The sequence below is a fragment of the Nicotiana tabacum genome, chromosome 2 (assembly GCF_000715075.1).
Source record: "Nicotiana tabacum cultivar K326 chromosome 2, ASM71507v2, whole genome shotgun sequence".
NCBI classification, from domain to species: domain Eukaryota; kingdom Viridiplantae; phylum Streptophyta; class Magnoliopsida; order Solanales; family Solanaceae; genus Nicotiana; species Nicotiana tabacum.
In genome coordinates, this window is record NC_134081.1 from 102445070 (window position 1) to 102517158 (window position 72089).

A 72089-nucleotide genomic window follows, 5' to 3' on the forward strand; every position below is an offset into this window, starting at 1 on the left:
CGTGGGCCTGGGGTGAATTTTAAGAATCTTCCAATTTGGGTTGGGTAATCACTCTAATAACTAAATTATGAAATTTTGAGTTTATATTGATTTAATTTATATAATATTTGGCTAGCTTCGGATTATTCAGCACCAAGTTGAGGCCTTAGAGTGAATTTGTGGGCCGGAAAGTAAGCTTCGGCATAAGGTAAGTCTCTTGCCTAACCTTGTAAGAGGGAATTTACCCATAGGTAATTTAAATTACTATTTGCTTCTAATTGTGGGGGGCTACGTATGTACGACGTGATGAGAGTCTGTACGTAGCTACAAATCATGCTTAAGTCCGGGTAGTTTTAGGACCCAATCATGAAATACTTGTATTGTTGCACTTTACTTGTTAATTTAAGTGCTTAAATTATATTGAACTTTGATAAAGAATTCGTAAAGACCGGATTTCACTTACTTTGAGTTTTGGCGGGTTACTTGACCGTTAATAGAAATTGTGTTTTCCTTGTGTATTAGTCTTACGATAACTTTAAAATCGGATGTTCGTAGAGTATTCTCTCTTCTTGTAGAGCGGGCCGAATGCCTCGGCAGTATAATAGATGCATCTATGGTTCATGTCGTTCGACCTTCGGCATAGTACACATTATTCTGAATCGGGTTGTACGATCTCGACATAAATCGTACGTGATAATGCTCGGTACCCGATTACACTTGATATTATATTTATGACTTGAGAGGTTATAATTTATTTATTGGATCGAAATTTGTTGGAGTTAGTACGTGTCAGCTGGATATTTTTAAATTGACTATAAGTTAAAGAATCATTTATTCACCGCTTGCTATTGTGTTATTATTATTATTCCCATTTTCCATGCCTATTTAGAATTTCTGTATTTTATTTGTTGGCCCATAGTAAGTGTCGATGTCGACCCGTCGTCACTACTTCTTCGAGGTTAGACTGGATACTTACTGGGTATATGTTATTTATGTACTCACGCTACACTCATGCACTAATCGTACAGGATCTGAGGTAGGTGCATCTAGCATTCATTCAGGCGCGCACCCCCGTTATCCTTAGGTATAGTGGTGAGCTGCTCTCCGAATCCATTCTGCAGCACCCGCAATCTCTCTTTTGTATTTACTTTTTGTCTATCTTATTTCAGACAGTAGCATAGGTAATTTGTATATTCTACTAGTTGCTCATACACTTGTGACACCGGGTCTTGAAAATATGCTAGTAGACACTTTATGGTTTTGAGTATTTGTTTCACCATATTTGCTCTTTCATTAGTTTATGCCTTACTTTACTATAATTTTCCACTTCTCATCTACTTAATAAATAAAAATCACCTACTTTGATATTTTTAAAAGAGTAAACACATGACTAGTTTACCATTGGCATGCCTAGCAGCGACGTTGGGCACTATCACGGTCTATAGGAGAAATCGAGTCGTGACAAGGTATACCCATTAAAGCACTCAAATTAGATGGGTCATCTTTTCGATTTGTAAATCACTCAAGAGTAACAAGTATTTTCAGGTTAATCAGCAACCATGGAAGCCAAAAGGCGAACAAAACTATGCAATGACCCTATGAAATAAGGTCAAGATGAGAAATTTTCGAAACAAATCAACACTTCCTTGATGTTCCTCAATTTTTTGTACAAAACTTAAATGTGGAAAAGAGAAGAAAACTTATCGATGTTTCTTCTGGGAGCAAGGGAGAAGAGGTCGTCGAATGAAGTAGCTCGAAAACATGGATGGACAAGGTATTCTTATATGTATTTATATTATATGTATTTGAGCCCGCATACAATGATTTTAGTTTGTACAATGATTTTCTTTATATTTAGATGTATTTATATGTATTTTAGTTCATAAAACAATAATTTTAAATACACCAACATTTCTACCATTATTGTCATAACTCAAAGTTATTTTTTTTTTGTCATAACTAGTATTTTTGATGTATTCATGTCTAAGTTTTGTATTCACGTATTCAGTGTTTTATATGTACTATATTTTGTATGCAATGAATATAATGTATTTCATATATACGTGTATTTATATGTATTTGAACTCATAAACAACCTACATTAAAAATAATTAAAGTAATGTTCCAACCTAACTGTATTCATCTGTATTTTCAAGCACGTAACTATCGTTTTTGTTGTATTTGTATGTAGAAAATAAAATTCTTTGTTAAATACCTGCCTACTTCTTCACCGCATATCAGTTTCTACATTAACACCGACATAATCTCTGACCTCAAAGAAAAACTTAATCCATAGCAGTACAACCTATTTGGTACATGTTATTACTGTTGTATTTAATATATTTCATTGGTTGTATTCACTGTATTTCTATTTGTATTCAGTATATTTTATTATATTCACTGTATTTCAAAATTAAATGTATTCATTGTTTATATTCTGTTTTATTTCAGTGTTTGTATTCAGTGTATTTCAATATTTTGTATTCATTGTATTCACTGTTAAGAAGATGATTTTCAATTTGTTTATATTTAATATATTGACAGTATGTATTTACTAATCCATGTCATATTAATGTCACATTTTACTACTTGAGAAAGAAAGGCAAGTATAACCAAAGTAACACATTCATATACACTACTGTTGATTGTTTATTCAAGACAAGGATTGCTGAAAGTTTTGACAAGTATAATGATACAAGTAATGATGCAAGTATAGCCAAGGAAGAAGATGTTTTATGCGAATACATAAGGGGCTACAGGTTTCTAGCTAGTGTACCATGGCATACAGTCGACAATGTTTTGATACCAGTCAAGCTGAAAAACAAACTTCATTGGATGTTGGCAGTTGTATCATTTAAGGACTGATGTATCAATGTATATGACTCCTACCGATCAGTAGGTCATGATGCTTATGTCAGTTCTGAGATAGATAAGCTTGCTAAGCTTATACCTCTATACCTATCGATTAGTGATGTTTACACAGACAAGCAAGGTATAGATTGGTCTCGAGAACCAGCATACAATGACAAGGCACAAACTTACACTTTTGATGTTGTGTTTGTTTCAAATGTGCTTCAACAAAGATCTGGGAGCATGTATGCATTCAATTATTTTTTTAATTCTTGTATCATTTTTAATCATATATCTATGCATTGTATTTAACTATTATTAATATACTTTTTTGCAGGAATTGTGGGTTGTATGTCGCAGCATATGCAGAGTATTTGAGCACTTGTGGATTGGTTCCACAAACAACCTTTGATCCTAATTTACTCCGGCTAAGATATGGTGCACTCTTTTGGGACTATGCTATGCGAAAGTTAGACGCCGATACGATAACCGACAATGAAGCACCGACAAAGAATGTTAGTCAAATCACAGAATCGGATACTTCTGTGAAGATAGTTATAGAATAGTTTTATGTTTTACAGATTGTATTTTCAGCTTATTACTTAATTGATCATGGTTTTACGCAACCTTTTTTTTTTTTGAATACAAGAATGTGTTTTTTTCTTAATGCAACTATTGTTATGAATACATTCATTTTTTTTATATACTTCTGTATTCAAATTCTCATGATTCAAGAATCTATTTTAACTTTATTGTTTCTTTAAAAAGTGCTGAAAATAATGTAATCAAGTGTAGTTGTATTAATAAGCATAACTATCATCACATAAGTATTTGATTGTTCATGGATGAATTTTTTAAAGGTAGATAACTAAATACATCTAGAAATCAATAAGTAATAGAAAATCTTGAACAAATCCAAAAACAGTGATTGAAGGAATTAAATCAGGACGTCAACTAATTCCTACGTGGGGCATTTCTCCAAGTACGTTTATTGTGTCTACCCTGCCGCTTACCGCGTTTCTTCTTTGGCTTTCTAGGAGGTCTTTTCCATTTAGGTGGTAAGACAACTTCCTCTGATATATGCGCTAGTATATTCCATTCACTTCGGTCAGGGAGAGGATACACGAGGACCTCGTATGTCATTACAACATACCTTGGTTTGTAATAGTCCGAGTAATAATCATCTGGCATTAGAAACTTGCTTTTTAAGATAGCCCAAGCATGTGGGCATGGTATATAGCTCGTCCACTTGGAACCTCCCACAACTGTAATTTTTCATTGGAGGCAAACAGTATAATGCCTTCCTTCATCATTCACCAAGTGCAAGTGTTTACTCGATGGTACAACCTACATTAAACGGAGAAACATAAGTTTTGGATATATGTGCAAAACATGTTTTTGTTCATGAATACATGGAGTACTGTAACAACCCGACCGGTCGTTTTGAGCATTTGTACTTCACTCGATAATTTACAGGCATGAGTAGCTCCGTATGATATATGTGAATCGTCGTTTTGGTTTTCAGGTTATTCGAAATTGATTCGGAAGAAGGATTCTCAACTAGAAAGCTTTGAGCTAGAAGAGTTAACCAAGTTTGACTTTTAGTAGTTGACCTCGGATTGGGGTTTTAATAGTTCTGTTAGCTCCGTTGGGTGATTTTAGACTTAGGCATCCGGATTGTGATTCGAAGGTCCGTAGTTGAATTTGGCTGGAAATGGAAAAAATTGAATTTTTGGAAAGTTTGACCGGAAGTGAACTTTTTGATATCGGATCCGGATTTTGGTTTCGGGAATTGGAATAGCTTCAATATGTTATTTGGGAAATGTGTGCAAAATTTGAGGTCAATCGTACGTGATATGATAGGTTTCAGCATCGGTTGTGAAGTTTGAAGTTTCAAAGTTCAATGATTTTGAATTGAGGTGTGATTCATCATTTCGATGTTGTTATGTGTGTTTTGAGGCCTCGAGTGGGTCCGTTTTATGTTATGGGACTTGTCGGTATATTTGGACGGGGTACCGAATGGCTCGGGTGAGTTTCGGACGAGGTTCAGATCATTTTCATTTCATGTTGCATTGCTGAAGATTTCTGGTTCTGGTGTAACCGCACCTACGGAGTGTTGGGCACAGGTGCGGAGTCACAAAAGCGGCAGTCTCATCGCAGAAGCGTGAAGGGGAGCTGGGCGTGAGGATCACAGGTGCAGGTGCTTGGATGCACCTGCATAACCGCAGATGCGGTTCAAGTGCGCAGAAGCGCAATCGCAGAAGCGGCTTAAAGACCGCAAGTGCAAGGGATTGCTGGGTCAGGATGTTTTCACAGAAGCGAAGTTTTACCGCAAAAGCGGTGGTCGCAGATGCGACGAATTGTCCGCAAATGCGGAATCGCTGGGCAGAAGCTATATTATCGAGGGTTTTGGTTCTTTCTTCATTTTCGGAGCTATGGAGCTCGGATTGAGGCGATTCTTGAAGCAATGTTCATCTTGTGGACTGGGGTAAGTGTTCTCTACTCATTTTTGATTTTATATCACGAATCTACCTTCGTTTTTGGTAATTGGATTGTGAATTTTAAAGAGAAAATTGGAGGTTTTAGCCTAAAGTTTCATAATATGAATTTTAGAGTTTTAAACATCGAACTGGAGTTGGATTTGAGTGAAACTAGTATGGTTGGACTCATAATGGAATGGATTGTCAGATTTTGTGAGATTTGTTGGGTTACAAGGTGCGGACCCGGGTGTTTTTTTTGGCCAATTTTGGGTTTTTATTAAAGATTCGATCTTTATCATTTGGAATTGTTTCCTTGGGCTTTATTTGATGTATTTGAGTTGCTTTTGGCTAGTTTTAAGCCGTTCGGAGGTCTCTACACGCATGATGGCATCTTTGGGGCATCGCTTGGCTTGCTCGACATTGGTATTGGCTTGTTCAAGGTAGGTAACACTTCTAAACTTAGTGTTAAGGGTATGAAACCCCGAATTGCGTATTATGTGGTCAATGTTGAGGTGATGTACATGCTAGGTGATGGGCGTGTGGGCGTGCACCATGTGAATTGTGACTCCGTTAATCTGTGGTATTGTGTAGTTACCTGATCTTAGCTGTAACCATGAAACTTCTACGTTCTTGAGCTATTGAGTTGTGATCCATGTTAGAAACTATGTCTAGGCTACATGCTTATCCTGTTGGGACCCACTGAGGTCATTTCTGTTGTTGAGTTATCTGCTTTCATTGCATTACATACTCAGTCATACGCATTCATATGCATATCATATCTAAATCTCTGTCGCTATTTATTGATACATCATATCATCATTTTAGGGTTGGTTTCATGACATTGTGAGCCCGCGAGAGAGAGACTTGAGAGATTGATGACTGATTGAGGCCAAAAGCCTGATTATGAGTGACATTATGGGATTAGGCTGCTCGTCGCAACAGTTATACTGATTTATGATAGCGCTTGGGCTGAAGGAGCCCCTCCGGAGTCTGTACACACCCCCAGTGAGCGCAGTTGATTTATATTGAGGGATGTATCTTCCCTGTACATGGATCTTGTCCGAAGCATTTATATTGAGGGATGGATCTTCCCTAGACATGGATCTTGTCCGAAGCATTATATACCTGGAGATGGATCTTCTCCACGGGATGGATTGGTCCTGCTCAGTACTAAGTGACTGATGATCAGTTGATGTGTATATTCCAGGATGGATCTTCCCTGGGCAGGATTGGCCATATACAATATCGAGTGATTGAGCATGATGAGTGAAATGTGTGAGAAAGTGAGATTGAATACTCTGAGAGTGTGAGTACATGAGTTTATCTCTGAGATATATTACATTGACATGCACACATGACATACAGGCATAGAGATGTGTTTTCCTCATGCTGTACGGTATCAAGTCATTCATGATTTCCCATACATATTGGCATATGGGCATGGTGATGTATTTCACACTGGCTATCTGGAAAGAAATGAAACATCTTATTTATTATTGAAAGAATTTTTGGAAAGATTACTATTTTCAAACTCACTTATATTTTTGGTAATTTCGGTAAATGATTTGGATTTTCACTGATACACTGGAAAGGCATAATTATTTTTAGAAATCATGATTAAGTTGAGCATTTATTCTTTGGGTTACTTCTTTTATTACTTGCTTTATGTTGTTATGAACTGTTGTTGATTATTGGAGCTAGACCCTGACCTTGGTACAAGCTCGTCACTACTTTCAACCTAAGGTTAGATTTGTTACTTATTGAGTATATGGGGTCGGTTGTACTCATACTACACTTCTGCACCATGCGTGCAGATGTTGGTTGTTGATGTTGTTGTGTTCGTTGGGAGCTGGATCTAAAGATGTACCTGCATTCCGGTTGTAGCTGTCTCTTGTTCATGGTAGCATTAGATTTATAAAAATTTGTTCATGTATATTTCGAATAGATGATGTATTTATTTCATAGCAGTTTTGTAAATTCTATTCTTAGAAGCTCGTGATTTAACTGTCTTATGAAATATCATTGGAATTGGATAGTTGTTAATTGGCTTACCTAGCAGGTTGGGTTAGGTGCCATCACGACTAGTTGGATTTTGGGTCGTGACAAGTTGGTATCAGAGCTCTAGGTTCATAGGTTTTACAAGTCATGAACAAGTGTCTAGTAGAGTCTTACGGATCGGTATGATGACGTCCATACCTATCTTTGAGAGGCTACAGGAAATTTAGGATATACTTCCCATCTTTCTATCCTTATCGTGCGGCATTGATTCAGCTTGAAGCGTAACTCTTTAAATTCCTTCCACGCATTCGTATGCGTATGTGAGCGCTCGGTATCGGCTGTACGTCGGCGGCTTGTGATTCCATGGTTGAGGTGAGAGGTGTGATTTTGTCGTGCTGATGATGGTCTAGTCTGGATGACTTGAGGTCGGGTTTTGACGGTAGCTTGAGCACGGAGATTTCAATTGTGCGAGCACGTGCTTTTGGGACTTATAGGTCTGTTGGTATCCCTATTAGTGGAATTTGTTATTGGATGACTATGTAGGGAGTATGATGAGACTGCAAGATGTGTTCAGATTGTTCAAATGTGACGAGAAGAGTTTACTTGAGATGTAGCAAGGACTATGGGGTGTCTAATTTCTGTCTTGATTTGGCGTATAGTCTCGAGTTATGGGTGTGTTGAGGGATCTCTCATGTTGTTTAGTTGTGGAGTGAAGTAGATTCTCATGTCTTGTTCATGAGTTCAGAATCCAGAAGATTAAGTGATTGCGTAGTAGTCGTGACTGTGGAAGGGTATAGAGAGATGTCAGTTCGAGGCAAAGTAGGTGGGTTATCTCCTGTGAGGTGTCCTGAGGTTGTGTGATCCCTATGATGTTTGGTAGAGAGTTCTCTTTTACCAGTGAATGATATATGTTGCAATTTGAGTTTGGATCGCTTGTGGAAGTTGTCTTAACCATCACGAGGATGAACGCAAGATTTGCAAATAATTTGAGGTACTAGATGGTTTGTGTTGTATGAGCGGATGAAGGATTTAGTGGAATCTCACTGTGGTATTATGGTAGTAATGGGGTATGGTTATTGTAAGTAATCAGATGTTTTACTCCATGGATTTGAGCCAAGTGGGGGAGTCTGCTATCGACGAGTTGATTGCACGGTTATGTGTTGTATTGGTTTCGGTTCGGGGTATACTGGTGAATCAGTTATGACTTGCAGAGGTCGAGATCGAGAATGACTCGGGTAAAGGAATTTCTGGATACAGATTGTATTACACTCTATGGGTATATGTGGATCATAAAATAATTGAGTGGTTATTCGGGAAGGATGTAGTGTACATGGAATAGGAATTTGCTCGGTTGCTTAGGAGTGTGGGTTACTCCCTTGGGTGTTGGTATGCTAATGGGGCACAGGTCGTTCGGTCCGTTTGGTCGGTTTAATTGAGATTTGAGCAGAGTGGATGACTCTCGAGAATGGTTCTAATGGATTCAAGATTTATATGTAGCGATTTGGAATTTTCAAGATTTATATATGGCTAGAAACTTAGAGTTATATTGGATGGTGTCGAGACTTGTGGCATTTTTATACCATTGTGGATTATGCATTTCAGCATCAAGAAGGTGAAGGAAACAATTTTAGGTTCACATAAGGTCTGTTTAGAGTGGGTGTCGCGGTTGTAGTTCTTTGGGGTGCTTAAGAGGGAAGTCAGCGGCTTATGGGCCTTAGGGCGTTGAGGTTTTATACTAGGGTCTCTTGTGTGGAGAATTTTGGTTAAGGATCGTTGTATTCCGGCAAGGAGAAGTATCAATTTGAAGGCAATTTGGAAGGGACTTGGAGATATAGGACAACGTGGTAGTAGGTTGGATCAGCACAGTAATAGATATTCGATTCTTTGGGTACTTATGATGTGGCCAGTCTCCACAGGTGTTTCATGGCAATGCTCTTGGGTTTTGGCGACATGCGTGGTTGGGTTGAGTTAGAGAGATTCGGTTCTGAGAGCTTGGTTATGTGCAAATGGGTTTCGAAGAGTTCTCAATGGTATTTACCACGGTTCGAGGAGTATAGTTTCTACCGGCATGAGGAATATGTTGTGTATTCGGATTTTCTCCGGGATGAGATCAAATGAAAGGCTTCTGGCTGATCGGATATGTATTCTACTTGTGACTCAGAATGATTATGAGGTTCTCATATTTTCTCATATGATGCCATGATAAATGCGGCATGTTGTGTGGGTTTAAGGTTTACGTGTGCAAGGTCACGGTTTAGTTTTGAAGGGGAGGTCATAAAATCTTAGATGGAATGGATGGTTTTTGATGTTTAGATGAATGCTATAACTATTTTGTATTGCATGAGTAGAGTATACATGTCAGAAGGGGCAATGTGTTTTGATTTATGGATACTTCACTGGTACTGCAGCGCTCTCCTGGTTGATCGACTGTTGATATTCAAATTTTGCTATGTGGCACGGAAGAATTTTAGAAGTATTCCTCATTGGATGATCTTGTATGAGAGATGTGTTAGACATTCTGGCGGTAGAGTTGGGATCAGATATGGCGATTCGTGTGTTCTATGGATTTGGAGACTGGGAGTTCTCAAGAGCAGATTGTTTCATGGTTGTGGACTGTGAAGTCATGGTCGAAGCTAGCTAGAAGATAGTATGTGTTATGACGATAGTATGTGTTATGATTCAGTCATTGTGGACTTACCGAGGGTTATTTATCTATTTGTGGGTGCCCGGAGTTGATTTGGGGGTCCATTGGTAGGCCCAATTAGGATGTGTATTCTACACCGAGCCGAATTGGTTGGCTCCATACTACTATTGCTGAGGGATGTGCCATTCAGTTGTTGTTGAGCTTATTCGTGTTCTAAAATGATCTGTGAGTTACTCTTCCATGCTACGAGGAGTTGTGATTCATTGGTTATAAGCACCCCTGGTGCGGTTCTATTTGGGCTTTATAGCGGAATTTGAGCGAGATGAGTAATTGGATATTGCATGGTTGATGGCGTATGGGTTATGTTCTTTCGGGTTTTGTGTGGCATTGTGTCATCTGCTTCTCCATGGTTATGGTAATGCACTTTGAGTACTTGATGTCGGATTGCGCGTGGTTATTGATTTTGAGCATGGTGGCTGAGGTATTTCATATGGATCAGTGTTTGGATGGGGTCGCGCATTGCAGCGGAGTTATGTTGAGATATGATCCCACGTGTTAGATTCGTGTGTTTTGGTTCTACGGTGTGTGATATGTTCTTAGCATTGTGTTGTAGTGGTACTTGTTGAGCTTGCGGGACAGTTTTCTCGTCTGAGTCATTTTTTCCATGATTGAGTACATTTGGAAGGTTGCTTATTGGTGCACGGATTGCACGGGTTGTGGCTTTAGATTGTATGGGTGTGTCATGTCACTAGAGTGGTCGTGTTAGATGAGATGAGGTCATTGGACCTAGAATGGATACTATCGAAATTTATTACAGCATGGTTGGAAGGATAATATCGAAAGTCGGCTTAGAAATTTGCTATAGTTCTTGTCGAAGGAGAGGGAGCTCCATGACCGGTGGATCTGATAAATGGTTACGAGTTTCTGCGTGTTTCTTTCATCATCGGTAGTGTACAAAGGTTTTAGAATGGAGTCTTGTTTGATATGAGGTTTATTACCGGCATTGGGTTGTTCTGAGCAGCTACTGTGATTAAAAATCATTGCTACGAGTATCTGTGTTATGTGATATATCATGCCATTGTATATTGGGTTATGGTTGCGGCTCGGTACAGCTTGTTCATACTTGTACAGAGTGTTGATGCGGGATTCTGACCTTATAGAAAATTTTGGATGTTTGAAAAAATTGGTTCTAAGGTTTATGGGCTAGGTTGAATTAAGAAATTCCAGTTATGTGGTGTTATCAGACCTATATGGGATAGGGTGACGTGGGATCACCCCCGAGTGTGTGCAGGGTAAGGTTACACGGTGGTTTGATGGCTTCGGGAATAACTCTTGGCACGTTTGAGGATGAATGTATGTTTAAGTGGGGGAGGATGTAACGACCCGACCGGTCGTTTTGAGTATTTGCACTTTGCTCGGTAATTTATGGGAATGAGTAGCTCTGTATGATGTATGTGAATCTTCAGTTTTGGTTTTCAAGTTATTCGGAATTGATTCGGAAGAAGGATTCTCAACTAGAAAGCTTTGAGTTGGAAGAGTTAACCAAGTTTGACTTTTTAGTAGTTGATCTCAGATTGGGGTTTTGATGGTTCTGTTAGCTCCGCTGGATGATTTTGGACTTAGGAGCACGTCCGGATTATGATTCGGAGGTCCGTAGTTGAATTTGGCTTGAAATGGCAAAAATTGAATTTTTTGAAAGTTTGACCGGGAGTGGACTTTTTGATATCGGATCCGGATTTTGGTTCCGGAAATTGGAATAACTTCGTTATGTTATTTGGGACTTGTGTGCAAAATTTGAGGTCAATCGGATTTGATTTGATAGGTTTCGGCATCAGTTATGAAGTTTGAAGTTTCAAAGTTCATTGATTTTGAATTGAGGTGTGATTTGTCGTTTCGACGTTGTTATGTGTGTTTTGAGGCCTCGACTGGTCCGTGTTATGTTATGGTACTTGTCGGTATATTTGGACGGGGTCCCGAATGGCTCGGGTGAGTTTCGGACGAGGTTCAGATCGTTTTCATTTCATGTTGCATTGCTGAAGATTTCTGGTTCTGGTGTGACCGCACCTGCAGAGTGTTGGGCGCAGGTGTGGAGCCGCAAAAGCGGCAGTCTCATCGCAGAAGCGTGAAGGGGAGTTGGGCGTGAGGATCGCAGGTGCAGGTGCTTGGATGCACCTGCGCAACCGCAAATGCAGTTCAAGTGCGCATAAGTGGCTTAAAGACCCAGGTGCGAGGGATTGATGGGTCAGGTAGTTTTCGCATAACCGAAGTTTTACCGCAAAAACGGTGGTCGCAGATGCGACGAATTGTCCGTAAATGCGGAATCGCTGGGCAAAAGCTATATTATCGAGGGTTTTGGTTCTTTCTTCATTTTGGGAGCTATGGAGCTCGGATTGAGGCAATTCTTGAAGCAATTTTCATTTTGTGGACTGGGGTAAGTGTTCTCTACTCTTTTTTTATTTTATATCACGAAATCTACCTTCATTTTTGGTAATTGGATTGTGAATTTTAAAGAGAAAATTGGGGGGTTTGGCCTAAAGTTTCATAATATGAAACTTTGAGTTTTGAACATCGAATTGGAGTTGGATTTGAGTGAAACTAGTATGGTTGGACTCGTAATTGAATGCGTTGTCAAATTTTGTGAGTTTTGTTGGATTACTAGGCATGGGCCTGGGTGTGATTTTTGGCCAATTTTGGGTTTTGATTAAGGATTTGATCTTTATCATTTGGAATTGTTTCCTTGGGCTTCATTTGACTATTTGAGTTGCTTTTAGCTAGTTTTGAGCCGTTCAGAGGTTGCTACGCGCGTGATGGCATCTTTGGAGCATCACTTGGCTTGCTCAGCATTGGTATTGGCTTGTTAGAGGTAAGTAACACGTCTAAACTTAGTGTTGAGGTTATGAAACCCTAAATTACGTGTTATGTGGTTGATGTTGAGGTGACGTACATGCTAGGTGATGGGCGTGTGGGCGTGCACCATATGAATTGTGACTCCGTTATTTTGTGGTACTATATAGTTACCTGATCTTACCTGTAACCATGAAATTTCTACGTTCTTGAGCTATTGAGATGTGATCCATGTTAGAAACCATGTCTATGCTACATGTTTATCCTGTTGAGACCCACTGAGGTCATTTCTGCTGTTCAGTTATCTGCTTTCATTGCATTATATACTTAGTCATACGCATTCATATACATATCATATCTTAGTCTCTGTTGCTATTTATTGATACATCATATCATTATTTTCGGGCTAGTTTCATGACATTGTGAGCCCGCGAGAGAGAGACTAGAGAGATTGATGACTGAGTGAGGCCAAGGGCCTCATTATGAGTGACATTATGGGATCGGGCTGCACGCCACAACGGTTATACTGATTTATGATAGCGCTTGTGCTGAAGGAGCTCCTCCAGAGTCTATACACACCCCCAGTGAGCGCGGTTGATTTATATTGAGGGATGGATCTTGCCTGGACATGGATCTTGTCCGAAGCATTTATATTGAGGGATGGATCTTCCCTAGACATGGATCTTGTCTGAAGCATTATATACCTGGAGATGGATCTTCTCCATGGGCTGGATTGGTCCTGCTCGGTACTGAGTGACTGATGATCAGTTGATGTGTATATTCCGGGATAGATCTTCCTTGGGCCGGATTGGCCATATACAGTACTGAGTGATTGAGCATGATGTGTGGAATGTATGAGAAATGAATACTCTAAGAGTGTGAGTACATGAGTTCATCTCTGAGATACATTGCATTTACATGCACACATGACATACAGGCATAGAGATGTATTTTTCTCATGCTGTACGGTATCACGTCATTCATGACTTCTCACACATATTGGCATATGGGCACGGTGATGCATTTCATACTGGCTATCTGGAAAGAAAATGAAATATCTTATTTATTATTGAAAGAATTTTTGGGAAAAATTACTGTTTTCAAACTTACTTATATTTTAGGTAACTTCGGTAAATGATTTGGGTTTTCACTGATACACCGGAAAGGTAGAATTATTTTCAGAAATTACGATTTAGCTGAGCATTTATTCTTTGGGTTACTTCTTTTATTACTTGCTTTATGTTTTTATGAACTGTTGTTGGTTATTGGAGCTGGATCCTGACCTTGGTACAAGCTCGTCACTACTTTCAACCTAAGGTTAGGTTTGTTACTTATAGAGTACATGGGGTCGGTTGTACTCATACTACACTTCTGCACCTTGCGTGCAGATGTTGGTTGTTGATGTTGCTGTGTTTGTTAGAAGCTGGATCTGAAGATGTACCTGCGTTCCGGTTGTAGCTGCCTCTTGTTCATGGTAGCATTAGATTTATAAAAATCTGTTCATGTATATTTCGAACAGATGATGTATTTATTTCATACCAATTTTGTAAACTCTATTTTTAGAAGCTTGTGATTTGTACTACCAGTCCTTGGGAAATGTATAAGATTCATATAATTTTTTTACTTAATTGTCATATTAAATATCATTGGAATTGGATAGTTGTTAATTGGCTTACCTAGAGGGTTGGGTTCGGTGCCATCACGACTAGTTAAATTTTGGGCCGTGACAAGTACATACAGTATGCATGAATACTGGATATAAACATTGAAATACACTAAATACAAATACTAAAATAAACAGAATATAAACAGTGAATACATTTAATTTTAAAATATAGTGAATACAGTAAAATACACTGATACAAATACAAATTCAGTGAATACAACCAATGAAATATATCGAATACAACAGTAATAACATGTATTAGAAATAACTAAAATACTGTTAATACAAATATATTTGAATACACTGAATACAAAATAGTGAATACAGTGAATACAAACATTGAATATAATGAATGCAACAGTAAAAAATAAATATTGAAACACACTTAATACAACAGTTAAATATAACTAAATACATGCAATATGTTGATTACATACCTTATGCATTAATACATGCTTTCAATAAATATTCATATTAGATGTTATATTCATACATGTATAGTAAATCGAATTACTAAACAAATTTATATTACATGCTACATAATAATTTTCATTGTTCCACTTCCCAGAATGACGAATTAGCATTGTTAAGCTTACCATATAGTAAATCGAATTACTAAATATTCTATAAATACTTGTATCAATGCATGGCAGAAAAAATTTCTATCAATGGCGGTCAAATCAAAACCTCGATTTATACCAGGAAAAAAATTGACTGAATCTCTGAAACTCTGCAGATTGTGTTATGTTGAAGCTGAATTGACAATGCTATATTTTTTGTGTTTATCATCTGAAAAATCATTCTAATTAATTGGGTTGATAATGAGGCGTGTTAGAATTGATTTTGTTGAGTTATATTAGGAGTATATCACGCTAATTGATTCTCTTTCCGTTATTAGACAGCTTGACAGACCTATTTTTAAGGTGATTGTCGTTATTGTATTCATGAATACATGGCGCAAACACATCTGAATACAGTCGCGTACAGCTGGACTCCCATGTTTTTAGGCGATATTTGGTATTGAATTCATGAATAAAGTAGCGCGAATACAGTGAATACACTACCGTAACAACTGAATAGTAGCTATAGGAAGTAATTATGTATATGTTAGCTATAGGAAATTAATAGCCACTAAACAATAGTAGTTTCTGAAAATTCCTCATATCATAATCACTAATTTAATATGAGCTTTTTTCACTTTTAGCCCGCGCTAGACACTATTTACATTCTGTAGCCCAAAAATATATAAAATTTGTATAATTTTTATACCTAATATAGTCATCATTAAGTAGCCATAAACACTCGGCCCAAGCAATGCTTAAAAATCCCATACCTTTCTTGGTTAGACCATTCTACTCTTTATGGATAACCAATTCACACTCACCGGTAATTTCCAAATAACGTTAGATATTGAAGAGAAAATTTTGTTCTTTTACTATGAGTTCCTGAATCTACAAGATTGTTTTGGGGGAAATTAGATTAAGATTAGCATGAATTTCAGATGAAAATATGTAAAAAAAAAAAAAAAAATTAAAAAAAGTTGTAGATGCTTATAATATAAGAATGTAAAGGATATTAAATGGGTTCTTTATACAAATAACTTTTCGGATTTATTATTTACTTTATCTCGCCGGTATATAAATATTATACATATATTATATATCCGACAGCTATTTTTAGTTTTGATAGTTGGATTGGCTACAATTTAGGTTAATTCTTCGAGGTTTATTATAACAAGTATTTGAGTACAACAAGATACTTTTCCGATTTATTGCAGGTTGATTATTCGGTGTTCGGCCAAACAAGTATTTTATAGAGAACTAACAATAAATTTTATTATTAACCGGCTATTTTGATCATTTAGAACAACTCAAAAATTTAATAGATCGATTTACGAGGCCCTATCAAGTGACCTTGTAATTATAAATATGATAAAATAGATATCATCCGTCACACATGCTGCGGGAAGAGCAATTACAGTAAAAAAAGTAGTGTATGCATCCTTTTAGTACCGAGCTCATCAAAATCTACTATAATTGTACTAATAGATATAATAGATATGAATCATAATTTTAAAAATATAATGAGTTTAATGTTAAGATTTTAAAAGTTGAACATATAAAATTTAAATCCTCTTATCTACGCTCGTATCGACCAGACAAATAGTTATAAAGATGATCATAGAATAAATATCACACATCACAGATAGACATATTCAACTCTTCTTCAATCAATTCAATTACTTTCATTTCCTTTACATTCTTACTTACATTATAGTAGAAATGACACCAGATAGCCACTTTAAAAGGCTGCTATTTAGGAATTAGCCAGTACGTCCTAAATTTTAATTTTTCAGTTTAAATTTTCAGGACAAAAATGTCCTGAGTTGTCCTGAAGTTAAAATTTTTAGTTTAAAATTTCAAGACAAAAATAAGTAATGACTAATCTCTAAATAGCATCCATGAGAATGATTATCTGTGCACTTGCCCCTACATTATAAGCATCGACAACTTTTCTTTACATATTTTCATATGAAATTCATCCTAATCATAGTCTTAATTTCTCCAAACAACATTGTACATTCAGGCAACCATAGTAGAAGAGCAGAATTTTCTCTTTAAGACATTATTTGGAAAATAATTGGTTAGTGAAATTAAGCTGTCAAGTTATCCAACTCAGCTGGTTTACAATATTTGCTAATAATAGACGGTAAAGTGGTCAAACAAATGTTAGTTTTTGTTGTTAACCAACTTAAAAAGGTTTATGTAATAGTATATTTACTTAGAGGGTAAATTCTGCAACTCTTTTAACTAATGGGGATAATATTAAATATGGTGAGTGAATGAATATGAAAGGGAAAAAAAAACTGAAAAACATATATAAAATTGGGTGGGTGAGTGGGGACTCACGTTCCTTTTTAGCATTTACCTGAGTCCAGACGAATTGAATATGGGGCAAAGACTTTGACAAAGTATTGTCTACTTTCGGAGGTCGTTTGGCGGGGTGTATAAGAACAATGTTTTAAAAAACGGGACGTTTAACTTAATATAGGGCGAGGCGTATGCCACAAGACATGAAGCGTAAGTCCCATAAATCTTTAAATTTATTAATTTATAAATTAATAAAATAGCAAAATAATCATAAAAAATATATAAAGTACATTAAGATAAAAATCAACTATAACGTCTTGTCTTCAAACGATCAAAAAGATCATAATATTTTTAAAAATATTATAAAAGATTATACGATTTACCTCTCTAAAAGTTAATAAGCAATAAACTCCATCAATAATATACTTTTAAATATTACTCCTTACGAATAAATATAAAATTGCTTTCAAATAGTAAAATCGGTTAATATCGTAAAATAAACTTTATCAACTTACGTATTTTCTGAGACCCATGAACATACGATAGAATAATATAACACATGGGGAATCAAGAACATAGGCACCCCTAGTACTTCTAAGAATAGAATCATTTGTGAAAGTTGCATGCTTGCTCGTTTCGTTGCATCATATGGATCATGCCAAAAGGAAAGAAGGGATAGTCTTAACATACATTTGCAATCTTCTCTCCAATCATCAACCAAGCTCAATATGATCTTCTTACGTCTACAATGAGTAACCTGACTTCGTCGTCATCATATAAGCATTGTAGCTCTCATATTTTAAAACTAATATTCTACAAGAAAACGGACAGCACCTCCCATATTTTTACTACATCCCATAAGTTACTAAAAGTTACCAAACAACCCAAACAACAACAATATAATTTACAATAAGCTCTCTGATTACTTCAACAACTATTTGAGCGGCAAGCTCGATTTACAATTAACAAAATATAATTTAATCCAATTCATTTTCCATGAATCTTCCTACAACTTATATAACATCATACTTATACTTACCATATCATTTTCATCCCAAAACATCATAAGAATAATCTTCAAAAATAGTCCACACGCCTAGCACCTTAACCTTTATCGTCAACCTCTTGTTTTTCATGTTGTCTTCTTCAATCCACTGAATTAGCACATAGATAAGCTTAACAACAGTAGCAACAACATAATCAAACTATTTATAATAATTTTCAGCCACAACAAACCATATATATAGCCTCAACACAGCCCACAAAAAAAAGATAACGATTCCTTATGCCATGTCAATTACTATCTTGAAGATTTTAACTCAAACAACACATGATTAACCTTAAGCACAACCAAGAACATGATTTACGTACCTTAGGCAGCAGATACAACTTGAAATTTCAGCCATAACAACACATATATATAGCCTTAAAACAACCCAGCAAAAGATAATATAGCCTTAAAACAACCCAACAAAAGATAACAACAACTCTTCCCCTTTCAAGTGTTATCTTATAATCTTCATCCAATAACTTAACCAACACATAGATAATATTAATCCCAAGAAATAAGGTGTTATTAATACCTTAAAGAATCTGGAAAAACTCAAACTAAAGCTTTTCTTATCTTACAACCACCCTTAATCACATCACGACACCATAGAGACTCTCTTCTTCACTTAGGCCAACTTTTGATGTTTGATTATGGTGTATTCCTTTGGAATTTGTTTGGAGCCTTTGGGGAACTGTTTGGAAGGGTTTGGAGAGTGTGATTCTGGAAGGAAGACGAAAAATGAGCAAAGCTCATCCCAAAAACGAGATAAGAATAAGTGAAGGTCGGCCCCAACCAAGTGGGTCCCATAGGGGCCTCCTGCACATTCTCGCGAAAACGCAAATAACTCTTTACACGGATGTCGTATTGATGAACGGTTTGCAGAGTTAGAAACTAGACACATGGGGCTTTAATTCCATATAAAGACATACCTGTAAATCTCAATATATTAGGAGAAAACTGCCTCGCAACCTGGCCTATAAACCTGCCAGTTTCTCCGAAGTGCGGCGACGTGACTTGGCGACCCTACTTTAAAAATTCATATTTCTCTACCCCGATATCGTATAAATATATGGTTTGGACCGTTGGAAACTAGGTTTAAATACCTTCATTTTGGTATGATATATGTCCCAAAATGATATCATAAAACTTACGAATAATTTTCTCAAAACGGCTCGTTACAAAGTAAATCTTAGCTCAATTTTTCCGTAACTTAAATCCAACTTTTCTCCAACTTTATATATCATATACAAACATCATATATAGTCATATCATGACTTTAAACTCATTTAAATCATGATTAGCAAGTCTCATATTTATCTTAACTTACTTAAAACTTCGGTAAACCTTTCTTATCCTTGTAGAAAGATTTCATCCTTTTTGAGCTTACATAAGATAATCCTATAATGACAGTGACGTCTGAAGTACGAGTTGTAATAACATGTCCCCTTAGAAATATTTATCCCCGAATGATAACTCTTAAAGGCTTGCAAAAATAGGACGTAACATCATTAAATCACTTTATATACTTTCAAAGAGGATCTCATTTTCAAGCTTACATCAATTGACTTACGACGTACTTTCACGTATATGACTCTTATTAATAATTTAATATTGTCCTTTTCCATCTAGGCAATTGTTCTATGAATAAATCCAAAGGCCATGGCATTCCCTCCTTTGGGCCTCTTTCTCATGCCACGGCTCGTGCTCAGAATTTGTCCAATATCATAACTATTGCTACCTTCTATCATGTAGTTCGTATGACTTTGTCCTTGTATGTGCGCCTATGCGACTCTTCTCTCATTTTCCTCCAGCTTTTGGCCAATCTCTAGGCCTCACTTTGTGAACATATACAGGACTATGACAAGCTGTCCCTCTGGGCATCTATAGGTATACTGAAGTTCTTCGCTTGATACTTTTTTGAATGTACCACTATTGCTATATTTTGTTTCCTAGCCTTGGTTATTTGTTCTTATGTCTTTAGTGCATATAGGTAGGTCATACCGTACTATAACACTTACTTCAGTTTATTATTACCGAGATCTGCTACTCAACTCCAGATTACTCTCTCACTGCTTATTCCATATGTATAAATCTAAGTCCTTTAATTCTTCCTTATTACTGTTCATCTAAAGAATGACATTATAACCTCCTCTTATATTTTGGAATTTTTATCCATCTATTTTTTATTCACCCTAATGTTGATCTATATCTACCACTGATAACTTGAGACCTCTTACATAATACATTGTCACTAGGTCTCACGTCTCCTTGGAAAACATCTGAAGTAATTTTTTTAATCCACCTAGGGGTGATACTACACTTTATAACCGTATTTCATAGCATCCCGACGTGATTCATCTTATATGGGTATTCTAATCCCATGCAATTCATGAAATACCTTTTCTTAAAATCATTACTCATTCAAACGCCTAAACGTCATCCTCTTATATATCACCATTACACCTTTATTCTACTACCAGGGCAGCATTTCATCTCTTCTAATTGCTCATATTCTTAGACTCATCTGAGTTCCTTTAGACTATACCGAGCTTTCTATAACTTATGGAAACTATCAGCTCTCTTGTTTTGATAGGCTTAATCTCGAGGCCTTACCTGTTCTCGTCACTTTCTCACTCACCTTTTTATAACCTTACTCTTGTCTACCTAAAACCTTGTCACTCTATCATACTCTATCTTGCGACCTACACATATCTATTTATACTACTCGCAATCTTCTTTTAAATTGCTAGCACCATAGATTTCCTTTCGTGCCTTCTCAGCTGTCTTTAAATGTAAGCAATTACTTTTTCTGGTCGTTCTGCCACTTATTACATGAATACATGGCTTATCTCATTGCCTACGAATAATGGAATTTTCTGTAACTCATATGATCTAAAATATCACCTTTTGATTTTTTTCTTCTTCTTCTCGTTCATTAGCCGTGATAGGTGCCACTTTCTTATGGAGTACATACAATGTTGTAGTGAGACTGTTGTTACAAGACCATTTCTTCTTTATGTCACTATGCTTAAGTTGAAGCCTTCTTCCTTATTTCCTCAACTAGTCTTTCTTTGTAGTACTTAAGGGAGACCCTTTGACTCCTATAAAGCTGCGAGCTTATTACATCGTATACCCGAAAGAATTTTTGATGTTCTTACTCGCCTATAATTATCCTTATTTATTTACCTCCGCGCCCATGTGCTTGTAGGGTTGCTTCTGAACTGAAATTTTTGACTGTCTTCTCAGTGGCATCGTCTATTATTTTTGTAACACTTATACGGTACCTTTAACAATCCCAACTCCTATCTGAATATTTCTCAAGCATCACGATGGCATCATATTTGCAAGATTGAATTCCCTATGTTAAGTTTCACTATGTTTATCTTGCACAATCTGCTGATTTTTCTATGACCTCTTGTCTAGCCATAACTAGGCTCTTCCTAAATCAACTATAGACTACTCGTTAGTCCATTCTCATATCTACATTCTGTGTAACCCCTCTTGGGTTATGTCCTTTGTCTTAACTTACCTCTCGTACGGGCTCCTTATGTATCAAGTGTTCATTCCTACTTATTTATCAATATTATCGGGTGCGGAACCCTTACTGCTTATCCCCGGTGTCATGCTTGCATAATGATCTAGAGTCATATCATATATGTAGGATCTGAATAAATGTAATCTCATTCCTTTCACCGTTTTACCGCATTCTTCCTTTACTATTCCATAGTTACCTCTTCATCTTTGGCTTTTTTTTTTCACATCTTCACTAACATCTTACTCGCCTTGCGGTAACCCTTCTATACCAGGGATAATTGAATTTCTTACGCACAAGGGTGACACTTAGTGTAACTGGCACACTTAGTCCCTTACGCTTAACTCTGCTCATCGTGCTTGTTGTAGGGAAGCGTCTTCCTGAATGACCTTTAAAGGTTATTCTTCTATTGTCCATTCTACTATCGCCAGAACGTGATCTCTAAAATTATCATGATGCCGGCTATTGTCAAATCATTCGGTCCCTAATTCATATTCATTATATCTTGTTCACCAGCCCATACTGATTTCTATTACTCTGGGGGTCTAACTTTTCATTCTAGTAATCATGTTGGAGTCACCAACTCATTTCTCGAAATAGGGATATGACTTTATGGCTTATACTCTTCTATTATTTCAAGGCATGTCTCCTCTTGTCTTTTCCTTCACTTGACTATAGACTCTGTCATCGTGTCATATTTTGATTTACCGTTATCACCCATATATCACATCATACTCATGATGCTTCATTTACTCTCTTCTTATTCTCCGTATAATATTTTTGTCTATCACTTTATTCTGAAAACTTCAACAAAACGTTCTTTCACTTTTAGCTCCCCTTGCTTCATCTCACTGGCTCTTCGAAATGCCTATCATTAACCTTTTTTTTTACTCGGGGCTAGAGTCATACTAAGGTAAATATTTATCCCTTCTAGGATTCCACTTCCTATCTTTTGAAATGTTTGAAAATTCTAGTATTCATATCTGACTGTACTATTCTAGAGTTCACCATCCGGGTGTCTCACAAGGAGATCTATTACCACATTTGTACTATCTTTGGAAAGGTTAGCTAGTGATAACAATCCATCCACCATTATTGGGTTACTCTAACCCCAGTTGGATCCTGATATCTTATCTTTCTCTTAAACTATATCTGTTAGCTCCCATAGGGCATAATTAAGATGAGTGTGGCCAATTGTATATAACTCTATTGCTGTTTAAAGTAACTCATAATACTTGTATTTCACTGTTTGAATTGCAAATACTCATAATCTTCATTAACTAGGTACCTCGTGCCCTTCTTCATCTTGCTTCTTTTACTTGCCGGAACTTGTATCTACCTTTTGATTCCCTTATTTCTTTTTACCATATAGGTGGATATATATTCTTGCGGTAGGTCTCCTTATTAAGAAGCTTACACATCTTAGTACACACATGATCTGCTGAAGAACTCACATTTACTCATCATAAGCATAATACAAAATCGAGTTCCTCTGACTCAACTCTTCTACAGCCAAATTCAATCTCTTATCAACTATCTTTCTGGATGTAGGTATCGTTGTATTATGAATAAAATAAAATTTAGGAGTTTGAATTCTTACAACTAAGCTCTACCACATGATCTAGAGTAAGAAGAAAGAGTGACAGTCCTAAATGTCATGTAGCCTCCTGCTTATAAGTATGGTGCACAACACACCCATAAACAAGACTCTACTAGACACGGCTTGTAAACTCCCTAGGACAGAACTGCTCTGATACCATTTTTATCACGACCCAAACCGTGGGGCCGCGACGGGCACTCGGTGCCTAACCCAACCGAGTACCAATGTAACGTATCCTTCTTATCATACTATCATGGGTAAATGAACCGAAAAGGCCGTCATGAGATAACTAGAATTAAACATAAGAGAATACTCTATATGGGATGACCCAACATGATATAGAAGCCTATGCATGCGACATACGGGCCTATAAGGCCGATATGATCATTTGTATACTCAAAACATAGGCCGACAAGGCCATACAAGTATACATATACACGACATCTGTCTACAAGCCTCTAAGAGTACATAAATATCATAAAAGTCGGGACAAAGCCCCGCCATACTAATCAATACATGTCTAAATCATACTGACTAAATAGGCAACTCCGGAGCAAGTGGAGTGCACAAACACCTTTCGTTGAGCTGATAGCCTACCATGAGAATTCTCAACCTGTCTATCGGGACCTGCGGGCATGAAACAAAGCGTCCCCAGGAAAAAGGGACGTTATTACAAATAAAGTACCGAGTATGTAAGGCATGACAGTAGTATATAAGAGACATAAAAGAAACATGGAGTAAAGAACTCAACCTGTAATTCTGAATAGCTATATGAATCATGAAAAATTTATAATGTCATGCATGTACGTATAAATGACATACCATGCATAGGTATATGCGTACATAACATCATCAAGCCTCTGAGGGCATCCCATCATATCATCTCAGCCACTGTGGGCGAAATCATCAACGTATACCAACTGATCAGGTGGTGGTGCGTATATAACAACATAACCTTTCTTCATATATTATATGCGTATATAACGCCATCTAGTCATGGGTCAATATACATGTATAAATGAATGCAATGCATAATGAAGTAAGTCAATAAGATCTCTCGGAATGTCATAAGATCAATATGCCTTCGGTTAATATCATGAAATAAACTTTATCAACTTACGTATTTTCTGAGACCCTGAACAGACGATAGAATAATAGGACACATGGGGAATCAAGAATATAGGCACCCCTAGTACTTCTAAGAATAGAATCATTTGTGAAAGTTGTGTGCTTGCTCGTTTCGTTGCATCATATGGATCATGCCAAAAGAAAAGAAGGGATAGCCTTAACATACCTTTGCAATCTTCTCTCCAATCGTCAACCAAGCTCAATATGATCTTCTTACGTCTACAATGAGTAACCTGACTTCGTCGTCATCATATAAGCATTGTAACTCTCATATTTCAAAACCAATATTCTACAAGAAAATGGACAGCACCTCCTCTATTTTTACTACATCCCATAAGTTACTAAAAGTCACCAAACAACCCAAACAACAACAATATAATTCACAATAAGCTCTCTGATTACTTCAACAACCATTTGAGCGGCAAGCTCGATTTACAATTAACAAAATATAATTTAATTCAATTTTTTTTCCATGAATCTACCTACAACTTATATAACATCATACTTATACTTACCATATCATTTTCATCCCAAAACATCATAAGAATAATCTTCAAAAATAGTCCACACGCCTAGCACCTTAACCTTTATCGTCAACCTCTTATTTTTCATGTTGCAATCAACTGAATTAGCACATAAATAAGCTTAACAACAGCAGCCACAACATAATCAAACTATTTATAACAATTTCCAGCCACAACCAACCATATATATAGCCTCAACACAACCCACAAAAGAAGATAACGATTTCTTATGCCATGTCAATTACTATCCAGTAGATTTTAACTCAAACAACACATGATTAACCTTAAGCACAACCAAGAAAATGATTTACATACCTTAGGAAGTATATACAATTTGAAATTTCATCCATAACAACATATATATATATATATATATAGCCTTAAAAGTACCCAACAAAAGATAACAACTCTTGCCCTTTCAAGTGTTATCTTGTAATCTTCATCCAATAACTTAACCAACACATAGATAATATTAATCCTAAGAAATAAGGTGTTATAAATACCTTAAATAATCTGAAAAAACTCGAACCAAAGCTTCCCTTATCTTACAACAACCCTTAATCACATCATGACACCATAGAGACTCTCTTCTTCACTTAGGCTAACTTTTGATGTTTGATTATGGTGTATTCCTTTGGAATTTGTTTGGAGCCTTTGGGGAACTGTTTGGAAGGGTTTGGAGAGTGTGAGTCTGGAAGTAAGACGAAAAATGAGCAAAGCTCATCCCAAAAACGAGATAAGAATAAGTGAAGGTCGGGCCCCGACCAAGTGGGTCCTATAGGGGCCTCCTGCGCAGTCTCGCAAAAATGCAAATATCTCTCTACACCGATGTCGTATTGATGAACGGTTTGCAGCGTTAAAAACTAGAAACATGGAGATTTAATTCCATATAAATATCTACCTGTAACTCTCAATATATTGGGAGAAAACTGCCTCGCAACATGGCCTATAAACCTGCCAGTTTCTCCGCAGTGCGGTGACGTGACTTGGCGACCCTACTTTAAAAATTCATATTTCTCTACCCGAATATCGTATGAATAAATGGTTTGGATCGTTGGAAACTAAGTTCAAATACCTTCATTTTTGTATGATATATGTCTGTAACGACCCGACCAGTCGTTTCGAGAGTTATAGCCCTATTTCCCTATTTCTGCGTCTTTATGTGTTATTCAGCTGTGTTGAGTTGCATCGAGTTGGTAGGTTTGGGTCCGGAGTAGTTTTGGAGTGAAATGAACAATTAGTCTCTTAGTTAGAAAGTTAAGTTAGAAAAGTCAACCGGATGTTGACCTATGTATAAACGATCTCAGATTTGAATTCTGATGGTTTTGTTAGCTCCGTTAGATGATTTTGGACTTACAAGTGCGTCCGGAATGTGATTTGGAGGTCCGTGGTAGAATTAGGCTTGAATTGGCGAAATTGAAAATTTGGTGATTTCGGTCGGTAGTGGAAAATTTTGATATCGGGGTCAAAATGGAATTTTTGAAGTTGGAGTAGGTTCGTAGTGTCATTTGTGACATGTGTGCAAAATTTGAGATCATTCGGACGTGGGTTGATAGGTTTCGGCGTCGTTGGCGAATTTTTGAAGTTTAGAAGTTCTTAGGCTTGAATCCGATGTTGAATTGGTGTTTTGGTGTTGTTTTGGTTGTTCTGAAGGTTTGACTAAGTTCGGGTAGTGATATATGACTTGTGAAAAATATTGGTTGAGGTCCCGAGGGGCTCAGGATGATTTCGGATGGTTAACGAGAAGTTTGGAAGTTGAAAATTTCATAAGACTAAAGTTTCAAGTGAGTTCGCATAAGACCTAACTTCAAATGAGCATAACTTTCATGATACGAAATGTTATATGGTGTATTACCTATCAAAGGAAAGGTCTATGTGTCTAGTTTCCAACGCTTTAAACCATTCATCATTTGGATATTTCTACAAAATGTTATGACCAAATTACCAAAGTCTGGAAAAATATGATTCTACGACCAATTCTGCGATCGCAGAAGTAGTTTTGCGACCGCAAAATGGTCGCAAACCTGTCCAGTGAAGCCCATTTATGGGCATCGATTTTGCGGTGTAATTTGCGACCTGCATACCCATTCTGCGGTCCATTATACGACCGCAGACCTGCTTTCGGATGGTTATTTTTTTTATTTTCATAACCCGAACCCATTTTGATAAATAGGCTTTGGGACTCATTTTGGAGAAAAATTCTGACATTTTTTAGAGAGAAGGGAGAGTGTTCTAGAGAGAGGAAGAAGATCAAGTTCTTTGTTCATCAAGATCTTGTTCAAGCTTTGAAATCTAACAAGGAAATATCACAAGATCTTCACCCAAGAGGTAAGGTTCTAACCCCTAGTCTTCAATTTCAAGTTTGGGTAAAGATGGGTGATTAAGAGTATGATTCTTGGGTGTAATAGTATTATTTATACATATCAATAAGGTTTATGGAAAGATTGTTGAGTTCAAATAGGTATAGATTGGGTTAAAAATGGTAGAAATCTTCAAAACTTTAATTGAAGATTTGAGGGTCAAGTTGATGTCGGAATTTGATGAATTTTATATGGTTAGACTCGGGAGAGGACAAGGTTTATTATTCTGCCATTTTGACTGATTTCGAGACGTGGGCCCGGGACCAGGTTTGAGCCAATTTCGGGTTTTGGTCTAATTTGATAGTTTTTCTTGTGAAATTCATTCCATTAGCGTATATTGATGGTATTGTACTGATTTTGAATAGATTCGGAGCAATTGGAAATCGAGTCCAGAGACGAGGGCATCCCGGAGTAGGATTTTTACGCTGTTAAGGTAAGTAACAGTTTTAACTCTGGCTTTGAGGGTATAAACCCGGAGATTTGACATCACGTGATTGTTTGGAAGTGATACCCACGCTAGGTGATGGGCGTGTGGGTGTGCACCGCGAGGGATTGAGACTTGGTCTGTCCCGTGAGGCTGTGAGGCCTAATGGCTATTATCTGTGGTTATGTGTTTATTTGTTGTTGAACTTATTTACCTTCATGTTAGAGATCATGCTTAGGCTTTATTCATGCTCACATTATTTGTACTCAGTCATAGAAATTATTGTAAATATTTACCTCAGTCTCTATTAATTGCTAATATGCGGTGATACTTGATGTGGGTTGTGTTCCCTTATTTGTTGGTGATGATGAGGCTAGTGAGGTATATGATTGAGTGAGGTCGAGGGCCTGGTTGTGAGGATATTAATACTATAGCGCGTGAGTTATCCGCGTAGCACGTGAGTTGACCGTGCGGGTTCAAGTATTGATACCATAGTGCGTGAGTTGTCCGCATAGCACGTGAGTTGTCCGTGCTTAGTGCTTGGGCTTTGGGAGCCCCTCCCGAGTCTGTACATACCCCCAGTGAGCGCAGAGTGTTGAGTGTTTTGAGTATTGAGTGCTGAGTACGAGTGATGAGTGATGGAGTGACACTACTGTGAGGTTGTATTTATTTGTGTTGTTGCTGCATTTATCTGTTAAACTTCTTTGTGGCATTTACTGAGTTATGGAATTTACCTGTTTATTTCTGTTTATTTTTAAATTGTGAAAAATAAATAATAGGAATGTTTTACTTAGCTCGTCACTATTGCTCAGTTCCTTAGTTATTTTTGTTACTTGGTGAGGTGGTTGTACTCATGCTACACCCTGCACTTTATGTGCAGATTCAGGTGAGTTAGAGTGCGGTGATCGTTGAGTTCAGGCCGGCTATCTGTGGAGATTGCAAGGTAGTTGCTAGTGTCCACAGGACCTTATTTTCTTCTTTTGGATTGTATTGACAGTTAGACAGTTTTATTTCTTAGTTCATAGATTTAAACGCTCATGACTTAGTGACACTCCGATGTTTAGGGCTCGTTTCCGTATTTCTAAAATTGTATTTAGAGTTGATTTAGTTTATGAGAAATTCAAATGTTGAAATATTTTATTAAATTCTTATAATCGGTTTAGTAAAAATATTTTGGGAAGTAGGCTTGCCTTGTAACACGATAGGCGCTATCACGACCACGGTTAGATTTTGGGTCGTGACAATGTCCCAAATTGACATCATAAAGCATACGAATTAATTTCTCAAAACGGCTCGTTACAAAGTAAATCTTAGCTCAATTTTTCCGTAACTTAAATCCAACTTTTCCCAAACTTTATATATCATATACAAACATCATATATAGTCATATCATGATTTTAAACTCATTTAAATCATGATTAGCAAGTCTCATATTCATCTTAACTTACTTAAGACTTCGGTAAATCTTTCTTATCCTTGTAGAAAGATTTCGTCCTTTTTGAGCTTACATAAGATAATCCTATAATGACAGTGACGTCTGAAGTACGGGGTGTAATAACATGTCCTCTTAGAAATATTTGTCCCCGAATGATAACTCTTAAAGGCTTGCAAAAATGGGACGTAACATTATTAAATCACTTTTCAAGCTTACATTAATTAACTTACGACGTACTTTCACGTACAAAAATATGGGGTGTAACAATTACAAATACAAATAAGTAGAGTAGAAAAACCCTAGCCCATTTTTTCCCCAGCACATTCAAGTTTAAGATAAAATAAAATTTTGTCTTATGGAGGTAAAAAGAAAAGCCAAAACCCTAGTTAAAAAAGCAAAATGCCAAAATCATATCAACAAAGCCAAAGCTAGTCTATTTTCCGGTAAATGAACAATACTATTTCAAGTTCTTCTTAGTTCTTGCCGTCAATAATGGCAACCCCAGTAAGAACTACTACTCCAATTTAAATTTTTCACTATATTTTTTATTGTGTTTGGCACAAAGGAAAAAACAGAGAAATTGGGTATTTTAATTTTTAATTGATTGTGGTTATTATCCTCTAAACGAGGTTTTTACTTGCTTTGTATCCCTTCTCTAATTCTTTCTGCTTTAGAAATTAATTTTGTCCTTGGTAGTTTTCTATTATGATATGTTAGTATTCTAAATTTTGCTTTCTGTTCTAAACTTGCAAAAGATAATGCTTCCTTTTTCACATCAATATATATGAAGTTTCTGCCCTCTTGATTGATCTAAAAAAAAAAGTTCCATGTTTAAAAATATTGCCTAATTGACGAGCTATTTGTAGATGACACTAATTTAGTCACATACTCCTTACGTTTTGCTTTCCTATATATTGTTTTTATTTTTATTTTTTTAATCTCACTTATATCAATTTCTTTGCATTATAAACTATATCTATAAAAACCGAAAAAAACTGCAAAAACCAAACCAAACCGATAAAACTGATTAAATTGAAACCGATAAAATTTATACTATATTGGTTTGGTTTGGTTTGGTTTGAATATTAAAAAACTATCTTAGTTGGTTTGGTTTAGTTTTAAGCAAAAACCGAGCCAAACTGAACCGCAAACACCACTAGGCTCTCATTTGGGTTCATTGTGATCTTTCCGTCTAGAGAAAGATCTAGGGGTTATGGAAGTTCTGGTTCTAGAGGAGGAAGGTTTGGCAGTATCCCTCTGAGAAGGGTTAAAGCTACAGTTAGGTAAAGAGCCTAAACTACGAAGTCTACCACCTATTCTACTTCTAGTTGGAGCAGAAGAGGGGGGAAGTTCATCAATAATTACTATCTTATGGGGGTCCGATGATAAAGAAGGGTTTGAAGAACGGGAAGTCATCTTTAATGGTGAAAACACAAAAAAAGCAGAAGAAACACAAGAAGAGTTAGAATGTGAATGCAAGTGAGAAGAAGAGGTTTTAAAAGTTGTGTATGATATGGTATTTATAGGGGAAAGAAAGACATCATCAAAATCCATCATTATGAACTATCATCATGGAACCATCACTTCGCAACTGATGCAACCAAAAAAAACCCTAAAAAGGCATTGAAAGTTGCAAAATCAATTACAACGGGACACGTGTCCTGGACATTAAATAGACATGATGTATGTCTCATCGTTTCTGAAGAAAGAATTATGATGGTTGGGAAGAGACGACAAGACATTCCCTAATATTTAGTTGAGAATATTCAGAAAGTTGGGGGGGGGGGAGGGGGGGACTATCCGTATTGGTGAAAAAAGGCATGACACGTGGCCCAACAACGAGGTGACAAGTGGCACTTATAATTGGGTCAATAAAGAAAGACAGAAAGACACGGATAAAATACACACAGTGTTTTATCAGAGAAGGTACTGAATTTGACAGCTGGAAAAGAGGAATATGCACGAGATGCATGAAGACCATAAAAGGGGAAGATTCATGATTCGGTTGTAAATATGGAAAGGGAATCAACATTAGCTTTGATTACGTGCGATCCTCTATTATTTTCATAATCGTTACAGGTAAATTTGATAACGGGCAATTAAGACAATTAATGCCAATAACGAGTCATAATTAAGTAGAAAGATCGTTACAACTGTTTATCCTTATATAAGGACTCATACATCATTTTGTACCATTATCTGAATATCTCTAAATATATGCAATCAGTCTTTTATTATATTTGATTTAAGGTTATATTCCTTTTGGGTAATTATTACTGCTAGAAATTCGGTAAAAATCGACCAAAAAAACCGACCAACGTTGGTCGGTAATGACCAAAAACCGACCAAAATGCGACCATTTACGTGTGGACGGTATTTTTGTGGTCGGAAAGGAATACCGACCAAAGTTGGTCGGAAATTACCGACCAACTTTGGTCGGTCAATTAAATTCAAAAAAAAATATTGCAAAAAAAACCGACCAAAGTTGGTCGGTTTTTTCCGACCAAAGTTGGTCGGTATTTTAATTATGTAAAAAAAAGATTCACCATCTGGGAATCGAACCGGGGTCTGTACTGTGGCAGGATACTATTCTACCACTAGATCATTGGTACATTTTATTTTAAGACTGTCTTTTATTTGATTTATACTCTTTAATTGTATTTTCGCACGAAAATAACCGATCAAAGTTGGTCGGTTTTATTAAAAAGTAAAATTACCGACCAAAGTTGGTCGGGTTTTTTAAATGACCCGCCGAATTAACCGACCAATTTTGGTCGGTTTTTTTAATATTAATTTTTATTTATATTAATTGAAAAACCGACCAAAGTTGGTCGGTTTCTTGAAACATAAAATTCGCGGGACTCAAAAATAGTTTCCCGCATTTTTGCGCCAAAGAAAACCGACCAAAGTTGGTCGGTTTCGTAAAAAAAAAAAAAAAATTGAAAAACCGACCAACTTTGGTCGGTTTTTTGGTCGGTTTTTTTACCGACCAAAGTTGGTCGGTCGACCTTGGTCGGTTTTTGCCGAATTTCTAGTAGTGTTAGTAGGGAAGTCATTTTCCTTCCTTTAATTATTATTTTAATTTTAATTATTTACTGCATTTCTGATTGTCAAGAAAGTGAAGTAAATTTGGTTATCAGTAACCCGATTTTCTTTAATATTAGCTTTGACCATAAAAATTATTTTTGAGTTAAACACCATCCCCTTAAACAATAAATAGCCACGCGATGTATAACATTAATATACATATTATATGTGCATAGCCATATATAATTTATGTATACCAACTAAGATATATAAATAATAAATTCATCCGGACTATTTGTATAAAGAACCTTATTATTAATGTGAACTATTTATTGAAATCTCTTTCCGATGGTAATTATGCAAATGACGGTGTTTTTTTTTTTTTTGGGGGGGGGGGGGTGTAATTGGGAGTTAATATTATAAATACTTAAAATGCATAACATAAGGAGTTCCGACCAAACGGCCCGCCATCCAATGTCTCCAATACCACTTCCAAATGTAAGTCTTCAGCAATTCGTATAAGCATAGTATATTATTTACTATGGTTTTACCCAAATATTTAGTAACTTTTTTAGCATTCACATAATATTTATTCGTAAATTTGCGACTACTAAAACGGATATCAGCAAAATCATACATTTTATCGATGCTGTAAACCATCAGCAGATTAGGTTTTATCTCATCATAATGTTTGTTAAATGGAATCAAGTTATGTTCAGGGATTAATTCTTATCTTAGGTGGGATCTTATAGAGCTTGGGATCTTATAGAGCTTGTTTTGCTAATTATCCTCTTTTAGTTATGTGTCTTGATTTTTGATTTCATTGAATGGTTTCTTAACTAATGACTCGAGGAGATGGGCCTTTATGATTTTTTATAATTTTGAAATTTAAAAAGTATTTTTTATAGATTTTTTATATGTAAAAGATATACTCTTATGTGTAAAAGCAATTTTTTTATGTATAAAAAAATGGAGCATAAAATTAATAACAAGTTTGTAATGGGTTATAAAACCATTTGACCTTAGACAATACAGCGCATGATACTACATTTTGGAGTAACTTATTTTAATTCTTGTTCAAGATTCTTGAAACTTGAACTTGTGGCAATCATTAAATTTACAATTATTTGTATCGCTAACTTCCATTTTTATGAAAAATTTTATTTTGTGCTTCACCCAACTGGCACCAATTGTATGAAACTTCTTTTTTGTGTTACAATTTTATATATCCAAAATTTTGTGGACTTAGAAGGGTAAGAGATGAGTTCCACAAATTTATGAGACGAAAAGAGGTGTCACACAACTAATGTTAGTTGTGCGAGACACACCATAAAATTTTTCATTTTTTATCCTTGCATTGAATTCACTTGTGAGCATATAACAAACTACATCATATTGGGGTATTTATATATATTGTCAGTTTTGGGGTCACAATTGAACGTATACCCACTTTGCACAAAACTTTACAAGTCTACCTACTTTAGGATCAACTTCAGACTTATCAGGTCTGAAGTTAAAAAAAAATTAGTCTGAAGTATAATGCACTTAAGACCAATTAAGTCTAAGGTGCAAAAATTGAACATAAAATGCACTTGAGGCCAAATAGGTTTGAAATGCAACAAATATTTTCATGCACTTAAGATCAAATAGGTCTGAAATAAAAAAACTACACTTAAGGCCAAATAGGCCTGAAGTGAAAATATTACACTTCAGATGCACTTAAGGCCAAATAGGTTTGAAGTGCAACCAATGTTTTCATGCACTTAAAGCCAAATAGGTTTGAAGAAAAAAATTGCACTTCAGATGCACTTAAGGCCAAATAGGTCTGAAGTGCAACCAATGTTTTCATGCACTTAAGGCCACGTAGGTCTGGAGTACAAATTGTCAAGAAATAAAAATTTGTTCTTCAAATTCGAACAATTCAATACACGATTCAACACCTAATTTTACTCTAAATGAGCACAAATTTGAATTATAACCTCCAAATATCATCAAGAACAAACTCCAATTATCAATTTGTCAAAATAACAATAAATCTAACAAACCCATTTTATAATTAAGAAGAAGAAGGAGAAGAAGAAGAAGAAACCCTAAGCAGTAGTAAAAAACAAAGCGCCACAACAGGTCACCACCGTAAAACACCATAAACTACCTTAAAATATACTCACAAATACCATATGAATTCATCGTCACTTTTATTTTCACAGCGATGGAGAAGAAGAAGGAGAAAAAGGCCTAAAATTATCTAAATTTTGGGTACTAGTTAAAAACAAAATTAAAAATAAATACTATAAGTTAAATGGGGGCGACCAAATAAGACACCCCGTGCAATTTTAACTCTTATATCACAATCTAAATTTAACTTCTCATCAATAACACCCTTCAAATACCAGAGTTTATGGAGAGAGTCCGACGGCATATAAACATATAAAATTAAGAAATTAAATTTTATAAAAAGTTAAAGCCAAAAAAAATAAAAAACATAACACGACCAGAAATTTGCTCGCCCAGAAAGTAGTCTGTTGAGATGGGCCTTGGCATTGCTCCACGGCCTGGGCCAACAGCAGTCCAACAGCAAAATTTGGAAAATTATGGTCCATCGTGAATTTGAGCTTTTGTTTAAAATTGAAATTTTTACATAAATAACCGATCAAGTTCGCCGTTTATTTTTCATAATAATAACATCTATACATATGTTACACATTGACTGTATATGATTATACACATATTATATATATTACACATAAATCGTACACCAGTCGAATATTTTTTTAAGCTATTAAATGAACGGTTATTTAGGTTAATTCTTCTTCAAGATTTAGATATTTGGTCCATAGGCATCTGTGGATCAGCTAAGATAATCAGAATTCCGTGAGGCAGAATTTTCTTCCATTCGGAAAATCAAAGAGGTTCCAAAATCAAATAACTCCCGCTTGGGGCATTGATTGACCGAACAGATTAAATTTGTTTAATTGGATCAATCGAAAAATAATTTCGGTCCAGTTATTCTATGGGGGAACTACATAATATAGTTGTTCTTAAAAATAATAACCGATAAAAAATATATATTTTGTATATTAATATAAAATATACATATTTTTGGTATATTTGACTAGCGGATATAATTATTTTTGACTAACCGACCAAATGTGTAATTTGCCCTTATTCTATTTGTGTTCTAGGCCTCAATAGCACACACCATGTATTCAAGGAACTAATTAGCTAAACACATCAGATAATACTACTAAAACGGATAAATTTCATAAATAGCCACTTTTCATCCTTGTAATTGAAAGATAGCTATTATCGTGGAGTTTCAAATTCCATATATGAAATTTAAAAATCTATAATAGTGATTACTTTTAAAATTACAGAGCTGAAAATAGCTAGCCCGCTCAATTATTTTTGTTAAAACTAGGTTCAACAGTTAGTCAAGATTATACAATTCATGAACCATGTACTCTTTGTTAATGATGTGAAGAAAAATAGATTAAAGGCAATGTACCTAATTTGGTTTGCTTCTTATATGGAAGCAGTTTTCTGTGATCAAGAGAGAACACATAGTTCTTTATTAATTCGACAGACCTGGAACTACTAGAAATTGGGCCTACTACAACGGTTGTTATAGCAACGGTTAAACAACCGTTCCAATATAAGGTATATTGCAACGGTTGTAACCGTTGCATAAGACTTTAGTCCTATTGGCACAGTTCTGAACCCAAACTGTTGCAATAGTATATGAACCGTTGCTATAGGTGGTATCAATTGCGACGACTTTGGATACCGTTCCGATAGATGCCACTATGGCAACGGTTCTACAGAATACAGCCATTGCGACTTTTTTGTTCACTAATTTTTCTGTCTTCAGTTTTTACTTAACCTACCATAGCTCTTTTCTTTTAATTCTTTTTTATTTTTAGTTCCTAAATAAAACTCCATTATCTCTTATGGTTCCAAGATATTGTACTAGCTAATACCCTAGCAAACTTCTTTCTCCACATCGAATACAAATCTGAATAGCTCCGGCGAACGCCACACCTCCGACAAGGTCACACCTCACTACTAGAAATCCGCTAAAAACCAACCTAAGTTGGTCGGTTATGGCCAATTACCGACCAAAACGCGACCATTAGGGTGTAGACGGTGTTTTGATGGTCGGAATAGCTTACCGACCAAAGTTGGTCGGTAACTTAAAACGACCATCTGATAAGTTTAAGTACTTAGCGACCAACTTTGGTCGGAAATATATTTTATTAATTTAATTTTACCGACCAAAGTTGGTCGGTTTAACTAAATTATATTTTTTTTATTAATTATTAAAATTAAAAAAACCGACCAACTTTGGTCGGTAATTGGAAATATATATTTTTTAAAAATAATTAAAATTAAACATTACCGACCAACTATGGTCGGTAACCTCAACAGTGCAGGCAAAATACCGACCAAAGTTGATCGGTAATATTGAATTCTGGGAATTCAATGTTCATTAACCGACCAACTTTGGTCGGTATTTTAGAATAATATATTTTTTTTATTAAAAACCGACCAACTTTTGTCGGTTTTTCTGGGTTTAATTTTGGCATAAAATGTCTGTTTTGGCAGCTACACCACCTGCCAGCATACCAATACACCTAATAACAGCAACAATGAACAACAACAACAACAACAACTAAAACAACAACTAAAACATTCAATAAATACCTTAAAACTAACAAATTAAAGTTCAATAGAACATAAAAATCCAAAACTAAGTTAAAACTAATTACAACTAGTTCAAAACTGGTTCTATTTGTCTAGTTCAAAGTATATAAAAGTCAAGGGGTATTTTCTTCAACATCATCATCACCGTCTGATGAACTTTCATTTACAAGACGATATAGAAAACGGTCTCGTGGAGGACGGGAAGAACGATCACGGGAAAGGCGGGAGGAACGACACGAGCAGGACGGGAGGAACGATCATGTGGAGACCGACCCTCTGGAGATGACTCATGAGATCGGGGCAACGGAAAAGCTCCACTAGATAGGAGAGTTCTGATCTGAGCTCGCATGCCAAGGAATTGAGCATCTCTAAGCCTTTCTCTTTCCTTGGCCGCCTCTAGCTCGGATGTGAGCTTTGTCACTGTCTTCCGCATAGCGGAGAGGCTCTCCCTATTAAGTTGCTCGCCTTGCGAGGAAGTCCCTATTCCTCGCATTCCACACTTATAGCGATAGAAATTTTTAGTAGGAAGCCCGTATACCTTCCCCCATTTTGGACCGCCAACAGACTTCAACCATATTCTTTCAGTATCCTCGTCCGAAGGTTGGGTTGGCTCACCCGGTTTACCAGCTGGATGATTACAGATGAATTCATCCACGTTACTTTGGTAGCGACCCTATATTATTCTAAATTAAATCAGTATTTCAAAATTTTTATAAAAGTAAATTATAATACTTAAAGAAAATTGAAAGCTTACATATGCAGTCGAGGCCCGATCCTCGACCCACCCATATTGATCCCCCCTCTTTCTTCTTCTTCTTCTTCTTCACAATATGCGTCTCCTTGAATAGCTCATCATGACTCATTGGACGCCCATACTTCTTTTCCTGAAAACAAATTAATTTAGTTAATAAAAAAGAATAGATATACTTAGAAAAGTAAAATAATTTAAGCAATTACGTACCAATCTTCTTTTTATTGTTCCTAGACTGATCGCACATCTAGTGTGCAAGGAGCCTCCCTTCTCGGATGCACTAGCTTTTTTTCTTTTTTTGCTCCTCACTAAGAACTCTGCGGTAAGACATTGCCTTTGCAAATCATTCCACAAATTCTCAAGTAACCAGCCATGCCTCTTGTTCTTCTTTCTAGCATCCGAGAAAGTATCAGCCAAACTCTTGCGAGCTTTATGATGAAAATTTACAGCCACTTTCGCGCTATACCGGTCTTCCCATACACACTTGCTCTGTATTTCAAAAGTTAAATATTAGATGGAAACAACATAAATATAAATTATTAAACTGTTTATAAAGAACATTTATACCTTAAATTGATTGAAAATTTGCTCCTTCAGCGAGAATGGGCAATCAGTCCCGAAGTTTGAGTGATATGTAGTACAAGTCAGCTACACTTCATGTGTTGCTAAATTGTCCCGAAGTTGTACCATTTCTCAAGTAAGTATTGATTTATTAGTTATCAAAATGTAAAATTTACTGTGACTACATATTAATGCAACTACTAAAAATCCTCCCGCAATCCCCGCCGATTAGGATAATTCATATTGAACATCCAAGTACGATGTTCCATTTATACAAATAAAACAAGAAAAAATTAATTTATTCTATAATTATAAATTAATTATATCCTTTTTAGTTAATTCAAGATAATTATTTTTTCCTAATTACACCAACTTATATCCTAAAAATCCAATTCATATCCTAAAAGTTAAATTCACAAGAACAAATCCTAAAAACTAAAATTTCAATTCATATCCTACGAGTTTAAACATAAACTAACTAAACTAAATAAATTCAACCCATACCTTAAAAGTTTGATTCACAAGAACAAATTAATTTATTCTATAATTATAAATTAATTATATCTTTTTTAGTTAATTCAAGATAATTATTTTTTCATAATTACACCAATTTATATCCTAAATATTCAATTCATATCCTAAGAGTTTCAATTCATATCCTAAAAGTTCAATTCATATCCTAAAAGTTCAATTCACAAGAACAAATCCTAAAAACTAAAATTTCAATTCATATCCTACGAGTTTAAACATGAACTAACTAAACTAAAGAAATTCAACCCATACCCTAAAAGTTCGATTCACAAGAACAAATTAATTTATTCTACAATTATAAATTAATTATATCTTTTTTAGTTAATTTAAAATAATTATTTTTTCCTAATTATACCAATTTATATTCTAAAAGTTCAATTCATATCCAAAAGGTCCAATTCATATCCTAAAAGTTTAATTCGTATCCTAAAAGTTCAATTCACAAGAACAAATCCTAAAAACTAAAATTTCAATTCATATCCTACGAGTTTAAACATAAACTAACTAAACTAAAGAAATTTAACCCATACCCTAAAAGTTCAATTCACAAAAACAACGTTAGAATGATATTAACCAATTTTTAAACAATCTTTAAATTTATTAATAACAAAGAAATAAACGCGGAAGTAAGGTCTGAAATATAGTGATTAATCCATAAAAATAACGGTGTCTAAATAATATCCCAGAATTGGTGTCACAAGTGCACGAGATTCTAGAATAAATACAAATAAAGGTCTAAATAAAATAAAGCTGTCTGGGAACAAACATACAGCTAAAGTAAAGTAGACGGGAACTTTAGAACTGCGAACGCCATGCAGTTATACCTCAAGTCTCCTCCGAGTAGCTGAAATCCGAGCAAGTCTATGGTACGCCGCTGGGACCAACTCCAAAATCTGCACAAGAAGTGCAGAGTATAGTATCAGTACAACCGACTCCATGTACTGGTAAGTGCTGAGCCTAACCTCGACAAAGTAGTGACGAGGCTAAGGCGGGTCACTTACATTACCTGTATGCAATATTAGTAACAATAACAATAATAGAAATAAATCAGGTAACTCATTTATAATAATTGAAGCCAACTCAGCAGTCATAACCAATTATCATTTCCATCAATTCTGTTGTAGCGTGCAACCCGCTCTCATAATATATTCACATTCAGTTCTGTTGCGGCGTGCAACTCGCTCCTCCAATATATTCATTTTAATCAAGTCTGTTGCGGCGTGCAACCCGATCCTCCAATATCGACTTTTAATAAGTCTGTTGCGGCGTGCAACCCGATCCTCCAATATGGACTTTTTAATAAGTCTTTTGTGGCGTGCAACCCGATTCTCCATTATATTTATTTTAGTTAATTCTGTTGCCGCGTGCAATCCGATCCTCCAATATATTCATTATAATCAATTCGGTTGCGGCGTGCAACCCGATCCTCCAATATATTCATTATAATCAATTTTGTTGCGGCGTGCAACCCGCTCCTCCAACATTTTCATTTACCAATTCTTATAGAAGAAATTTTCCCAATAAGTTCAACAATTAATATAAAATTATAAGACAACAAGCATACAATAATTATGATTTAATTATGAAACAAACAAAGGCAAATAACAAATTATTATGGAAATCAGAGAGAAAATATGTAGTTTAATATTTAATATGCTACATGTCAAATAACAATTAAGGCACATAATTCAAATAGCATGTAACAATTAATGCAGAAATTCAAGAATTAATATTTGCCAAAGAATAGGAGAGAAACAATTATTAAAATAATTAATTCATGATTTAAAATAATTTATGATTTTTCAAGTAAGCAGGCAAACAATTAATTTCACATAAAAACTTTTCGGAAAATTGTACGGACTGCGCACGTAAATCAAGGAATGATAAATGGTACTCTTCGAGGTCTTAGAACATATAATTACTTATTAAATTTAAAGATGACATTTTGGGTCATCACAATTCTACAATTATAAATTAATTATATCTTTTTTAGTTAATTCAAGATAATTATTTTTTTCTAATTACACCAATTTATATCCTAAAAGTTCAATTCATATCCAAAAGGTCTAATTCATATCCTAAAAGTTCAATTCATATCCTAAAAGTTCAATTCACAAGAACAAATCCTAAAAACTAAAATTTCAATTCATATCTTACGAGTTTAAACATAAACTAACTAAACTAAAAACATTCAACCCATACCCTAAAAGTTCGATTCACAAGAACAAATTAATTTATTCTATAATTATAAATTAATTATATTATTTTTAGTTAATTCAAGATAATTATTTTTTCCTAATTACACCAATTTATATCCTAAAAGTTTAATTCATTTCCAAAAGGTCCAATTCATATCCTAATAGTTCAATTAATATCCTAAAAGTTCAGTTCACAAGAACAAATCCTAAAAACTAAAATTTCAATTCATATCCTATGAGTTTAAACATAAATTAACCAAACTAAAAAAATTCAACCCATACCCTAAAAGTTCGATTCACAAGAATAAATTAATTTATTCTACAATTATAAATTAATTATATCTTTTTTAGTTAATTCAAGATAATTATTTTTTCCTAATTACACCAATTTATATCCTAAAAGTTCAATTCATATTCAAAAGGTCCAATTCATATCCTAAAAGTTCAATTCACAAGAACAAATCCTAAAAACTAAAATTTCAATTCATATCCTACGAGTTTAAACATAAACTAACTAAACTAAAGAAATTCAACCCATAACATAAAAGTTCGATTCACAAGAACAAATCCTAAACCCTAGATTCTAACTAAACTATTCAAGACAATACAAAGTTAATAATTCAATTCTAACTAAACTATTCAAGATAATACAAACTCAAAACTGAAACACTCATCAATTAAAACTAATTCATAACTAATTGACTAATTAATAAAACTAATTAGTTAATAAAACTAATTAACAAAACTAATTAAAACAAGACCTAAACCCTAATCCTCAATAAAATGCAATGTTCAAATAATTGAAACACTAATCAATTAAAACTAATTCATAACTAATTAACAAAACCTAGAAATAATAAATAAATGGGTTGTAATTCAAACCTATAATTTTTAGGAGATGGAGAAGGAGAGGGGCGGAAGTGGCAGTGGCAGCGGCGACGGAGATGACGCGGCAACGGCGGGGGCTGGGCGGTGGCGACGCGGGGTGGGGAATGGGATTTGTGTGAGGGAAATAGAGAAGGAGAGGGGAAGGTATTGAGTGAGAGAAATAGAGAAGGAGAGGGGAAGGTAAGAGAAATGGGGGTTCCCCCGTTATTTCAATTCTGATTTCAGAATTACCGACCAAATTTGGTCGGTAGTTTTGGTCGGTACATTAAGTATTGACCGTTTGACCAAAAACCGACCAACTTTGGTCGTTCTTTTTAAAAAAAAATTAAATTCTTTTTTTTTTTTGTGTTTTTTTCCTTAAAATATTATAAACTAAAAAAATAATATTATAAACTATAAGCATTTATTTTATTTAACTATATAATTATTATAAATAATTATAAACTATAAGCATATTCTTTATAAATAATTATATTAACTATTTATTTTTAATAAATTATAATAGCATCTATCTAAGTAAATTTTCTAAGTTATAATTAGGTATGTGAGTAATTTCTCTCTCACACACACATATACACTATATTGTAATTGATACTAATAACTTCTTTTTTATTCGTTCATCACTTTTATTTTTACTATTAGTCGATATAGGTCAAACGTTTTGTTTTTAATATTCATCGATGCATCTAAGTAAGTTATAAGTCGATGAATCAATTTACAAATAGATATATTTGATGATAAATTATATATACTAATTAGGATCTTCACAAGTCTATCCCTAAAAGAACCCGACCCTGTGGTCCTAGCACTTCGTGTTCTTATATATATACGGCTATACCTCTCTCTCTCTCTCTCTCTATACACACACACACACACACACACACACTTCATTGTAATACTTTAACTCTATATATAGCTTGTTATAGTATATGTTGTGTGTGTGTGTGTGTGTGTGTGTATATATATATATATATATATATATATATATATATATATATATATATATATATATATATATATTCGATGAATCAATTTACAAATAGTATGTTATATATAGTATATGTTAGTGTATTCATTATTTGTATTACAAAAGTGTTAACGAATTACATTTATATTATTTAGATAGTAAATATAAAAGTAATTCAAAAGTTTGACCAATGTTGACGTAATAACCGACCAACTTTGGTCGGTTATTTTGCAGAAAATAACAATTACCGACCAAAGTTGGTCGGTAAATGCTTCCCCTGCATTAACCGACCAACGTTGGTCGGTAATTTTAAATATAAATTCTTAAATATTATAAAATATTTTAAATAATAAAATAAACTAAGCAAGTCTGACCAGCTGGGTCAATTCGTTGACCAGTTTACTGATCAACGTTGGTCGGTATTTAGTTTTAAAAAAATATAATTTTTTTTTCAGTTTCCGTCCAAGCTGAACGGCTTTTGATCGCTTTTTTTGACCGACCAACATTGGTCAGAAATATTTGGTCGGTTTTTAGCGGATTTCTAGTAGTGCCTACAACAATGCACACACCTCTGGTAAAGCTTCATCCGCCAATGCCCAAAACCCTAGCACCTTCATCGTTGGCAAACTGAGAAGACCTAGAACAATGAAAACTTCCCCAGCACACCTGTAACTTACCCAACACTTTGACGTCTTCCACCTCACGCCACAGCCATGGAAACAGGTCAGCGCCTCACAAACAGAGAATACCCATTAGCAATTGCTTCATAGGACGTTGCAAAATACTCATCATTAGGACTTAAGGTACCAAGGTCTCTTTCTCTATTCTTCATTTTTATTTCTTTACCTCGTTTTTTCCTTTGTTAATATTTTTATCTTGCACCTGGCTTTTTAATTTCCTATTTCTTTAATGAGGTTTGTGTTTCTTCAATTTTGCTCCTTCGGCGTCTCTTTTAATTTTTGGGTTTCATTTGTTGATTTATTTTGGAGATTCAAGATGGGACGAGGGTTTACGATTGGGGTTTTGTATCTTTTAATAGATGTATGGTTTAGTTTGCTGTTGGTTCTGATTGTCGCACTTCAATTTTCTAACTATACACATGCTTTACATTTTGCTAGATTATTGTTGTTGGTTGTGATTTTGGCAGGCTTAGCTTCCTGCACAACTTTCAGAAAGCTTTAGCACTTTCTTAGTGCCTTTATTCCCCAATAATATCTTGCCTTATTTAAAAATTATTTTTCCAGACTGTTGTGAAAATAATAAATATAGTATCTGATTTTGACATGCTAAGGTTCTTTCTTTTATGCTTGGTTTTTCTGGCACTTTATGTGTTCAGTGTACTTTTATGGAAGTTTAAACTATGGTTTGCTGCTAAGTTTGTTTACAAAATCTACGAATTGATTGGTATCAGACGCGAGTAGATAAAATGTAGCCTTATCTTTAGTGCATTCTTAAAGATAGGCACTTTGTGCTTTGCATGAATGCACTTTTAATGGATACACATAAGACTAAATTGTATTAGATTTTGTAATTCAGTCTATCTACTCTACGGTGTTAAACGTGGGAAGCAATTTGATGATCAATATCATATGTTTAATACTCAGAACTTGTTATCGAACTGAGAACCATAGTTTTATTGTACAATTGTCGAAGACTACAATACTTACCTCTCGAGAAGCCATGAAATGCCTTACCAAATTGACATTATCTTTCACCAGAAGTTCTATTAAAAGAGTAATGCAACCAAGAGACTTATCATGAATTAGAGATGCAGTCTTCTACTTACAACAAATATATCCATGAAGCGATCATGTGTATTTATCCTATTCATGTTTGTTGCTTATCAACTTTTAGTCTTCTCAACTGTATTATGTCTCATATATCCTATGACTTCTTTTACTTCATTACGACATCTGGACTTGCTTGGTTTTATAGGTGCAGCAGGTAGTTTTTTTATGTTTTTTTTTTGTGGACGGGAAAGAAGGACAAAGTTGAATCACAACCCTACCATCAAGACCCTTATATTGCAGTAAAAAATATTCAAGTACTTCCCTATCCTATTTGCATTTTAAAGTTATGAATATAGAACTTATCAAAAAGACAGTTACAATTATTTCAAAAAAGAATTTTACTTGTCATGTTATTGTTTGTCATATCACTATGTTTAAAAGTATCTTTTTCTAATTATATGGTTACGCCACAACTAAGGCCTTATATATATTTTGGTACCGTAAATTCAGAATATTGAAACATATAGAATTATTTTGTAATAGTAGACTGTAATCATTTAATTTATAGGTCAATTATCTTCTTACTCTTTTCTTCCTACAGTTTCTTCCCGATGGTTGGAGCCTCACCAACACAACTCAGCTATGTTAGTTGGATATAACTTGTGAACACAAATGCATTGGTAATATTTGCAAGATGGACGAGAGAAGATGAGTGATGGGAAACTGGTAAGCATCTTTAAAATTACTACTACTCTTTAAGTATTACCTTCAAGTAAGCACCAAAAATTCTTTAGAATTCTTGTTAGTAAACGATTTTACATAGTTAGATGCCGAGGCTGAATTCCTAAACAATCTCTTACCATTCTTAATAAGTTTTTAGGATAAATGATTTCCTACGACTCTTTTCTTATATCTCCAAAAACGTCATAAAATTTTTAGAAGATGCAGCTTAATCAAAAACTAAAGATTATGTAGTGTATTAATAGTTCATGTACTCATATTTTTCCTTTCTTGATTAACATATAAGATTCAAAGAAGTTGTATACATAGTATAATCATCAAAAGTTGAAAAAAAAGTAATCTTTGTTAGTAACAAAGAGATGAGAAATGTACCCCGGACTCAAGAACTATAATGGAATATAAGATGAGTTTTGATTTATCCTTTTTCTTAAAGATTTATGTTTAAATATTTAAACAATTCCTTGTTTCCATGGATGAGAATAAAGAAGTTACTTTAAAATTAGGCACTTCTTCTGCTTTCTTTTATTTTAAATGAAGAACAATTGAGGAAGAACAATAAGGGTACTGAGTTGGAATATCACCGCAAGAATTTTTGTAGATTCTTCATTGAGCTTCTATGATGCTAAAAACATGAAGTGAAAGAAAAATTAAAAAGAAAAAGAAAAAGTTGATGTCTGAGACTAGGTCACTGGTATCTCTTTGTTGGTTTTGAAGTATGTGTGTTTCACCAGTGAAAGAGTCTTGACCTGGTAGCAAGAATTGCTGGATGGAAGGGTTATCAGTTGTTGTGTGCTACTCCATTATATTTATTTATAATTGCCAAATTACCTGCTATGAATACATTCATTTGGCTATAGTAGTTCTGCTACATGCTAATATAGTACTAATATTATTTGGTATGAAATTAAATGCTAATAGCTAAATGAAAGTCTTAATTTATTTTACCATATGCAAAGAAGTTGCTTTCATTAGTTGACAAAGATTTGATTTATGGCTCTACAAATTGTTGTTAACCATTGAATTGGTATCTTAAACTCGAACATCAAACTTAGTGTCTTGACTTATGACCTATAATAGTATATTGGTTATCAAATAATCTTGTGGGTGACATTATGGATAAGTGTGCTGGATAATTGAACAATATGTCAGATGTTTTCTCTAGTGTTAGTAGTAATTGAACATCTTTTATCAATATATTAGAATCCGTTACCTTCTCAAAAAAAAAAGAAAGTAATATGACATTGAGAAAGTGTTTTCTTTTTCTTATTCATACTTGCTGAATACCGTTGTGCTTATTAAATTTGTAAGTGAAGCAAATGAACAAACGGAAGAAGAAAGCTGTGAAGAACTTATAATAGTATTGGTTGATCGTTGCTAGACCTTCAAATGTTGTAGGAACCTTTGATTTTTAAATGTTTTTGCAAACTTATGTATGCTGACTCTTGGATTATTAAACAATAATATATATATTTTGCTTTTATATATTGATAATACTAGTTGGATATTTGTATTATGCTTTATTATAATATTACAATAGGTTCGTTTACCATAGCAATAGCTTCTAGTAACTGTTCTAATAAACAACCAAACCGTTGCAATATCCTCAAGAAAACCGTTGCAGAAGCCAACTAACCATTGCAATAGCCCCAACTAACCATTGCAATTGTGATGACCCAAAATGTTATCTTTAAATTTAATAATTAATTATGTGTTCTAAGAGCTTGAAAAGTACTATTTATCATTCTCTGACTTGCGTGCACAGTCCGTAAAATTTTTCGGAAAGTTTTCAGGTGAAAAATGGATTAAAATGTGAATTAGATGTTTAAAACACAACTAAGTTGACTTTGGTCAATATTTTGAGCAAACGTACTCGAATCAGTATTTTGATAGTTCCAGTAGGTCCGTATCGTGAATTGGGACTTGGGCGTATACCCGGAATCACATTCCGAGGTCCCTAGCCCGAGATATGGAATTTTGATGAAAAATTTAAAGTTTAAGTTCAAATAGTGACCGGAAGTCGAATTATGTGCAAATGACCCCGGAATAGAATTTTGATGATTCCAACAGCTCCGTATGGTGATTTTGGACTTAGAAGCGTGATCGGAATTTTATTTGGAAGTCCGTAGTGGAATTATGCTTGAAATGCCGAAAGTTGAATTTTTGGGAAGTTTGACCGAGGGGTTGACTTTTTGATATCGGGGTCGAAATCCGATTCTGAAAATTTTTATAGCTCCGTTATGTCATTTATGACTTGTGTGCAATATTTGAGGTCAATCGAACTTGATTTGGTAGGTTCCGGTGTTGTTTGTAGAAATTGAAAGTTTCAAAGTTCATTAAGCTTGAATCTATGTGTGGTTCATGATTTTAGCGTTGTTTGATGTGATTTGAGGTTTCAAATAAGTTCGTATGATATTTTAGGACTTGTTGGCATATTGGGTTGAGGTCCCGAGGGCCTCGGGTGAGTTTCGGATGGTTAACGGATCAAAAATGGGACTTAAATAGCTGCTGCAAAAGCTGCTGCAAATTCTCTTATGCTGTGCAATCGAGCCCCCAGAAATCGAGCCGAGGATCGAAGGCAGGCTCGAGATCCATGATCGAAGGCCACTGATCGAAGGCCCAGGATCGAGGGTTATGACCAAGGCCAGTGATCGAAGGCCATAAGGATCGAAGCCATGATCGATAGCCAGGATCGACGGCTGTGATCGAGCCCCAGGGTCGAGGGCCATGATCGGACTCCCATGATCGAGGTTCAGTATCGGACTCTCATGATCGAGGTCCAGGATCGGACTCCACGATCGAGGTCATCCTGGACAGATCCGTAAGTTATAAAAATAGGGGGGTTTCGTCCCATTCGCTATTTTTAACAACTTGGAGCTTGAGCAGAGGCGATTTTTGATATATCTTCAAGAAAAAACATTGGGGTAAATATTCTTAACTCAATCTTGGTTAGATTACCTGAATCCATCACTGTTTTTAACATTTAATTGGTGATTTAAGTTGAAAAAATTTGAAAACCCTCTTGGATAGATTTGTGGATTTGAGGGTCGAATCGTTATTTGGAATTTAGTCATTTTAGTATGGTTAGACTCGTGATTGAATGGGCATTCATATTTCGTAACTTTCGTCGGATTTCGAGATATGGGCCCCACGGGCTATTTTTGAGTTAATTTCATATTTTTATTGAAAACAAAAATGTAGTATTTTCGCATAGAATTAATTCTATAATTTTTGTTGACTGTATCGAATTAATTATGACTAGATACGAGTCGACCGCAGTCGAAAAATCGAGGAAAAAGTATAATACTTGATTAAATTGGAGTAAGTCGAGGTAAGTGACTTGTCTAACCTTGTGTGGGGGAAATTTCTCCTAGAATTGATATTAATGTGATTATTGAAATGTGTTGAAAGTCGTATACACGAGGTGACGAGTGTGTACACGGGCTAAATGTGAAAGATTATATTTTTAAATTGTGTAGATCATTGTTGCGCAGTTATTAAATTATTTTATCTTGTTATATTCTTCATCATTGATTTGTGATATATATTTTAGATTTGTTTACCTTTTTTCTGCTAATTGTTTTACCTGTTTAATTGAAACTTGATTTCTTTTATACTGTGCATTATTTGAAGGTTGATTTTCTTTAAATTAAATATTATTAATATGAAGTATTTGACATTTTTAAATTTGATATTGAAGCAACGTATTAAAAATTTAAAATATTATTTTTCTGAATTATTTATTCTTGAATATTTTCATAAGATTTTTTTTTTTGGATTATTCTGGCATGAACCGTGAGCTCTTTATTATTGAAAAATATTGTTATTAATTTTTTTGTGGAAAATTAAAATATTGGGCACTTGAGGTGCAAATTATGATATATTGTGATATTGATACGCATGCGGTGGTATAAGGTCTGGGTGTTGAAACGCATGCGGTGAGATAAGGGTGGCTTGATACGCGTGGCTAGTAAGGGTGACTACTAGAAGTCATGCGGTGTGATAAGGGTGGCTAAAATGCGGGATGCTATTTCGAAAAAAAAAATTCTTTCTTTAAATAAATTGTGAAGGCTCCCGCGGTGGTATAAGAAAATGAGATATTGTGAAATTATTTATAATTTGGGACTATGAGGCGGTACCTCGGTAGTGCCCTTGTTGATATTGATTTATGGCCATAGTTGCCTTCGATTAATTGTTGTGATTTTCATAAAGTTGAAGGAAATGCTGTTTTGATTCTACGAGATATTATTTGAAATTATTTGGTGTCATTAAATGTGACATACTATTCGATTCTTTTCCAATGTCATTTTATTTTATTATATCATTAAATATTTTACCATGCCATTATTATTTTCCAGTAGGGCCTCACCTGATCTCGTCACTACTCTACCGAGGTTAGGCTTGGCACTTACTGGGTACCGCTGTGGTGTACTCATACTACACTTCTGCATATTTTTTTGTGCAGATCCAGGTATATTTTACCAGCCTAGACGTCAGTGAGTTACCTGCGCACGGAGATTTCGAGGTATATCTGCCAGCGTCTGCAGACTCCGGAGTCCCCTTCTATCATTTTACGTTGCTTCCTTATATTTTATTTAGACCTTGACATATAGAGACATTGAGAATAAATTCTTAGAAACTTGTGATTTATTTCTACCGGGTTTTGGGAGTTGAAATTGTTTGAATTGTAGTTTATTTACTTCAGATATTTATTATTATTCCGCATTGATAGGCTTACCTAGTCTTAGAGACTAGGTGCCATCACGACCTCCTACGGAGGGAATTTGGGGTCGTGACAAGTTGGTATTAGAGCACTAGGTTCATAGGTGTTATGAGTCACAAGCAGGTTTAGTACAGTCCTGCGGATCGGTACGGAGACGTCTGTACTTATCTTCGAGAGGCTCTGGAACTGTTAGGAAATATTCACTTCTTTGATTCCTTATCGTGCGTATTTGTTGACTTCAAAATTTTAAACAATTGTCTTTCTATTCTCTCACAGATGGTGAGGACACGCACGACTGGATCTGATGATCAAACACCCGCGCCCCCTGTTGGAGCCGCAAGAGGCCGGGGTCGGGGCAGAGGCCGAGGAAGACCACGTGGTACAGCCAGAGCACCTGCACGAACTGCTGTACCAGAGCACCAGTAGCTCCAGTTGGAGAGCAGGCACCTGAGACGCCTGTTACTACTCCTGCACTTCAGGAGACTCTTGCCCAGTTTTTGAGCATGTTTGGCACTTTAACTCAGGCAGGATTAATTCCACTTGCTCCTGCCACATCTCAGGTTGGGGGAGGAGCACAGACTCCTGCCGCCCGTACTCCAGAGCCACGTGCCCAAGTTGACCATGCCCCAGAGGTTATACCAGTGCAACCAATTATCCCAGTTCGGCCTGATATTAGGACAGCAGTTTCAGAGGGGGAGCAGTTCAGGCTCGAGAGGTATAAGAAGTACCACCTTCCCACTTTCAGCGGTTTAGCTTCAAAGGATGCTCAGGGTTTTCTGGAGGAATGTCACCGTATCCTTCGTACTATGGGTATTGTGGATTCCAGTGGGGTTTATTTCACTACATTCCAGTTTAGAGGAGCAGCCTACCAGTAGTGGTGGGCATATGAGTTGGATAGTCCCGCTGAGACATCTTTACACACTTGGACTCAATTTTCGGATATGTTCTTAAGGGAGTATGTTTCTTAGAGTCTTAGGGATGCATGGCGTGCAGAGTTGAGCAGTTGCGCCAGGGTTCTATAACTGTGTCAGAGTATGCGGTCTGATTTAATGATTTGGCTAGGCATGCACCAGCCTTAGTTGCTACTGTTCGAGAGCGGGTTCGCAGATTTATTGAGGGTCTTCACCCTAGTATCAGATACACTATGGCCCGAGAGCTAGAGATGGACGTCACATACCAACAGGTGGTGTCAATTGCTAGAAGATTGGAAGGTATATGGACTCGGGAGAGGGAAGAGAGGGAAGCTAAGAGACCCCGAGGTTCTGGAACATATAATAATTCTCGTGCCCTAGTTGCAACACGTCATGGTAGAGGTTATGTGAGCCATCCTATTAATTCAGCACTTCTAGCTTCCAGTGGTATTCCGACTACTCCCAGACCACAGGTTCCATATTATGCACCACCAGTGTCTTCTGTACCTCCTGTATGGGGTGCTTTCAGCGGACAGTCTAGTCGATCAGGCCCGAGCCAGTCTCAACAGCCACGTCCTCTGAGGGCATATTTTGAGTGTGGTGACACTCGTCATATCATGAGGGATTGCCCCATAATTAGGAGGGGTGCACCTCCACGAATTTCTCAGGCCCCACCTATTCCTCAGGGTCCTCAGGCTTCTCAGACCATGATTACTGCACCAGTTGCCACTCCACCTACACAGCCAGCTAGAGGTGGAGGTCGGACAGGTAGAAGTCGCCCTAGAGGGGGAGGCCAGGCCAAATATTATGCCCTTCCTGCTAGGACAGATGCCGTTGCATCCGATTCTGTTATCACAAGTATTATTCCGGTCTGTCATAGAGATGCATCAGTTTTATTTGATCCAGGCTCCACTTATTCTTATGTGTCATCTTATTTTGTCCCGTATTTGGGCGTATCACATGATTACTTGAGTTCTTCTATTTATGTATCTACACCTGTGGGTGAATCCATTATTATAGACCGTGTGTATCGGTCGTGTTTAATTGTCATCAGTGATTTTGAGGCCAGAACTAATTTATTATTGCTCAGTATGGTGAATTTCGATATTATTTTGGGCATGGACTGGTTGTCGCCCTATCACACTATTCTTGATTGTTACGCCAAGACGGTGACATTGGCTATGCCAGGTCTACCGCAGCTAGAGTGGAGAGGTACCTCGGATCATGTTCCTAGCAGGGTTGTTTCATTTCTTAAAGCTCAATGAACGGTTTAGAAGGGGTGTGATGCGTATCTGTCCTATGTGAGAGATGTTAGTATTGATACTCCTACTGTAGAGTCAGTTCCTGCAGTAAGGGATTTTCCTGATGTATTTCCAGCAGATCTTTCGGGTATGCCACCCGACAGGGATATTGATTTTGGTATTGATCTATTACCGGGTACTCAGCCCATTTCTATTCCACCATACCGTATGGCCCCAGCAAAGTTGAAAGAATTAAAAGAATAGTTACAGGAATTGCTTGATAAGGGTTTCATTCGGCCTAGTGTATCGCCGTGGGGTGCTCCTGTCTTATTTGTAAAGAAGAAGGATGGTTCTATGCGGATGTGTATTGATTATCGCCAGTTGAACAAGGTTACAGTGAAGAACATGTATCCATTGCCACGTATTGATGACTTATTTGATCAGCTTTAGGGTGCCAGGGTATTCTCAAAAATTGACTTGCGTTCAGGCTATCATCAGTTGAAGATTCGGGAGCTAGATATTCTGAAAACTGCTTTCAGGACTCGGTACGGTCATTACGAGTTCCTTGTGATGTCTTTTGGGCTGACCAATGTCCCAATATCATTTATGAACTTAATGAATAGTGTATTTCAACCCTATCTTGATTCCTTCGTCATTGTATTTATTGACGACATTCTGGTGTATTCCCGAAGTCGGGAAGATCATGAACAACACCTGAGGACTATGCTTCAGATTTTGAGAGAAAGGAAGTTATATGCAAAATTTTCAAAGTGTGAATTCTGGCTTGATTCATTGGGATTTTTGGGTCATATAGTTTCGTGCGAGGGGATCAAAGTAGATCCAAAGAACATTGAAGCAGTGCAGAGTTGGTCCAGACAGCCCTCAGATACGAAAATTCGGAGTTTCCTTGGTTTGGCTGGGTATTATCGCCGATTTGTAAAGGGTTTCTCTTCTATTGCTGCATCTATGACCAAATTGACCCAGAAGGGTGCTCCGTTCAGGTGGACCGAGGAATGTGAGGAGAGCTTCCAAAAGCTCAAGACAGCTTTGACTACAGCCCCAGTATTGGTATTACCTACAGGTACAGGATCTTATACTGTGTATTGTGACGCGTCGCGTATTGGTCTCGGTGCAGTGTTGATGCAAGACGGTAGGGTGATTGCCTACGCGTCCAGACAGTTAAAGGTGCATAAGAAGAATTATCTTGTACATGACCTGGAGTTAGCAGCTATTGTTCATGCCTTAAAAATTTGGCTATATTATTTGTACGGTGTCCATTTTGAGATCTACACCAATCACCAGAGTCTACAACATCTGTTTAAATAGAAGGATCTTAACTTGCGGCAACGGAGGTGGTTGGAGTTACTTAAGGATTATAATATCAACATTCTCTATCATCCTGGGAAGGCCAATGTGGTGGCCGATGCCTTGAGTCGTAAGGCGGAGAGTTTGGGCAGCTTAGCATATTTACCGGTAGCAGAGAGGCCTTTGGCCTTGGATGTTCAGGCCTTGGCCAACCAGTTTGTTAGATTGGATGTTTCCGAGCCGAGTCGAGTTTTGGCTTGCGTGGTTTCTCAGTCTTCTCTTTATGATCGTATCAGGGAACGCCAGTATGATGATCCCCATCTGCTTGTCCTTAAGGATGCAGTTCAGCACGGTGATGCCAAGGAAGTCACTATTGGAGATGACGATGTATTACGGATGCGGGGCAGGCTATGTGTGCCTAATGTGGATGGCTTGCGTGAGTTGATTCTCCAGGAGGCTCACAGTTCACGGTACTCCATTCATCCAGGTGCTGCAAAGATGTATCAGGACTTGAGACAACACTATTGGCGGAGGCGGATGAAGAAAGACATAGTGGGGTATGTATCTCGGTGTCTAAATTGTCAACAGGTGAAATATGAGCATCAGTGACCGGGTGGATTACTTCAGAAGTTAGAGATTCCAGAATGGAAATGGGAGCGTATCACTATTGATTTTGTTGTTGGACTCCCACGGACTCAGCGGAAGTTTGATGCAGTTTGGGTGATTGTGGATAGGCTGAACAAATCAGCTCATTTCATTCCTGTGATTACTACTTACTCTTCAGAGCAGCTGGCTCAGGTATATATTCGCGAGATTGTCAGACTTCACAGTGTACCGGTATCTATCATCTCTGACCGAGTACACAGTTTACCTCACTTTTTTGGAGGGCAGTACAACGTGAGTTGGGTACTCGGGTAGAATTGAGTACAACATTTCACCCTCAGACGGACGGGCAGTCCGAACGCACTATTCAAATACTGGAGGATATGCTTCAGGCGTGTGTGATAGATTTTGGGGGTGCTTGGGATCAGTTCTTACCACTTGCGAAGTTTTCTTACAATAATAATTACCAGTCAAGCATTCAGATGGCTCCGTATGAGGCCTTGTATGGTAGGCGGTGCCGGTCTCCAGTGGGTTGGTTCGAACTGGGCGAGGCTAGACTATGGGGTACAGACTTGGTTCAGGATGCCCTGGAAAAGGTTAAGATGATTCAGGATCGACTTCGTACAGCCCAATCTAGACAGAAGAGTTATGCGGATCGGAAGGTTCGCGATGTTGCATTCATGGTTGGTGAGCGGGTATTGCTCCGGGTTTCGCCTATGAAGGGTGTGATGAGGTTCGGGAAGAAGGGCAAGTTGAGCCCTAGGTATATTGGGCCTTTTGAGATTCTTGAGAGAGTTGGAGAAGTGGCTTACAGACTTGCACTACCACCTAGTCTTTCTGCGGTTCATCCGATATTCTATGTATCTATGCTTCAGAAATGTCACGGCGATCCGTCTCATGTGTTAAACTTCAGTTCGGTTCAGTTGGACAAGGATCTATCTTATGTTAAGGAACCAATGGCTATTTTAGATAGGCAGGTTCGAAAGCTGAGGTCAAAGAATATTGCTTCCGTAAAGGTTCAGTGGAGGGGTCATCCGGTCGAGGAGGCGACTTGGGAGGCCGAGCATGATATACACAGATGTTATCCACACTTATTCACCAGCTCAGATACTTTTTCTAACTCCGTTCGAGGACGAACGTTTGTTTTAGAGGTGGAGAATGTGATGACCCAAAATATTATCTTTAAATTTAATAATTAATTATATGTTCTAAGATCTCGAAAAGTACTATTTATCATTCCTCGACTTGTGTGCGCAGTCCGTAAAATTTTTTGGAAGTTTTCAGGTAAAAAATGGATTAAAATGTGAATTAGATGTTTAAAATACAATTGAATTGACTTTGGTCAACATTTTGAGCAAACAGACTCGTATCAATATTTTGACAGTTCCGGTAGGTCCGTATCGTGAATTGGGACTTGGGCGTATGCCCGAAATCAAATTCCGAGGTCCTAGCCCGAGATATGGAATTTTGATGAAAAATTTAAAGTTTAAGTTCAAATAGTGACCGGATGTCGAATTATGTACAAATGACCCCGGAATAGAATTTTGATGATTCCAACAGCTCTGTATGGTGATTTTGGATTTAGGAGCGTGATTGAAATTTTATTTGAAAGTCCGTTGTGGAATTAGGCTTGAAATGCCGAAAGTTAAATTTTTGGGAAGTTTGACCGAGGGGTTGACTTTTTGATATCGAGGTCGAAATCCGATTCTGAAAATTTTCATAGCTCCTTTATGTCATTTATGACTTGCGTGAAAAATTTGTGGTCAATCGGACTTGATTTGGTAGGTTCCGGTGTTGTTTGTAGAAATTAAAAGTTTCAAAGTTCATTAGGCTTGAATCTATATGTGATTCGTGATTTTAGCGTTGTTTGATGTGATTTGAGGTTTCAAATAAGTTCGTATGATGTTTTAGGACTTGTTGGTGTATTGGGTTGAGGTCCCGAGGGCCTCGGGTGAGTTTCGGATGGTTAACGGATCAATAATGGGACTTAAACAGCTGCTGCAAATTCTCTTCTGCCGTGCAATCGAGCCCCCAGAAATCGAGCCGAGGATCGAAGGCAGGCTCGAGATCCATGATCGAAGGTCACTGATCGAAGGCCCAGGATCGAGGGTTATGACCAAGGCCAGTAATCGATAGCCATGATCGACGGTTGTGATCGAGCCCCTGGGTCGAGGGCCATGATCGGACTCCCCATGATCGGACTCCCATGATCGAGGTCCAGGATCGGACTCTCATGATCGAGGTTCAGGATCGGACTCCACGATCGAGGTCAGCCTGGACAGATCCGTAAGTTATAAAAACAGGGGAGTTTCGTCCCATTCGCCATTGTTAACAACTTGGAGCTTAAGCAGAGGCGATTTTCGATATATCTTCAAGGAAAAATATTGGGGTAAGTGTTCTTAACTCAATCTGGGTTAGATTACCCGAATCCATCACTGTTTTTAACATTTAATTGGTGATTTAAGTTGAAAAAATTTGAAAACCCTCTTGGATAGATTTGTGGATTTGAGGGTCGAATCGTTATTGGAATTTAGTCATTTTGGTATGGTTAGACTCGTGGTTGAATGGGCTTTTCATATTTCGTAACTTTCATCGGATTTCGAGACATGGGCCCCACATGCCATTTTTGAGTTAATTTCGGATTTTTATTGAAAACAAAATTGTAGTATTTTCGTATAGAATTAATTCTATAATTTTTGTTGACTGTATCGAATTAATTATGATTAGATACGAGTCGATCAGAATCGAAAAATCGAGGAAAAAGCATAATACTTGATTAAATTGGAGCAAGTCGAGGTAAGTGACTTGTCTAACCTTGTGTGGGGGAAATTTCCCCTAGAATTAATATTAATGTGATTATTGAAATGTGTTAAAAGTCGTGTACATGAGGTGACGAGTGTGTACACGGGCTAAATATGAAAGATTATATTTTTAAATTGTGTAGATCATTGTTGCGCAGTTATTAAATTATTTTATCTTGTTATATTCTTCATCATTGATCTGTGATATATATTTTAGATTTGTTTACCTTTTTCCTGCTAATTGTTTTACCTGTTTAATTGAAACTTGGTTTCTTTTATACTGTGCATTATTTGAAGGTTGATTTTTTTAAATTAAATATTATTAATATGTAGTATTTGACATTTTAAAATTTGATATTGAAGCAACGTATTAAAAATTTGAAATATTATTTTCCTGAATTATTTATTCTTGAATATTTTCGTAAGATTTTTTTTTTTGGATTATTCTGGCATGAGCCGTGAGCTCTTTATTATTGAAAAATATTGTTGTTGATTTTTTTGGTGAAAAATTAAAATATTGAGCACTTGAGGTACAAATTGTGATATATTGTGATATTGATATGCATGCGGTGATATAAGGTCTGGGTGTTAAAATGCATGCGGTGAGATAAGGGTAGCTTGATATGCGTGGCTAGTAGGGGTGACTACTAGAAGTCATGCGGTGTGATAAGGGTGGCTAAAACGCGGGATGCTATTTCGAAAAAAAAAAAATGCTTTCTTTAAATAAATTGTGAAGGCTCCCGCGGTGGTATAAGAAAATGAGATATTGTGAAATTATTTATAATTTGGGACTACGAGGCGGTACCTCGGTAGTGCCCTTGTTGATATTGATTTATGGCCATAGTTGCCTTCGATTAATTGTTGTGATTTTCATAAAGTTGAAGGAAATTCTGTTTTGATTCCACGAGATATTATTTGAAATTATTTGGTGTCATTAAATGTGACATACTATTTGATTTATTTTTAATGTCATTTTATTTTACTATATTATTAAACATTTTACCATGCCATTATTATATTCCAATAGGGCCTCACCTGACCTCGTCACTACTCTACCGAGGTTAGGCTTGGCACTTACTGGGTACCGCTGTGGTGTACTCATACTACACTTCTACATAACATTTTGTGTAGATCCAGGTATATTTTACCAGCATAGACATCAGCGAGTTACCTGCGCACGGAGACTTTGAGGTATATCGGCCAGCGTCCGTAGACTCCGGAGTCCCCTTCTATCATTTTACGTTGCTTCCTTATATTTTATTTAGACTTTGACATATAGAGACATTGAGAATAAATTCTTAGAAGCTTGTGATTTATTTCTACCGGATTTTGGGAGTTGAAATCGTTTGAATTGTAGTTTATTTACTTTAGATATTTATTATTATTCCGCATTGATAGGCTTACCTAGTCTTAGAGACTAGGTGCCATCACGACCTCATACAGAGGGAATTTGGGGTCGTGACAGCAATAGACACTAATAACCATTTCCATAGCCTTAAATGTTGTTGCAAAAATGATATTGCAACAATTTTTAGCCGTTCCATTTGGATAACTAACCGTTGCAATAGATACTTTTATGGCAACGATTTACTAACCGTAGCGATATATAGAGTGTGAATACCTAATTTTTACATTATTTTAACACCTCCTAAAGTCATTAGTGTTTTATTACTTTAATTATTTTTTCCAATTTTTGTGTCTTTGATTGCATATTTCCTATCATAAAAATACCAAAAAATAGTTCTTTCTTTATTTGTGCATTTTAGGAATTAACTAACTATTTTAATTGGTGAATTAATCTAGTTAATTGATCATTTGAATAAGTTACTTAATTAATTTATTTGTTTGTGTAAATTTAATTTAATAAGTAGGATTAAGGAAGAAATTGGGCCAAATTTGAAAGAGAAAGTGGCCAAAAGTGCAAGATAAGGGGCTACCCTTAAAAGGGTCAGAAACGACGTAGTTTTGCCTCAAAACTATGTCGTTTCATTAAGTGACCCAAGATCAAATCTCACCCATTGATCATCCCTTGATCTAATGGTCCATATTTGATCTCTCAAGAGGTATTTAAAGCCTCAAAAATCTGAAAAAGTTCTCTCATTTTCCTCGTAACTCTTTCTCTCTTCTCTCCGCCGCCGCCACCGCCGTCGGAAATCGCCCACCAGCGGCGAACAACCTCCAAACACCCCCAAATTCACACCATGTAATCTCCACAACCTTCTCTTTCTATATCTCCAAACCAAATCTTTCAAAAACCCCTCAAACTCCTTGAATTTTAGATCTAGGAAACTTTAGCCTCAACTTTTTTGCCCAAAATCTTGAAGTTCCGGCCACTACCGCCCCACAATACCTACATCAACGGATAGAGCTCAACAAGACCTACTTATTGATATCAATTTCTCCCGAAAATTCAGCAACTAAAAATCCAGCCAAATTCCGGCGACCACCCCGAACGCCTTCGTTTGGTATACCCCTATTCTCATTTTCTTTGTCTATTTTTTCTAATTGTATTGTATTTAGTTTATGTCTAGCATAATTTATGATTTTATTTATTTATTTATTTTTATTATTATTATTTATATTATTTATATTTTTATTATTAGTTGTGTTTAATCTATGTTAGCTTAGTCATTCATAGTTATTAATCACTGATAATTAGTTATTCATTAGTTTTGAAATAGCTATTCGCTTAGTCATGATAGTTTATAATAAAAGTTTCAAGTGCTTAGTGAATTTATTTTATTGGATTTAAGTATTTGAATTTTGTGTTGATAAAAGCTGTAATTAAAGAAGGAATAGTACAAGTTTGGTTGTTTTTACTGTGCAAAGATTTTGGAGTGCAAAACTCAAAAGTCATTATGTGGTGACAAATACAATACTTTTTGACAGCTTTTGAACAGTGTTTAGCACACAAAGTTAGTCTTTTGGACAGACTTTTGGTGAACCAAAATCTGTCCGAAAAATCTGATTTATTTACCTATTTAAAGGGCTATCCTTACTCACTGAAGAGGACACACACTCTATCTTACACTGAGACACATCTTGGAGACTTGCTTAAAGACATATATCTTTGAGAAAAATCAGCAGCTTAATACATATAACAAGCTGAAATTTCAGAGTTTTGTGATGATTATTTGAGTGCAAAAACTTTGAGAAAAATAGAAAAATCCCTTAGGCAATTTGTGAAGTTGATAGATACCAATTTCAAGCATCTTTGTTGAGTTTTTTGGGTTGTCTTAACACTTGAGTTGCTGCTATTTTTACTATATTTGCTGCTGAATATTTTGTTACTGCACTGCTGTATTTTATTATTTTACAAACCAGGTAACTTTCAAATTCTTATATTGCAGATTCTTGATGATAATAAGAAGGATTTGATCCCGGTTTGGTTGATGGAACATGTTAGATCTGATTTTGTTTCAAGATGAATGTTATATTAGTGTTATCATCATGTAAATCTGTTAAAAATTAGTTAAATTATCATTTTCTTCTTTATATATGTGATTGAAATTGCATTCTGTTAAGATTACTTAGTTTAATGAAAAGATAAAGACCCCCATTTTTAATCATGTTTGTTTAGTATGGGCTCTTTTCCGTGAGTTACTTTCATGGTTCATGTATAATTATCTAAGAAAGACTTCTAGCTTCAAATGTTTTGATGCTTTGAATTATAATCAACATAATATTATACTTAATATAGTTCTTCTCTTTAGCATTGAAGTATTACCCTTTTTTGTAGTTTTTATATTTAGTCGTGGTTTTTATGTTGCTAATGGGTGTAGTTTGATTACTGCCATGTTGGTGTAGATGAGTAGAAATATTATGTTAGTCCTTAAGAAATAGTTGATTAAGAAGATAAAAGATAATAATTAGCATGTAAGTTTCTTTTATAAAAAATAATTTTTAGTTTGGACATCAATGTAAGAAGCAATTTGGGCTTAGAAAAATACTTGTTATTTTGTGTTGTCTTGGTCATCGAGGCTCTTAAGCAACATGGGCCAAATAAGCTAAAATTTGTAGGCCCAATGACAATAGAAAGTAAGATGGGCATTTTCTTTAAAACCAATAAATTATCTTTTGTTAAATAAAATAAGTGGCCTAATACCATGAAAGTTTAACATAAGCTTACTCGGGTTTAATGTCTTGCATTAGTTGAAAATTAATTTTAATAATAATATTTTTTTTTCAGTCGAACAAGTAATAAATAAAAAAGAAGCGCTTTTTAATTAATTTAGACGCTAGGCAATTAGTAGGCGTGCTTTAACTTCATGGAATCACTTGCGTAACGTGATATTTAACATTCAATAATTTAATTTAATAATGTTATACCGTACTCGTTAGGATTAGTTAATTTTTAATTTAATAAATCTATTGCTAAACTTGCGGATTCGTTTGCGTAGCGCGAATGTAGTAATTTTCTCCAAAAGTAACAATGTACTAATAATCCTCGTCATGACTGCAGATTCGCTTGCGTAGCGCGGTTATGATAAAATCAATAAAATTTATCTCGGTCACACATTCGTTTGCGTGGTGCGGTTAAGACAATTTTATTCAAATCTTTTCTTTAATAATTTTAATAATTAAAAGTGGATAGGTAAAATATGAAAATCCAAATAAAAAACAATTTTTCCAAAATAAATTCAAGCCAAGTTTAAGTCAATAAAGAGACGGTCCTAGAACCACAGGACTCGGGGAATGCCTTACACCTTCTCCCCGGTCAACAGAATTCCTTACTCGGACTTTGTTTTCGTAGACCAGTTAATAATAGAGTCAAACTTTCCTTTGATTAGGGATTCAAATAAAAGGTGACTTGGAACACCGAAAAATCAAATTCAAGTGGCGACTCTGTAAATAAAATAATCCCTATTCAAATTTGTCACTTCAATTGGAGAAACTCTTTAACCCACAATCCATAAAATAAAACACATATATCTTTTGGGGATATAAAAGGGGTGTGACATAGAGTTGTCGCAACGGTTGTAAGAAACCGTTGCAGTAGATCTATTGGCACGCGATCTGATGGGACGGACCCTAAACCGTTACGATTTTCCTATCTATGGCAACGCATTTAGAACCGTTGCCGTAGGCTTCTTTTCTTAAACTGTAAGTAAAAATGATGATGAAGTAATCCAAATCTCTTGTCTAAATATGGAAAAGCCTATAAGTATTTAATTTCTCCTGGCAAAAGGTTAAAGTTTGCAATTATTTAGCTCGATGAAGAATGTGAAAACGTTCTTTTTCTTCCAAAAACATTGTTTTCTTTAATTGTACCACAAAATAATAAGAAAAAAAGAAAAGGAACTAAAAGCATATTCTTGAGTACACTTGTTGATTGGTGAATGGCACCCATTTAACGTCAATTGATAAAAGAAAAGGACATATCATATATGATATAACCGTCCGTCTTTACTTTCAACCTCATTAAACCATGGAAATTAGAATCAAAATAATTGAAAAGAAAATTAAAATAAATAGCGACAGTTTCTCAGTGAATCTGGCAATAGAGATAAAATGGAGGAGAATTGTCATTATTCCAAGCATGAGAACCTCTATTTCTCATTTAGTGTAATTAAATCCCTTTTTGTATTATTATAACTATGTACTTTAATCAGTGCTGTAGAGTCGGATTGCAGCTAATCAGAACTTGTCTTAGGGTAAAATGATTTGTTTGGCATTGCAGTTCGTTAAATACAATGGTATAGACTATAGTATAGTATAAATATAAGCTTTTATATATATATATATATATATATATATATATATATATATATATTACTACACAAATATTATGACGGATTTAACCCAAATAAACTTGGTGTAACTATGTCAAATAAAGTGAAATAGAGAAAGCACAGTGCATTTTACAGCTACGCAAAATCTATGTTATAAGCTGGTGCTTGGAGAAAAAACAAATAGAGGGATATATATGGGGTAAAATCACCATCCTTGATTACAACATGATGACGTACCGGTCCACACAAAAAGAAAAATTAGAAGAAAAATAAAAGAAATCTTATAGAGTGCGTTATTAGTCTCTTCAAATCTTCAATAATTAACTTGCATGAAATCAAAATTGAAAGTGAAAATGAAACGTCAGTCTCTTCTTGGTTTAGTTAGTAGAGACAAATCTTAATTGATTAGATGTGAATAGCATCAAACAAATTAAATGAATACATTGTGTTGACATGCTCGATCAGTCCTTCAATAAGTTAGCCAATGTAACTTGTACTGACAATCGATCACCTCAAAGAAGCACAACCACTTGTCACACATCAAAATACATAAGAAATCTCAGTATTAGAGCTGATCTTCACATGAGCATCATTGTGTTTTTCCATGTAATTTTTCTGATTTTGGGGTATTGTAACACGGACGGATGTACATTATTAGTTTGAAATTTGGTAAAATTCAGTAAATTTGTATTAAAAGATCGATTTACTTAATATGCACAATTAATCTATTTTGAATCCAATAAGTTGTCATGTCCTAGAGTCTAAAATTCATAAACTTAAAATTTTGGATCCTAAATATATTGGGGGTTATGTTGGTCAATCAGAGAATCTTTGTTCAAGTTTGGTTAAAATCGACTTTCTCTCTTTTATTTCCCCTTTTGAATGTGTATTCATGTAAAAAAAAAAAAAAAAGTGATATATCATCTTTCAGTTCCGTTGTTCAGTTAGTACTAGGGCCATTTAATGCAGATCTTAGATACGCATTCATTTTTTTTTTTTCGGTACTAGCTCTAACATGATACTATATATAAGTTTCTATTTATCGACATAATACAATTCCAAAAGTTAATTGATGAGGCGAAGAATGTCCAACACACCAATCGCACATTGATTTTATGGGACATTTTAACACCATTGTACATCGAGATCCGCCAACTAGAACTTGAACAACATAATATGGGACAAGCATGAGTAAATTAAAATTAAGATGGATATAACTCTAATACCATGTTTAGGGATGAACCTTGGAACTAATTCAATCAAAAGTAAGTCACGAGATGAATACTGCCCAAGTTCATAAACGACCACAATCGATTAACACAGTATAACATGTATATATCATGATTGATTCCTTGGAAAATTTAAATAAAAGAAAAGAAAAAAAGAAGAAGATTTAAAAACAGTTAAAGAGTGCATTATTATCCTCTTCAATAGGTTCCAAAGAACATCAAAAGTTAAGATGAAAATGAAACATCAACCTCTTCTTCACGAGAGTAGGGGTGGGGTGTGGGGTGTGGGGTGTCAAACAGAGACAAACCTTAAGAGTTGAAGAGCATCAAACAAATGAATGATTTGTGTTTGACACGCTCATATCTTTCAGTTGATATACAAAACTATGTCTAAGCTGGTCAGTGAAATTACATTGTACTTCATTCCCATCACCTTAAACCAACACAAGGACCCCATTCATAACAATGGAGTCCCAGTAATGTAGCTGGTCTTCACGAGACCATTAATTTTGTGTTTTCCCTGTCATCAATTTCCATGCTAATTAGATCGGTAGAGGTGAATTTACGTTAGGTTTGGTGGGTTCAACTGAGTCTGAAATCCCTTATTTTCGACCTTAGCTATGTATACAAATTTAAAGAATTTTTTAATATACATATATAATAAGATCACACTCTTTTTGAACTCATTGAATTTAGATCTAGGGTATAGTAAATATCATGTCTTGTGTCAATTCCCCAAAGAATATATATATATATATATATATATATATATATATATATATATATATATGTCTCAGTTTGGCTAGTTGAAACTGAATTCATGCTTTATTGTATCTGTTCCCTTGTTTCGGTTAATATTAGTATCATGTTTTTCGGCCATTTAATGCTACTGATATCATGTCACTGGATATTTAACTTTTCCCAATTTGGGATAAATACAAATAAAGAGAGAAAAACTAAAATTAAACAAAACCTGTTAATAAAACTTACTAAGCATTTGTAGGTTGAGTAAAATAAAAAGTATATAGTCACTACTTTGGAATCCGGTAAATACTAAGAAGTTTAATAGCTTAGTTAATACGCACTCATCAAAATGTGATAAGAATGTCTTGAATCTTAAAATTAATTCCTTCTGTACGTTTATTGGACGTAGAGACCTTATTTACCGCGTAGAATTCACCAGAACTCTGAAGGAACTGTAAACTCTGAGAAACTTACAAATTTCCAGGGCTTTTTATATATATATTACAAAATATTTATAAATATTTGATTATAAACTCGATTATTATTGTGTATTAATTAGATATTATTATAGGAATTTATAAACTTTAAATCTTAAATCAATTATGAGTTTATGTGAACCTAGCAACTTGCTCATTTACTAAGAATTCACCAAATATCTGCAAATATAAATTCAGTTATTGTTATATACTTATTAACTTATATTTTAAATCTTGAATCCGTTTCTGTGTGTCCGGGCAACTAGGTAACGGAGTAAAATCGTAGCACCACTTAAGATATGTCCATTATCGTATATTTGAATTATTGAAGAGTTGGGTGGGTCAAGTCTAGCATTTTGGCAGTTTTAAACGGGAAAAAAATGGGGGGGGGGGGGGGAGGGGGGGACCTAAGTTTTTTAGCCAAATGGAAGAAAATCTCTGGAATAGTATAAACAACATATAGGAAGAGCAATTATTGTTATTTAAGAGGACCCATTTTGTTAAATGCATTTCCTTTTCTATCAATGACCACACAACAAAGACATGTATGTCTGTTTTTTAGAAGTACTAACAAATGTGTCATCTAAACTCAGTTGCTGCTTGCCAAAAGTATTTCCTCCTATATGGTCCCCTCTCAAGAATCCCATTCCCTCTACCCCACCATTTACTTGGATAAAATTGCTTTAAAAAAATTGGCCCGTGAAAGTTACTGTTCTCCTCAATAGTGACTTGACTTTTACTGTCAATATTCCCTTGTTTTCACTACTAATCTTGACTCCTTCATACAACAATAACAATTAATAAATCCAAGGATTCTCACAAGTAAGGTCTAAAGAGTTAGCTTATACATAAATCTTACCCCTATTTTAGGAGAATAAAAAGATTATTTTTGATAAACTATCGGATAAAGAAAAGATGAAAAGAAGCAATAACAACAAGCAGTAACAATATCAAGATATTAAAAAAACTGAAACGAAAGATAACGATCAACCAATAGGTAATAATAACCATCTAAGAATAAGAAAGGTACCATACTAATATTAATACTACCGGTATAGGGAAAAAAAGGGAAAAATGTTCGACTACCTACTAACTTTTTACCCTAATTCTTGACGTACACACCCTCCTATCAGAGGACCATGTCCTCGGTAAGTTTAAGTCGCGTCATGTCTTGCCTAATCACCTCTTTTCAATACTTTTTTGGCTTACCTCTACCTCTCCTTATATCCACCAAGATCAACCTCTCACACTTCATAACTGAGCAATCTGTACTTCTCTTCTTCACGTGTCCGAACCATTTTAGCCTCGCCTCCAACATCTTATCCTCCACAGGAACTGCTCCCATCTTTTCCCGAATAGCAGTGGTCAAATAAAAAATTTAACTAACAATACTCAAAATTTAATATATATGTATGTAAAAGATATTATATCTAACATATATATGCGGTATAATTTTCACACGAAGGTGTTTTGTTGACTACCTTTATGCGAATATGGCTCCGCCACTACTTCACGGGTCATTGATGCTTCTTCCTCAATTTGGCCATTCACTTTCAAAATTAATTTTGGTTTTTACCAATTGCAATTTCATTTTGCAGGACTGTCACTCATCTAGGTAGATTTAGAAGCTTGAAGTACAAATGTGGCCAAAAGAGGTAAATTCAAAGTCTTAGACAGATGTAAAAGAATGGATATACCCATTCTGCTTATGGAGTGAAGAGGTAAACTTCTTGTTCCCTAATCCTAAATATTTTTACTTGCTAACTATTAGTAATATAGAAATCATTATCCACCCTTTGGTAAAAAAATTTCCTTCTAAAAAAAGAAATTAAGCAGCTTCATTTTACTTATCATGCAACAGGTATACAGGCCAGGGGCGTATCCAGCCTTATAGTATCGGGTTCATCGAACCCAGTATTTTTTACGCGAAGCATAATTTTTGTATATAAAAATTTATTAAAATTATAATAAATAGTAGATATGAATTCATAGCTTTAAAAGTATAATGGGTTCAATACTAAAAAATTTAAAGAAGCTAAAAAATACGGGACTACGGGAGAAAGAAAATAATTGAACTAATGTCCACCAAAATGAAAAAAAAGAAGAAGCACAATGGAGAGCTCCAAGTTAACAGTAATTTTTTTTTTTAATTCTTCCATTTTCATATTTCACAAAGAGACAAAATGATATATTGAAAATTTGATTTGGAGAAGATCTGTGAAAAGGAAAATACATACTGTAGACAAGGTTACGGAATATTATATTGCAAGCCACTGATTTCTTCAATTTTTGGATACAAACATGAATAATGTCGGTTAAAGTATCAGACAAATAACACCCTCAAGAAAATCAATGTTGAGTGGATGCAACTTCTCCTGTATAAAATATATCTTATTCTGTGGTTCAAACTATTGCAACTTCTTATTTGTTGTGTAATGTTTTTCGATTATCAGTTTGGAAGTTTGCCCTTTGTTTAATTTTTGCCAATTTTTGCCAATGTGGATGAGGTCAAGATAATTAGATATCAAGATGATTATTGTTGTCCGCACATGCATTTCATTTGTATGTCAAATCATGTAATACATAATTTTATAAAATAATAGTATTAATATTACTTAAACATAGATTAAGTAAATAATTATTCTTGAAAGTATAAAGTACAACTTTTTATGAATAATTAATGTGGATCGTCATATGATAACTTGTTTATCAAAGTTATGACGATATCTTCTCAACCTAAAATGATGATAAGTGTTGAAAATATATTGACATGATTATTAAGAAGTGTTGCTTGTAGAGCCGTCAAAATGGGCTTGGTCCGTGAGGCCAACCTAACTCAGTCCGCTATTTGGGTAGGGTGGGGTTAAGATTTTTTTAGCACATTTAAAACTGAGGCTTATAAGCCCGGCCCAAGTCAGCCCGCTGGCCCTTGAGGCTTGACCGAGGTTGGGCCTGGGCCGACCCGTAGGCCAAAAATTAATTAAATTTAAATTAATTAACTATTAACTATTTAATATTTTAAAAAAATAAAAAATTTAAAAACTAATAACTATATTCCCCATTCCCCAGCCCTAGATTGCTCATTTACCCTTTCAAATCAACTAGAATTCAGATTTTTGACATGCATGTAATATCACAAAATTAGTTTTTCTTTTGCTTAATTAATAACGAACTTAAAAAGTTTTCGGTGTCCAATAATAATATTTTTTCAAAAGAAAATATTACTTTAAGTGGCCAATGATCAGTTTGAATTACTTTAATATATTATTAATATTTAAACTGCTCTCCAGTATAGAAAAAGATCAATTTTAAATACAAACACACAAAAAGAAATTCACAACTAGTAAATTTCAGGAATTTTAAAAATTTTATGGACTATAATGATGAAATTAGCAAATGACGTTATTCCTAAATTAAAAAACCTTAGCATATATGTCATGACCCAAAATCCACTATAGGTCGTGATGACGCCTAATGCCGCCGTCAGGCAAGCCCATGGTGATTGATCAATTTAATTACTCATTTTATTACTCTCAAAATCATAAAATTTAATATGGAAGGGAATTTACACTTTTAAATCTACGGGAACGTACACAATTTGTAGTTTACAAGAAAAATGAATGGCGATGATAATATACAGAATCATAAGCATCAACTAGCATATCCCAAAACCCGGTGTCACAAGCGCATGAGCATTTACTAAGGAGTACAATAATAATACAACATCTATCAAGAATGTAAATGAGACAAGATAAAATAAATAGTACAATGGAGACTCTATGGACTACGATGCGTAGTCAGAAATGCAGCTCACGTAAAGTCTCCTCAACAGTTGTGCCTACGCGCCAAGATGATCACCAAATGAACCTGTCAGATCCTGCACATTTAGTGTAGAAGTGTAACATGAGTACGTAAATCAACGCGTACCCAGTAAGTATCTAGCCTAATCCCAGAGAGTAGTGATGAGGGGTCGACATCGACACTTACTAAAGGTTCAACAAAGCAATATAATAAAATAATAAGTAGATGTGAAGCACACAGTCATAATAGGGTAAATCTGTAAGTTACCTAATTTTCCAAATATTTCTTTTAAAGTATGAATTTCTCAGCCTTGTATTCTACCTCATCAGCTCATATGTATCAAGTACCAGTAACAACGGATAAGAAGTACCATGTAAAATGCCGGGCATTAGTGGAAGGATAATCTTGTGAATGTTCGGACTACCAATGATATAACGCACGATTATGCCGAGGTCGTTCGGTCCAATCCATAATAATGTGTATACTGTCAAAGGTCGAGCGACACGAACCATAGATGCATCTATTATACTGTCGAGGTGTTTGGCCCACTCCACAAGAAAGGAAGGAAGTTATTGAATTACGAGACACGTGCTTACAATACAGTACACGAACACAAAATGAATATAATCTTTACTGTTTCTCAAATAACTAGCCAACAACTCAAGGTGATAAGGTTCGGCCTAATATACATATATTTATTTCTAAATTAATTTCAATTATAAGTTCAAATAATTAAGCCAGCACGATGAGTTCAAATAATTCAATTATTACATGATAAGGTACTAAGTCTACCCGGACAGAAATATGCTTTAGCTACGTACAGACTCTCATCACCTCGTGCATACGTAGCACCCACAACTAGTATCACATAGCAATTACATCACTTAGGGGGTAGTTTCCCCCTCACAAGGTTAGACATGAGACTTACCTCGCGCGGAAGTTCCATAACCGTCTCCAACGCCTCTCTAACACCTCAACCAGAAGCCAAACATCCCTAAACTAGTCAAACAACGTGTAAATCAATCAAAATATACTCCAATGCTTACAATTTAACAATTCATAATAATCTCTAACTTTGCTCTATAAGTCATAAAGTCACCCCTCGGGCCCACGTGCCCGGATTTTGAAACTTTTTGAAGATAAACTTTACCCATAACATCACGAACTCAAATATAAAATTTATTCCAAATTCTATGTCCAATTTTGTTGTCAAAATCCAAAAATACCAATTTCTAGGCTTTCTACCAAAATCCTAAATTTCTACAAATTTTCATGTTCAAATCCATATATAAATCATGTATTTAACTCACAATATGTGCGAATTACTTACCTTGACATAGATGATGAAAATCTTCTCTACAAGAGCTCCAAAAATTGTCCAACCAAATACAAATGTGAGAGAAACGACCTTCACACCTGCGGCCAAACTGTCGCACTTGCAGACAAATCCATCATGAGTGTGGTTCCCTCTAAGGCCAGGAAAATCCGCTTCTGCAGATAAAATTCGCTTCTGCGGTCACGCTTCTGCGGAGCACTGACCGTTGTTTCGAGCCCACTTCTGCAACACATGACCGTACCTGCGGTCCAATAGCAAATAATCAGCTTCCGCATCTGCGGTGCCTCCCCGCTTCTGCAGATGCACATCTGCACGCCCAAACTCCTCACCTGCGATCCTCTGCTCCTAACTCCTGTTGCATTCCTGCGCTTCTCCTTCCAGCATGTCCTAAATTCCAAGTTTCAATCCGTTTTCAAATCATTTCAATCCCGAGGCCCCCGGGATCCCATCCAAACGTACCAACCAGTCCCAAAATATAACATGAACCTACTCGGGGTATCAAATCACACCAAACAATATCAAAATTGTGAATCGACGATCGAAACCTTTCTTTAAACTTTCCAACTTTTAAACTTCGACGAATGTGTCCGAATCATATCAAAACATTCCGGAATGACGCCAAACTTTGCACACAAGTCATAAATCACAATACGAACCTATTTCAAGGCTTGGAATCCCAAACAGACTTCGATAACACTAAAGTCCACTTCAGTTCAAACTTAAGAAATTCTTAAAGCCTTCAAAATGCCAAATTCCATAATAAGCGCCAAAATTCTCTCGGGCCACCCAATACTCATCCCGAACATACGCCCAAGTCCGAAATCATCATACGAATCTATTGGAACCTTCAAATCCCGATTTTGAGGTCGTCTATTTAATAGTCAAACCTTAGTCAATTCCTCGAATTAAAAGCTTCCGAAATTAGAATTTTCTTTCCAAATCAACTCCGAACTTTCCGAAATTTAATTCTGACCACATGTACAGTTCATAATACTTGAGATGAAGCTACTCAAGGCCTCAAACTGGTGAACAACGCTCTAAAGCTCAAAACAACAGGTCGGGTCGTTACATTCTCCCCCACTTAAACATACGTTCTTCCTCGAACGTGCTAGGAATTGCTCCGGAGTTTCCCCAAAATCACTGTTCAACAATTCGTGCATCTATCCGTGCCACCACAACCCATATGAATACACTTGCTTGAGCGAGACTGAAAATCCTTCTTGCTACCCTAGTCCACAAGCCTTGGAACCACATTCTAACATCCAAAATTCTCTACTAGGCCTGATTCTAACATAGGAACACTGTATAAATCCCTACACACTGCACCCAACATGACCATGCTCCTCCACTAAAATCACACCATGCACCACATAAGTCGCTTGACCATAATAACATCCTTCGACCACAATCGCTGAAATTTTACGAATCTGATGCTCACAATACACCTCATAACACATATAAGCCCTATTTCAACTCTCGCAATACTGCCATGACGAAAGAGATGTGTAGAAACTCATAACCACCTAACCAAATCAACAAATAATGAAGTCTCTCCTCCTTACAGGAACCATAACCTCATTCTGAACTAAATAACGATATTTGCTCTTTAATATACCTTATATAAATCTGATTGCACTGATTTCAGGTCCAATAATCTCGTCTCACCCAGTACACACTGCTCGGGCAATAAGCCACCTCAACACTGCTAAA

At 35.7% G+C, this 72089-nt stretch overlaps 2 long non-coding RNA genes across 2 annotated transcripts; one reads left to right on the top strand and one right to left on the bottom strand.

The window, feature by feature from the left end:
* Positions 1–18103: 18103 nt before the first annotated feature.
* Positions 18104–19158, bottom strand: LOC142168688 (uncharacterized). The gene is made up of 2 exons (XR_012698547.1): positions 18915–19158; positions 18104–18485 (listed from the first exon to the last, which is right to left on the bottom strand). It is a non-coding gene; the product is annotated as an uncharacterized LOC142168688 (long non-coding RNA).
* A 24436-nt stretch (positions 19159–43594) lies between these two features.
* On the top strand, positions 43595–50125 carry LOC107770595 (uncharacterized). Its single transcript, XR_012698551.1, has 4 exons — positions 43595–43812; positions 44945–45053; positions 45341–45465; positions 49943–50125. It is a non-coding gene; the product is annotated as an uncharacterized LOC107770595 (long non-coding RNA).
* The last annotated feature ends 21964 nt before the right edge of the window (positions 50126–72089 follow it).